The 71,456-nt window shown below is 45.7% G+C and overlaps 2 protein-coding genes across 3 annotated transcripts in view; both read left to right on the top strand.

Annotated features, from left to right (window-relative positions):
- ALAS1 (5'-aminolevulinate synthase 1) overlaps nt 1–13,143 on the top strand; it is a 16,082-nt gene extending 2,939 nt beyond the window's left edge. Inside the window, exons 3-12 of one of the 2 annotated variants that reach the window (XM_075072789.1) lie at nt 1–57; nt 1,236–1,385; nt 1,536–1,758; nt 2,443–2,627; nt 3,744–3,923; nt 4,075–4,239; nt 5,584–5,852; nt 6,514–6,676; nt 7,905–7,999; nt 12,814–13,143. The exon at nt 1–57 is cut by the window's left edge and continues 162 nt beyond it. In XM_075072789.1, the coding sequence (XP_074928890.1) occupies nt 1–57; nt 1,236–1,385; nt 1,536–1,758; nt 2,443–2,627; nt 3,744–3,923; nt 4,075–4,239; nt 5,584–5,852; nt 6,514–6,676; nt 7,905–7,999; nt 12,814–12,873 (1,547 nt within the window). In that variant the 3' untranslated portion in view covers nt 12,874–13,143. Of the gene's footprint in view, nt 58–1,235; nt 1,386–1,535; nt 1,759–2,442; nt 2,628–3,743; nt 3,924–4,074; nt 4,240–5,583; nt 5,853–6,513; nt 6,677–7,904; nt 8,678–12,813 lie in introns of those variants that run through there. The other variant, XM_032805822.2, reaches the window with a different exon arrangement.
- A 22,423-nt stretch (nt 13,144–35,566) lies between these two features.
- Nucleotides 35,567–69,188, top strand: LOC116839678 (hyaluronidase-4-like). Its single transcript, XM_032805780.2, has 4 exons — nt 35,567–35,630; nt 61,726–62,734; nt 65,085–65,174; nt 68,229–69,188. The coding sequence occupies exons 1-4, from the start codon at nt 35,614–35,616 to the stop codon at nt 68,619–68,621; spliced, it is 1,509 nt and encodes a 502-aa protein (XP_032661671.2). The 5' UTR covers nt 35,567–35,613; the 3' UTR covers nt 68,622–69,188.
- The last annotated feature ends 2,268 nt before the right edge of the window (nt 69,189–71,456 follow it).

Here is a 71,456-nt window from a genome sequence, read left to right as displayed (position 1 = left end):
GCAAAGCCAGCCTAGAACTCCAAGAGGATGTTCAGGAAATGCAGGCTGTAAGGAAAGGTATGTTTTTATGTATGCTGCAATAGATAGTGAAATATAAACTCTTGTTAACACTCTACTTGCTAGCACTAGTCTTAGAGATAAAAGCCAAGGCTGACACAATTGCGACCTTATAGGCCAGAGGGAGGGTCATGGGACAGTGCAACAAAAGGATTTTATTGCAGAATATATGGATTTTAATTGTGCTCATGCAGTTCTGTTCATATTACTTAGTTTGTGGTGTAATCTATTTTATACCAACTCTCTTTTTTTTTGCAGCTGGTTTTAGTGAGAATTATGTTCTAATTGCAAAACAAATAATATATGTCAGCTACAGCACTCTTTTTATCAGTTGGCTCTAAAAAATAGCTCTTGATATTGGTTATAAAAATTCAATGTCCTCACCAAAAAGTCTTACCAATGTGTAGAACACATTAGCATTGCTGCCTACATGAACATACTCAAAGAATTAAGCAGCTACAGGCTGGAAAGCGCAAAGCTGCACACTAGAAACAAGAAGTAATTTAATAAAAACCACCTCCCTCCCACCCTGGACCATCTTCTCCTTAATATTTTGATTGCAGTAGTGCCTTATGGCCCTGATCAGAAATTGGTGTCCCATTGCATGTGTTACTATACAAATAAGACTGTTACTGCCATAAAGAGAACAAACTTACTTTCAGATTAAAGTAGTTTTGTCAAAGCGTTGTGTTAAAGGAAGCCTTTTCTTTCACCAGTACTAAGTCTTGCTGTTTCCTCTGGAAGAAGTCAGTTTGTTCCTTATCCGTTCACTCCAGCTTTTCCAGTCTGCTGCAAGCCCTAGTAACAATGATTCATAGCAGTAGAACAGAAGCTTGGAGTAATAGAGAAACACTTTTACCTACAACTAAAGCATGTGTTTGGCTCTCGTAGCCTACATACCAATTGGTCCCAGGCCATTATTGAATCTTCTGAATTGGACCTCAGTTTTTGTTAGACAAGATCTGATTTCACAAGGTCTGAGGAAAGTATGACTTTCTCTTCAGCTTCTGAGTCTTATTGGTCTGCTTCAGTATCTCAACTAAATTTTATTTTAAACAATTTAAGATACTGGATTCATAACTTTTCATGGCATACAATCTTTTGTATTTTTGATATAAGATGGTGTGAAACTGACTTTAATAATCACTGGATTTCTTTGCAACATCTCAAATGTACAGAGTTTACTAAAACACCAGTGAATCCCATTGTGATAAACACCAAGACTTCTGGAGAAGAGCAAAATGGCTTGCTGAAGAAGTTCCAGGATATTATGTTAAAGCAAAAACCAGAAAGAGTGTCTCATCTGCTTCAGGATAACTTGCCAAAATGTAAGGATCATTCTTGTTTGATTAGCAAAATAAATCTGAGTCTGCTATTAGCCTGCTAAATCCATTTTTGCAGTATCCAGCTGCAGACAGATCTTTTGACTTTCAAGTGTTAATTCTTTCTTGTATTTAATAGCCTCTCTCCTCTTCTAGCTGTTTCTACTTTCCAGTATGACCAGTTCTTTGAGAAAAAAATTGATGAGAAAAAAAAGGATCACACATATCGTGTATTCAAAACTGTGAACCGAAGGGCACAGGTCTTTCCCATGGCAGATGACTACTCTGATTCCCTTATCAGCAAAAAAGAGGTATCTGTATGGTGCAGCAATGATTACCTAGGGATGAGTCGCCACCCGCGAGTGTGTGGAGCTGTTATGTAAGTAGTTCTATAACTTAAATTAAAAATAAAATGTTTGGTAACCACAAGGTATGCAGTGATCTACAGGAAACTAACTCAAAGCTATGACAAGCTCAACTTTTTCCAAAAGAATGTAAATTCTAGGGAAAGGTAGTTTTGTATAATGATTAAATTCCTTCTGTTGTGTAAAGGGTATTACTTTTTTATCACATGGCTAATCCTTCCTTCTCACACATTTGACTGTCATAAAACAACTTAAAATATAGTTGGCTGTAGTGCTGCAACACTTTAAGTGGTGAACCCCTGATATTCCTCCTTTCTATGGGGAGCTTATGGGAAAACTGCTGGACAGCATAATTATCTTATGTCTCAGTACCTATTAAATACAGATAGTTCAGCATAAGGCAGTGGAGTCCTATGTTTTTTTTGTAAGGGGCACAGCTAGTAAATAGCATTAGCTTTGAGCTCATGAAGTTCCTTGCAAAACTTAGTTTTGGCCTCCAAGATCCTTTTTCAAACTGTAAACAAATACAGTTGCACCTCTTGTACCCATTTCTCTTTAACTACTACTGCTTTTATGTAAGTTATTAAGGAATGGTGATTTGTTATAGACAATGTCCCTTTTTCCTGAATTGTTCACATGCAGCTGAGAGTCAAATAGTATTGATTAATGCTTCTCCCCCTTTTGAACATTTCTTAAAGGGATACGTTGAAACAACATGGTGCTGGAGCAGGAGGCACCAGAAATATTTCTGGAACAAGTAAATTTCATGTTGATTTGGAGCAAGAGTTGGCTGATCTCCATGGAAAAGATGCAGCATTGCTGTTCTCATCATGCTTTGTAGCTAATGATTCCACTCTCTTCACGTTAGCTAAAATGTTACCAGGTGAGATCTGATTTACTGGATACTATGCAATGTAATACTACATTCTGCAAACAAAACACCCTGAAATTTCACTAAAAACAAACTTCTTTCAGATGATACCTGAGATTCTGACTGTTTTTTGGTCACGAAATACCACTTTTTAAAAAAGCAGTCTTCACTAATTTCTATTGTAGTGGCATCTAAACACCTTGATCAGGATTTGGGGCACTGTTTTATATGCCATATTAGAAGTTATCAGGCTGCACCTGTATCAGACACAAAGTGGGGGTACAACCTATGAGCAGAGTGTCCAAGGTGGTGGTTGGTACATATCTCAGTTGGTTTATTCTCTTTAATATAAAAGTGAGGAACTTTAAAGGGTAGGGAAGGATGGAGAGAAGCAGGGAGAAAGGAGACTGGCAGTGGAGGGACTGAGGGAGAAGGACATGAGTCGAAGACAGAATCAACCAGCAAATGTAAAGTTCAAACTGTAGAAGCAACCTGCTGATATCACAAGGGCTGAGGAGGTATTGGAGGGATGGGTGGCAACAAATGATGCCCCAGTTGGAGGTCTTCCTGCCCAGTTGCCGTAACTTCCTGCTGTTTACAGAGGCTGGTTTCACTTCTGGAAAACACCTACTGTTTTCCCCACCCCATGTAGCTGCAGGTGGGAGGATGGTTTTTTCCTTGCTATAGTCCAGGATATGGTTAACGCTGGTAAACTGACTCTTGTATCTGCTGTTGCTGAAGAAACATCTACACTTAAGACTTCTATTGGTAACTTCCAAATGTAAAATTTAAATTTAAAGTATATTCCTTTGGGATTGGGTGTTTAAATTTGCATAACTGACTTAAGGCAAGTAAAGTTGTGAATTCCTGGAAATAAGTGTCTTAATTTCAGAAGCGCTCTAAAGCAAAAATAAAAAATGTAGCTATTTCAATGGGTATTCTGTCTTAAATATGTTGTTGCAAAGTTTCTGACTTAACAAAAAAGTCTATAGCAAATCCTCTATTCTGGGGCTAAAACACATTTACCAGCACAACCGTATTTCATATAATTTTTAGGTATCTGTACAATCATCTGTCCATTCTTTCAGTACAGCCATAATTCCTAGTAACCTTTGGTTGTCCCCTCAGGCTCTGAGATTTACTCAGATGCAGGAAACCATGCCTCTATGATTCAAGGAATTCGGAACAGCAGAGTGCCTAAGCACATATTTCGCCATAATGATGTCAATCATCTTAGAGAATTATTGAAAAAATCAGATCCATCTACTCCCAAAATAGTTGCATTTGAAACTGTTCACTCAATGGATGGTGAGTCTGCTATAAAAAGCATGTATCCTTTTGTTAAATAGGTGCCTTACTGAAACATATAAATTGTCTTTGTTTCTTTAAGCTACAAAATATGCATATATCATCAAAAGCAAGAACTTGTGATTAATTATGATTACTGTTTTGATCTCAGGTGCAGTATGTCCACTGGAAGAATTGTGTGATGTAGCTCATGAGCATGGGGCGATTACTTTTGTAGATGAAGTACATGCTGTTGGGCTGTATGGCGCACAGGGTGGTGGCATAGGAGATCGGGATGGAGTCATGCATAAAATGGACATAATTTCTGGAACACTTGGTATGTGTATCTTCTGGCCTTTAGTTACAAAAGTGTGTAAACTGTTTTTGTACAAATGCCAGCAAAGATGATGCTGCAGACAAGATGAAGGAATAAAATGAACTTGAATCAAGTCAGTTTACTGACTTGTTTCTAGGAATTGAAGCATGGGATTTTTAAAACAGCCTGAATGACTTAGGCTCACCAGTTCCATTAACTTTCAAAGGCACTTGTGCTAAGTCACTTGATTTCAAAAATACCACCTGAAATGGTAAGTTAGCAAAATGACCCTGGTGGCGTAGTCACTAGTCCTCTATCAGTGAATTCATATGTGAGAGAGTTAATTGTGGTGCAGTGCTCTATATTTAGATCTTAACTTTCCTTTGTGTAAGGTGGAATGTTCCTAATCCAGAAACCTGAGATGGGAGTTGTGTAAGGAGATTTGGCGAGAACTGAAAGAACCAATAAAATTCTTTTGGATGCAACGAAGAAGTTTTCTAACTATTGGAGTTGAAATATTGGAAACTGAAAATCTGCTTAAATAGAGCAAGAGTTGAAACTCCACCTTAGAAGAACATGTGGTGGTGGTTTGGTTTAAGAATTTTATTTGCAGTCTCAAACCTCAGCATCATATAAACAAAAATAGTGCAATAGGCTTCAGTTTAATTTGGCTTTGTTTTGGCCTTTAACTATTAGGTAGTATCCTCTGAAATGGTGGTTACTGTACATGCCCAGTCGATTGCATGAAGCACATAAATAAGATGCAAATAGAAGACAAGAGTGAGCTATTTTTAGTTCTCAGGAATAGATAACCCACCTAAACCTGCTGGAGGAAAAAAGCAGAGGGAGTGGAGAACAAATAATGGTCCAAGTGTTTAAACTCATTAGAATATATCTTACTCCAGTACTTATTGAATTTGTTTATTTTGGTAGATTTACAGTTCTTCACTGGCATTAAAATTATAGTGCAAGAATCTTTTGTCCCAGGAATCACTAATAGGTGCTGTTTTTTGTTTGTCTGTTTTTTGTCTTAAACAATACACTCCTACTGGTCACAAGGTTTCTTCATAACAGCATGGGATTTTTCTGGGGTGGGGTGGAGTGGATTAACCTTGCCTTGTGCTAATTTACCATTAATTTGGAAGTACTAGAACAAAATTGAGGAGTTTTATTATGTGCTAAATTATTGGAAAGACCTAATTGTGTTGCTCATAGGAAGGTCAGGATTTGGAGTTCTACTTCTCCAATGTTTTTGTGTCAGAATGATCTCTGATTCCAAGAAAAAATAAGTACAGCTGTCAGATCCTGGCCTGCAGTTACCTTTTCTAAAGGCTAGAGTAAATCTTGACTGTTTCTTATTTTCAGGCAAAGCATTTGGTTGTGTGGGCGGATACATTTCCAGTACAAGTTCTTTGATAGACACCGTACGTTCCTATGCTGCTGGCTTCATTTTCACAACATCCCTGCCACCCATGCTCTTAGCTGGTGCGCTTGAATCAGTCAGAACTCTAAAGAGTGCAGAAGGGCAAGTTCTTCGACGCCAGCACCAACGCAATGTTAAACTCATGAGACAAATGCTGATGGATGCTGGACTCCCTGTAGTACACTGTCCCAGTCACATCATTCCAATCAGGGTAACTAAAAATTATGGTATCGCTTTCTTTTTAAGTTTAGGGAAAGATGTTCCACAAGAATAAACTTGTTTGTATTACAGAAAACACTTGAAGCTGAATCTGACTTGCTTTCTTACACAGCATGTAAAGTGCATAGCTTATTTTAGGTTTATGTAGTATGAAGTAGGCTGAAGCTGAGGGTTTTCCTTAAATGACTAAAACCTGCTGTTTTTAAAAAAAAAAAAAAAAAAATGTGCAGCAGGGTGTCAGCCAACAAATTGAACTGGCAAATGCTATAAGTTCCATTCACACTTAACTAACTCTGTGTGGTGTAATTTACTATTTGTACAATAGTCTAAATATCTTCAGGGGTACAAAAATGCATACTAAAGAAATTATTCATTGGAAGTACTCTGGCAAGAATACTAGAGGGAAGCTTTAAACTTCACTTCTATACCATGTTCTGTTCTAATAAGCACAGGGAGGACAAAATGATTAAGTTCTGATTTTTGTGAGTAGTCCATACTGATTTTTGTGAGTAGTCCATACTTAAACTGGAATCTTCCACAGATTGTGACTTAACTTTCTTTTCAAACCTAGAAGGTTGATTGGGATTAGGTATTCTGATAATTACACATGCACAATTCCAGTTACCATGAACTTGACCATTTTGTAAATCTAGGTTGCAGATGCTGCTAAAAATACTGAGATCTGTGACAGACTGATGAGTCAGCACAGCATCTATGTCCAGGCAATAAACTACCCCACAGTTCCACGTGGAGAAGAGCTGCTGCGTATTGCCCCAACTCCTCATCACACACCGCAGATGATGAATTACTTCCTTGGTGAGTGAATGGACTCCAGCAGAGTTAAGAATTCTATAAAATGCTCTAGTATCTTCATTCTGAAGATTTACAATATGATCCCTGATGTATTGCTAACTTAAAGAAAATATCTACACTTAGCTGAGTCAAGCTGGGAAAGCTCACCTTGGAAGAAGGTGAACTATTGCTACGAATGAAGTGTTAGAAAGTGCTGTCAATGTTTCCCATTGATTTGCCTTTGAGCATGAGTAGTGGTAGCCCTCTGTCTGAAAGTGACAAAATGCTGCAGTACAAAACGAGTCTTCACCCATCTTATGGTTCTTTTACTCGTAGTTTAAGGAGTTTCTCTTTTTAAAAGAGGTATTGTCTTAGTGGGTGTGTGTTTAGTAGTGCTGCTGTGTGACTTTTTTGTTTTTGCAGTTTCCATACGAAATCACTCAACCATCCGTACTTTTAATCCATATTTGTTACAGCAAAGTAGCCTGGTATCGCACCATTTCAGTCCTGATTAATTTATGCTAGTTAATAGTTGGAAAATGAGATTTGAGATCTGGATTATCATCATAGTGAGTCCAGGCAGAGCTGGGAAGTCTGCACAAGTGAACCTCCCAGCCCAGGTAACAGAGTTGGCATGGCTCACACTAGTACTCTAAAACTAGCTGTGTAGACAGCATTTTAGAGTTGCAGCTTAGGCTGGAGCCTGGGTTCCGAAGGTTATTGGGGGGGCGCTTCAGAGCCTGAGCCACAACTTCAAAGTGCTTTCTATACAACTATTTTTAGAGCACAAACCCAAGTCTGTTGACCTGGGCTGGGAGGTTTGCTTCCATAGTCTGTGTAGACAGACTGTGGTGGCCCTGGGAAAGTCTTCCATGATTTCAGTTTAGTAAACCGTAAAATGGGATAAAGGCTGTGAGCATGTTGAAAGGCTTTAAGTGCTTTTTGATTCTTTTGAAGAAAGACAATTCCATTTTATTATCGAATAAGAGTAATGGGCTATGGATGGATGGCTAGATTCATAACTTTGAAGGTGAACTAGTGTCAGGTGTTGAGGGAGCTCATACTTTCTTTGCTAAGCGAAAGTTGTCAGGCATTTCAAGTAGGTGGCTTTTTTGTTGGGTTATTTTTACTTTCTCCTCACCTCTAAACTTTGTAATTCATCACTTGCAGTACTCAGTGTTTTGGAAAGAGTTCTATGTACTGAAAGCTTAAGAATATTCTGATTTTAAGAAATGTCTTTTTTGTCTAACAGAGAAACTGATGGCTACATGGAAGAACGTTGGTCTGGAGTTGAAACCGCACTCTTCAGCAGAATGCAATTTCTGTAGAAGGCCTCTGCATTTTGAGGTGATGAGTGAAAGGGAAAGATCCTACTTCAGTGGCATGAGCAAACTAGTTTCTGCCAGTGCTTGAGAGCAACCTGTTAACCCTGTCCATATCTAGTCCTCTAATGTCCAAATAGCCTGGGTAACCTTTTTAAATTGCATATTAAATTATAACATTTTAATCAATAGTCTAAACACAGCTCTGAAAATTAAAGTTCAAAACAGGGTGTCCTGCTTCTGTCTTTTTAAGCTCATTGCTGTTATGTTAATGTTTACAAAGAAGACTGTAGGATTAGTGGGCAGAAAAATAAAGTGGAACAGAAACGCTCAATTCTAATTTAATCCGTTAATAGGTAGTTTCTGATTTACCATCTTCTACCAGTGTGACTATTTCAGTGAAAAAGAGTATTATTAAATGCAACATTATATATAGTCTGTTATCCTATCCTCCTTCCACCTGCCAAGATGAAAGGGAAAGTTGTGAGAATTAGTGTGGATGCAGATCTGACATTGAATAGGTCTTCCTGAGTTCAGGGCACTGGAACAGATTTAAGAGTATGGTACCCTATTTCTTGACAAGAACTTTTCCAACTTGTGTGGTCTATGCAGGTCTTAAAAAAAATCTTAATCTTGTGCCATGTGATTAAACATTTAAAAGTATAACACCTGTACCATAATAAAACTAGAACATTTACACACTTCCCAGCATTACCATCCCTCTGGCCTTGAATCAACAGGGAAAAAATAAGCTTGATCAATTTCCCTGAGGAAATTGCACAGTGCTTTTTCCTTCTCATATCTCCAGAATTACTTCCTTATGCAAATTGTTATAAAGCATAGTCCTAATTCTGAACCTTAGCATCCAAAAAGTGGGTGCCTGCATGAACCTCCAAGCTTAATTATCAGCTTGGATCTGATAGCACTGCCACCAGACAGGAATTAAAGTGCCTGCCTCACTCTGGTCTCCCCAAAACCTTCCCTGGGGGACCCCAAGACTCAGATGCCCTGAGTCTACAACAAAGGGAAATAACCCACTTCCCTTCCTGCTCTTTACCTCCTCGCAGATTTTCCCGCTTCAATTCCTTGAAACACAAACCCAGAGAGATCAAGTTTCTTTCACCCTCACTGAGTCCCTGCAAATGCAAGCTTTGCAACTCTAACACCAAGAGAGTTTCCCTTCCCCCCTGTTTCCTTCCTCCCCACCAATTCCCTGGTGCGTTCCAACTAGGAAAAAATCCAACAGGTCTTAAAAAGAAAACTTTATATAAAAAGAAAGAAAAAGACATAAAAATGTTCTCTGTATCAAGATGACAATATACAGGGTCAAATTGCTTAAAAGAAAAATGAATAAACAGCCTTATCCAAAAAGAAATACAATTTAAACATTCCAGCAACTACACACATGTAAATACAAAAAAAAAACATATAAGCCTATTGTCTTTCTACCTTTGTACTTACACTTGGAAACAGAAGATTAGAGAAGCCTGGAGATAGAGATCACTCTCATAGCCGAGAGGACACAGACAAAAAGACACACACCCAGAAATTCCCTCCCTGAACTTTGAAAAATCTGGTTTCCTGATTGGTCCTCTGGTCAGGTGTTTGGTTCCCTTACAGGTAAAAGAAACATTAACCCTTAGCTATCTGTTTGACACAAATACATACAAAAAACCCTTAGTCAAATGTTCTAGTAAATAACAGTGTCAAACATTCTATGAACAAAGGTTTGGGATTGTTTGTTTGATATCATTACATATAACACAGGGTTTGGAGTGATATAGTCAGCAAGCACAGCCTGGGGTGGGAGGGAACAAAGCAATGTGGTATATAGCCCCTCTAAAGGAGTTTTGACTGGTAAAGGAAAAGTACACCTAGTTCATCCAATTTACTTAGTAGCAGTGGTGCATGCAAGTGCAATGGTCTCCACCTAAATAAGGGAAAACTACATTTAAACCACACAATTTGCATACTCTAATCCAAACAGACTGCAGCAGATCAATAGTGTAATAAAAAGCTCACTTATCTAAACATATTATTTAAATCAGTTATTTCCTTTAATAAATACTGCTCTCATTAGAATGTTGCTGTATCTTCACCTCTAAAACCAAAGGGGTTGGCTGTTATGTAATATGACTCACGGGAAAGCCTTTATGAACTATGCCATAAACCAGGGGTCAGCAACCTTTCAGAAGTGGGGTGCCAAGTCTTCATTTATTCATTCTAGTTTAAGGTTTTGTGTGCCAATATATTTTAACATTTTTTAAAAGGTCTCTTTCTAGGAGTCTACATACAACAATAGTTTAGTGATATATAAGTAAGTAAGGTTTTTAGAAGTTTAAGAACCATCATTTAAAATTAAATTAAAAGGCAGAGCTGCCCGGGCAGTGTGAGTGCCCCAGAAACTCAGCTTGTGCACCACCTTTGGCATATGTGCATCGGTTGCCTACCCCTGACATAAACAGACTTACAGTGAACTTTAGTTTAACATAATGTGCCAGGGCTGGACAGAGGAAAAAAATCACAACATTTCACCATGCACACAAATACCTGTGGAACCTAGATTTAATTGTTTAGGTGAACTGTCTACAAAACCCAGCTGTCTTCCTTTTCCTGTGAAATACACACATACCTGTGACACACAGAAATGATTTCAGAGTAACCATAGCCTACTACATGGAAACAAAGGGTGGTAAAAACAAATGACCTCAATAGAACTGGGATTCACTCGTCAGTGTAGCTTGTACAGTATCTGTTTTTTTAACAATTAATATTTTTAAATTATACAACATCCAAAATACAGTGGGGCTAGCATCACAGTGCCCCTTCAATGCCATGATGAGTTGTTGAGTCAAGTCTCCATAGGAAAGAACATCAGTTTCTATAGAACCAACACTGCTGCTGGCAGGAGAGTGAACTCTCATTGCCCTTTCCCCCTTCCTATACTGAGTTGGCCCAACACTTGTTAGTGTGAACAAGTGTAACCCTTCTACCAGGTGTTGTCAGCAGCAAAAAGGGCCAGATTTGTTAATCTAGTGATTTCTTCAGAAAACCTAAATAATAGCAGCTTGAGCCCCTGTCACCAGGGCAGTGCTCTGGAACTGCTCCATACAAAGCCAGTCAGGACTCTGGGAGAGCATGCCTCCTCTCTCTCAGCATACTGGCTCCAGGGCAAGAAGCTTACACAGCTTTGACCTCCCTGGGTTTGAGCTCGGAGCATTCAATCCCTTTCAATGTGGTGTGCCTCCTGCAGCAAGTCCACCTGTGTGGGGCTCCTGGGGAAGCCAGAAGGCCCTGCACCTGAACACAGTCAGAGGTGACTCTCAGGCAGCTGATAGAACACCAGGTTTATTAGTTGACAGGACCACACTGCAGGACAGAACTTGTTAGCACAGAAATCAGTGACTTTCAGCCAAGTCCAGCTCTGGCCCTCTCCCTGTACCCCAAGCCACCTGAGACGGATTCATTTCCAGCTGCCTGGCCCCTGCCCTACCTGTTGCTCCTCCGGACTTTGTCTTGCTTCCCGGCCCAGGAATCACCTGGTCACATCCCCCTCCTGGGTCTCAGGTTACAAAGGGGCAGTCATAGTATAGGTGCAGGCAGCTGGAGCAGCCTCTCCCACAAATGTCTCACACCCTTATTCCTACCACCTAGACATTGGTGCAATACACAAGGAAACTGAGGCGCACACACAGCATTCATGCAAAACAGTAAGGCTAACATACAACATAACAAGGGAAAATCCCCACTACGTCACAGCCTCCAACCCCGAATCCTCCGCTGGGCACCCTTGCTAGACAATATTCCCCATTCACCCACTAGCTCCAGAGGTTTAAAACAAGACAACATTATTTAAAGGAGGCAGGCAGGCAGGGAGCTGGGGAATGGGGCAATAAACTTGAGGAAGCACGCAATTGAACAGCAAATATTAACTAAGATTCCCCACTCTCTGAAGTTTCTTAGCCATTCACAATTGTAAGAAGACTTAAGATTATTGCCAATACATTCTAGCCACTTTCCTTCCCACCCTCTGGCTCCCCACTCATAGTTGGTTGTCCAGGATTAGCAGAGTCCGGGGGGGGGGGGGGGGAATCCAGCAAGTCCATCTCCACCCCATAAGGGCTGCCTCAGCAGCTCCAGAAGCTCTTCCACCCTGACCCAGCTGAAGTAAGTTCAGCTTTGATTGTTGAGGGGGGGGAGGCCCACCCTGTAGTCCCTCAGGAGCTACTCTCTGCCACTTCAGGCCAAAACACCGGCCTCGGTACTGCCTCTGGGCCATGTACCACCTTAAAGTTGCTTCAGCTTTATACTACATCTTCAGAGCAAAAAAATCAGCAGTACATAAAATCCTGAGGATAACAGCATTGTATTGCTCCATAACTGAAAACTTAACTGTTCACCAAAAGATGCTGGCAGACAGACCCCTCTCCTGTGGAGTCCCTGCCTATTGTGAGTTGTCAGACAGCTATGGGCTGCTCTTCTCCTTGGTCACTAACAGTTGTCAATAGTGAGTTCCCTACTCTCTAGGGCTTCAGGCTGCAGGGCTTTGATAAGAGAGTCCAGGGTTTTGCTGTTACTTGTAATTACACTGCATTAAAGTGTACAGGCAAATAACAGAAAACCCAATATGAAAAAATTTACCATGTACCCTTAATAGCTGACACCCTATAGATGACCATTCTCAGCCAATTGATAACAACATGGGTTTAAAATGGACAATATTTACACAGAAATAAGTATGTCCAAACTTGACAGACAATGATTTTCATTTATGAACACATATGTCAAAGACGGTAACAGCCATTTTTATGCTGATAGACTTGGTGCTTGTAAATGCAGGAGAGAAATCTGAGACAGACAAGCCACAATAGAGATGAAATCTGCAGAAAAATGTCATGACTGGTGAATGTGAAGAACTGGAAATAGCATGCTGAAGAATGGGAAGGATCAACTTTCTTTGAGACGAAGAGGAGAATAAATAAATATAAATGTCATTATTCCTGTGCAAACAAAGCTTGGAAAATAAGGTTGCATAAACGAGGTTATATAATTCATTAGTTTGGTTTACAAATACATGGGGAAACTAATTGGAAAGATATTAAATTACCAGACTAAAAAGCCCCAGGAAGGAACAAATCTTGGGGAGCGTGTTTAAATGAACTTTGGGAATGTCAATGCAACAAATAACCCCTTCTGTCTCTCTTAAGTAGTTAAACTTTAAGAAACAAAAATGAGTACAGGTGCAGGAACAAAAACTGAATGCATGTGAAAAACACACACTCTACATCCCACTGGAAAAAGGAATTTGCTTTATGTAAACAAAAAATAATTAGCAATGCATTATTGACCCTAGGTAGCACAGATAAGTTGCTTAAGTGAATACCACAAAGTTAAGTAACAGTAATAAAAGGGAAGGAGAGGGAGGAAGATTAGCCATAGAAGGCACAAAGGAGGAAAGTGGCTGAGCAGAGATGCGGATGTGTAGGTGGACCGTGATGCAGCCATACCTTGATGCATGGTCTTGCAGAAAGCCACAGGAGAAAAGAGCCCATCCCGACTCTTGATTCTGGAGAGGGTATTTGTCTCAGTAGGTGTTGAGCTGTGTTCTTCATGAAGGATGATTTGGGCTGTTTCAATAGCTTTCTTTTGAAAACGGTTATCACTGCTGAGACTGATTTTCTAAGGTGGACTGGAAGAGGGATGTCTGCTAGCCACAATTTGGCTGATGGGGTGACAGTTTGTTTAGGATTTGAAAAGCAAGGTGACAGGTTGTACCAGAGGAGGTAATTTTATTCCAGGACAGGCGTATATATGATGTAGATGCCATGGAGTGCTGACATCGCCACCGAATAGCTGAGCAGATTCTTGCTGGATCCCAACAGTATCAATGTAAGCTTTTGTTTTGGGATAAGCCAAGATCAGGTGATGGAGAGATTAGGTTGGCATTTTGCTATAACAGGCCTCGTCTACATGGAAAGGTTGTACTGGTATAACTTAAGGTGTGAATTTAAAGCTCATTAAACAATGCAATTCCATGAGTGGACACAATTATTTCAGTAGGAGGTTTTTTTTGTGGTTTAGGTTAAGTCCATTGGGAACAGATTTAAAATACACTTTAAAAAGAATGGCCACATAGGGGGTTGCATTGGTCTAACTATACTGGTTCATAAACAGATTTAATTTAAACAGGTGCAACTTTCTCATGCAGAGAAAGCTAAAGTCCCAGTTTTCATCCAGCAGGATAAGATCAAGTTCTTCCTCCCATTTTTTCCTTAGTAAAAGCATATTTGATTACAGGCATTTGTAATAATTGCGAGCAAACTGAGGCACTCATGTCTTCTAAAGGCAACAAGCTGACGTCTGTGTTTCCGGTGACAACAGTCTGTGCACAGATGTAGCCAAAAGGGGAGACATGAGCCCAGGAGTTGGTATTTTTTCTTAACTTAGGAGAAGGTTATTTTTGGAGGCACGTCTCCTATGCAATGAATACAATGAGTTTTCTGGTCCCATGGGCCTGTTTATAAAGTGGCCTTAGAAGAAGTGTGTTGGATTCCTCTTGGGTTAGGGCAGAAAATAAGAAAGTTCTTCCTTCATTGTACCTCTGAGAGAAGCTGTGCATAGCAACTGACTCTGTGCTGGATTCCCTCAGACCTGGCTAAGGATCTGCCATGTCTTAAATGTCACTGTGTCGCAGACTTTGCATGAGTCACATTATTTCTGGTCTCAATGCAAGCCATCATTCATGTAGGCATATGCTACATGCAGTCACTCATCCAGGAGAGACTCAGTGTGTTTATGTTCCCTATTCTTGTAGTCAGCTCTTGGAGTGTGGTCTACATGAAATTACGGTGAGGGGGGTGCAAAACTCTACTTGTAGAGTGGTCTACATGAAATTACGGTGAGGAGGTGCAAAACTTGTTGAAGACTGGCTTAAAGAGTAACTATCAATGGTTTGCTGTGAAACTGTGGGGGACAGATCTAGTGGGGTCCTGCAGGGGTCAGTCCTGGGTCAAGTACTATTCAATATTTTCACTAATGACTTGGACACTGGAGTGGAGAGTGTGCTTATAAAATCTGTGGATGACACCAAACTGGGAGCAGATACAAGCACTTTGGAGGACAGGATTAGAATTCAAAACAACCTTGAAAAAACGGAGAATTGGTCTGAAATCAACAAGATGAAATTCAGTAAAGACAAAAGTGCAAAGTACTTCACTTTGGAAGAAAAAGAAATCAAATGCACAACTACAAAATGAGAATGCCGAGGCAGCAGTACTGCAGAAAGGGATCTGGGTGTTACAGTGGATCACAAATGGAATACAAGTCCACTGTGTGATGAAGTTGGGAAAAAGGCGAATATCATTCTGGGGTGCATTAACAGGAGTGTCGTATGCAAGACATGGGGGGGCAGTTGTCCTGCTCTATCCTGCACTGGTGAGGCCCCAGCTGGAGTATTTTGACCAGCTCTGGGTGCCACACTTTAAGAAAGATGTGGAAAATCTAGAGGAGAGCAACAAAAATTATAACAGCTTTAGAAAATCTGATCCATGAGGAAAAGTTTAAAAAAATGGCATGTTTAGTTTTGAGAAAAGACGACTGAGTGGGGACCTGACAGTCTTCAAATATGTTAAGGGAGGATGGTGATCAATTGTTCTCTATATCCACTGGAAGTAAGACAAGCAATATTGGGCTTAATCTGCAGCAAAGGAGAATTAGTTCAGATATGAGGAAAATGTTTTTAAATATAAGGATAGTTCAGCACTGCAATAGGCTTCCAAGAGGGGTTGTGGAATCCCTGTCATTGAAGGTTTTTAAGAACAGGTTGGACAAACACCTGGCACGGGCGGCCTAGGAATACTTGGCTCTTCCTCAGCACCATGGGCTGAACTACACAACTTCTTGAGGTCCTTCCAGCCCTGCATTTTATGGTTCTATAAAAGCTTGTGCTTTAGTCACTCATTGACTTAATAAATGATACCACAGCACCAGGAATATAGAGGACTGTGTCTGCTTCCAATTGCCTCTGGTGCAGATACAGTGGGGAAAAGTGAAGCTTCAGGGAGGTCTCATCTGTCTCTTCCACATTTGGTTGTAATGAGGCAGCACAACCTACTTTTGTATCAGATGCAGTACAGTGATAGTTCTGTCTGTGGGGCCACCCCATCCAGCCAATCTCTGCTCTTCTGTCCTCTCCCTGTCATGTGCTACTTGCCAGTTCTGCCTTCTGGCTCGAAGCTGCAAGGACCAGGATGTCCTAATTTCAGATGGCTGGAAGAAGTGCTATCTATGAGACAACGTATTTCTAGACAAAGAGATGCAGTGGCTCCTAGGGAAAGGCAAAGACTTGCAATCAATCAGTCAGAAGTTTGTGCTTCACTTTCCTTTCTCACTCTCTGTCTTTTCTGGTCTTCAAACAAAATGGTGGGAAACCAGACATGGTCTGACAGAATAGAGAGCAGGGGCCAGGATGGACAGGTTCTACCCCAGCTTCTGGCACTGATTCAGCAAGTTACTTCACACTTCTGTACTTCAGTTCCCATAGGTGTAAAATGAGGACAGTAATTCTTACCTACCTCTTGCAAGTATGCAGAGCGAGTCTCAATTAATGTCTGAAAGCACTTCAAGCTCCTTAAGGTGAAGGGTGATATAAGAGTACAAATCACAACTTTTAGTCTGAATAACAAAAGTTACTGTTAGAATTCCAAGTAAATCTGGAAACTTGAAGCTGTTTACCTTGGTACGTCATTCTAAGAATGGATCCAGTGACTGACAAGCACTTTGAGCCATGTGGAATTTGTCCACTGCATTTAAGTGGTTGATTAAATGTAGCCTTTTAGCTTGTCCTCTTGTAGATGGCAGTTATATTGCTGAAAAAGTGAAAACATTAATGAGACCACTAGTGAGGGACTCCTATGTAGAATACAGCAAACAGATGGTTTAATAGTGCACCACAATGCTATGCAACTGCCTCTGGCAACACCCAAAAGAGAATACCCTACCTGATCAAAGCTGCAGGAGGAATTTGGCTGGGACACAGGGTTTAATAGATGCATTTCCCTTCTCCCCCGCCCCCTTCCTCACTCAAATGGCCAAGTCTGAAAGAAATCGAGGTGACATATTCATTGCCCAGCCCATGGTTCACAATAATGCGGTGGTAGAATAAACTTAGAATAGACAGTGTTGAGAACGACAATATGCTCTGTTGCTAATTTAGAGGTTGCCTTTACATACAGAGCAGCATAGGGAAAGTGGAGAGCACTGACAGATATAGATATTTTCAGCAATGTCTGTCTTCATACGTCATTACCTTTTATTGTGTATACAGCTTGGTAACCGTCTGGAACCACACAATCTAAACAAGCCGAGCTTCGTGCTCAGGCCTCCCACACAAAATGGGTGGTGCCGCTGATCTTATCCAGGCTTGTCTTCACAACAATTTTAACCTGGTGGGAAAGTGTGTTATAGCCCAACAGTCCCCAGAGCGTGTTCTACCACAGTCGAGTCTTGTATGTGTAGATGACACCAACACATGATTTAATCAGCTTACAGAAACATGTTCCTGTAATGCCCGAAGCTGCTGCAGGTTTGGTGACATGGGTTATGACAAGGGATGTGTCCTATTGACACAGGCAAGACCAACCTGTGTTAGATAACTTGAGTGGCCTGACGGAGGGCTATCTTTCTAAAGTGGATTGGCTCCAACCCCAAGTGTGTATGAGGCCAGAGTAAAACACGGATAACAAACGGTTAGGCAGCTGGTGTGCTTCTACAGCACCTATCCCACTAGGTCCTGGTCCTTGACAGGGTCTCCTAAGGGCTATAAATAACAACAACAAACAACACAGAAGGTTCCAGAGGAAAGAACGAGAGATGAAACTGTCTCTAAGACTGACGATGTGTCAAGTTCATGGAAGTCAGTGGTGTGTCAGTCATCAGAACGCCGCCTGGAGCACACACAACACACAGAGAGGGTGTTCAATGGAAAAAAACCCTATCCATAGCTTTGAGAGCAGGTGGCCAAGGCACCATGCACCATTTCTGACTTTATCCTCTGGTGTGGCACTCTTATGGCTCAGTGTTAAAACCTCCATGCTGTTAATAACAGGACTGGGTCCCTTTAGCTATCCAAGAGCTGCAATGTGGCCCTGACTATGACCACTCCAGTTTTAAACCAGCAAGACTCTACTGCTTTCAGTGGCTTTATTCCAGATTCACACTAGTGCGAGTGACTGGAGAATCAGGACCTTTAGATATTGCTTCTGTATTTTTAAAGCAATAGGAATTTGAAGCAAGCATTCAAGAAGTAATTAGGTCATGTTTAGGTAATAATTGCTGGATTAGTCTGCCATTCCCTTCAGTAAAAGAAAAGCAATGCAGCTGTGTTGAGAGTAGCAAGAAGGTACCTGTCAGAATTACCCAACAGTCTGAGATTGAAAATCAGCACCAGATGCATGTGTTTCCCTTTATGTATTATTATGCAAGGGCCTGGTGAGGTGACTGTTAATGATCTGCATCTTTGCTATTGATTAACTTATCACCATCCAGTGTTCCACTTCCTCACTGCAACAGGAAGCCAAAACATCACTTTAAGCTTGGCTAATTGCTGTTTTTTTCTGGGAAGAAAGCACCATTGAGCAAGTGTTGAAAGGCCGTCATGTGACCAGAGAGCAGAGCAGAAACTGCATGAAGCAGAGGCTGCCTAAACAGAGTCAGCTGGGGTTTGTTTATAATCCATTAAATGTCATCTCAGCTGGTCTTTACAGCTGACATGCAATGGGATCAAAATGTCATTGAGAGAGAGTAAGTCTTGTGGCTAAAGCACAGGGCATCTAGGGTCTATTTCCAACTCTGCCACAGACTTTATTGCGTTACCTTGGCTGAGTCACTTAATCTCTCTGTGGCTCTGTTCTCCATCTCTAAAATAAGGCTAATAACATTTCCTTTTTCTGTCTTCTCCTGTCCTGATTGGGGGTGGCGGACAACCGTGTGATTAGTTAACCCTTCCTATTCCTCTGGGAGGAGACTAAAATTATGCTTTCCCTTTCATTTAAAGGAAATATTTATGAAAAGAAAAATATGCCCAGGCTGTGTAGGCTGCAGAGAGGAGACTAGCACCATCTGCAGCAAAGGAAATGTGCCAGACAGGGTGCCCAACAGGACAGAAGGGCGATGCCATGGGATGTGGTGCCCAAAGGGCCAGAGCGAAATACAGGACTGAGTCAGACAAAAATAAAACAGAAAAATATTCTGAGAAGTCACTTGGATCTCCCCTTCCTCTCTGGGTACTTCCCCTTATTTGCTGTTGCCCTGGCATAATGGCACTGCATTGTTCCCCTGGTGAATGTGTCACCAACCCGCTCCAGTGTTAATGGGGCTATTCAGCATTATAATCATGCCAAAGCGCTTTCCTGGCTGGCGTAAGGTCACTACAGGACAATGTGTTTTCCACAACATGAGACAGCGGGCCAGATTCAGTCTTCTCCATCCGGAGCCAGCCTTCACAACTCAGAATGAGCCTGTAGACCAATGTCCCACCCCCATGATCACACCCCTCTATATACGATGAACCTTCGGACACTGAAGAGTCTTTGGGGTAATTTTGTGTGCATGTCCCCTTCCACCCACCCCCACATTTTCAGCCCACCAGCAGCACCTTCATTACTGAAGTGGAGTCCACCTGTTTGTGCTGTGCAAAGTCATCAGTATTTCAAAACAACAATCCAAGGGCCAGTTCTCCATGTAATGGTTGGGGGCTGCAAGGTTTTTATGTGCAATCTGATAAATGTTCTCTGACCCCTCCACCAGTTATTTAACTACAGAGCACAGAGACGCCAGCAATATTAAGAGGAGTTAAAATAACACAATAAGATGTGCAATCTAGAGGGAAGGAAGCAATCCCCTGGTTACATATTGACCATGGGAGCCCAGGTCTTATGATAACCAGCAAGAGAAGGACTTCAACAATTCCATTGTGTCTGGCACTGTTTTCAAGTGATGTTGCAGGCCCTCAGCTCCTCCTCTGCATCTGGTTAATACTTTGCAGAAGGAGAGAGGAGACTGCAATGGCAGCTGGACTAAGATTTCTGGGAATGTCCAGTTGTTCTGGGCCTCCTTCCAGACTCCTCCACTTATCCAAGCATAGCAGGAGTGCCTCCCTTCTCAGGAGGCAGAAAAAAACTGGGCCTCGTGCCTCACCCTTCACTTGAGGCATGTGTGATACAGAGCTGCAAACCTCTTGTGCTGAGCCTGCATTCCTTGAGCTCCCTACACTCCTACTGATGACTAGGGGAGTTTTATGTAAGTCAGGCGAGCACGATTTGGCCGCATACATATTTATTGCAGCCATAGAGGGCAGGGTGTATTCTGTCCTGGACAGGGCCCACAGAACTCCCCCTGAGCTCAACAGGTTGTATTCTGCCCCTAGTTACAGCACTGGAACCCTAGTGAAATCAGTGGGGCTGTTTGCATGTGAAAGGATTTGCCTACATGGTGCTGTACAGACTTTTTGAGAGGAGGGTGGGCAGAGTATGTGGCTTCCCCCCAAGGCAGGCAGTGTAGTCCAATGGAGAGAGCACGCATGAGAGGCAGGAGAAATGGGTTAGATCCCCAGTTCCATCAATGACTCAGCATGGCCTTGGGTAAGTCATTTAAGGCAACGTAGTGATACCGAGCACCAGCCCCTTGGGGCAGTGACTGCCTGTTATTTGCAAAGTGCTTTGCCAGCTGTGGACTAAGCATTATGAGGTTAAATCTAGTCTACAATATAGAGGGGCTGATTCTGGTCTCCCACTGAGCTAGAGGGTGTATAAAACATGGCTTGCAGGGGAGTCAGTTCTGATCTACCCTGGGATGAAAGCACACAGAATGAGAACGAACATTTCCAAAAAGGAGGGCCAGCTGGGGGGGAGGGGGGGAGGGAAGTGGGGTAATTTACCCCAGACCCTGGAGGGGCCCCATGAGCCTTGGCCCGGTGGCGGTCCAGGTCTTCGGCGGCAGGGGGCCCTTCAGTGCTGCCGAAGACGCGGAGCGACTGAAAGGCCCCCTGCTGCCAAAATGCCGCCAAAGACCCGGACCACTGCTGGGGGACTACAAGCGCCGCAGCTCCCCCGCTTTGCCCCAGGCCCCCTGAATCCTCTGAGCGGCCCTGCCAAAAACTCCTATATAGCCACCAGGCTTACAAAAAGCCCAAACCTGTATTTGATCCCAGTGTGGAGTGGGAGCCGTAATCATGCTTTTTAGATGACGGAACAGCAACAAGACTTTTAAAATTAAATTGCAAATAGGACTTGACCTCATGTTTAGAGAAAACAACATTTTACTACACCAAAGGAAGGACGGTCTTGTGGCTAATAGAGTGGGTTCAACCCCAGGTTCTGACACAGATATCTCGTGTGACCTCAGACAAGTCACTTATTCTTTCCGTGCCTCTGTTTCCCATCTGTAAAATGAGGGCACCAACCCTTCCTTTGTCTGTCTCGTCTATTACAATGGTAAGCTCTTCACGGCAGCACAATGGGGCCCTGATAGTAGTTATGGCCTCTAGGTGACACTGTCACACACATCTGTTTTAAAACAAAGCCTCCTATTAGCAGCAGTGTCATTTCCATTGCTGCTGTTTTCAGGCTACTGTAACTTTCAGATTAAAAAAAAAAACAAAACTCTTTGGGATGAACTCGCTCCTGCACATTGCCATCCCAAAGATCATTAACTCAAATACCCTGCAGCTTTTTTGATTTACCACAGCAAGTAGGAAATTGGTGTTTTTCATTCATTAAGATACTTTTCAGGTTCATCAAGTTGTCTTGGGTAGCTCAATAGAAAGAGTCATCTTTAAAAAACAAACTCACAATAGCCTTGGTCATCATTTGGGTCTGCACTTTTGACTGTTAAAAGTGACTGCATGTTGCATTGTGGCCTAAAAGCTCCAGTGATGGGCACAACAGACATACAGATAAGATCAATGGGTAGCAGTGTCATTTTCTGTCAGAGACAAGGTGGGTGAGGTAATGTCTTTTATTGGACCAATGTCTGTTGGTGAGTGAGAGAAGCTTTTGAGCTGCACAGAGCTCTTCTTCAGGGCTGGGAAAAGTACTGAGAATGACAACGCTAGACTCAAGAATCCTTTATTTCAGGGGGGGCTGCTTTAGCTGTCTTCCCTCTTATGAATTGCACCTTGCTATATGAAAATAAGTAGTCAGCACAGTGATATTCAGATCTCAGTGGTTCAGGAACCAAATGAGCAATCGGTATTGCCCAAAAGAGCCCCAGTAGTGTGAATTCAGTGTTACATTTACTATAGTACTAAATATTCATATTTAAACAGTATGACGGGAAATATTTAGTGTACATATATTATTCTCACAGCAAAACGACTGACCAAGTATTATTATTTAATCAACTACAATTGGTTAATAACATAGTAAAAGCCTCCTGATTGGTTAATAATTAAAATCACACAGTGTTTTAAATGCTGCAAACAGCTGCAGGACACATTAAAGAGTCACCTGCAGCTCACAAACCTCAATCTATCACTGAGTTAGCATATATTCTAAAGGACCGTTCAAGATGAAGTGACCTGTTAGCACCTCTGCAGTCAGTCATCGGACAAAAAGCAGGTTACCGCGTTCCAGGTTGTTGTAATAAGTCATAAATCCTAGTGTTGAGCAAAGTCATGAATTTAAGTGCCCAGGCTCGTTGTTTGAAAGTGTTGCATGGGTTACCTTTGAGGATCTATCACTCGACGTCTGACCCCTTTGGGATCACTTCTTCTCTTTGGCATTTTAAAGCACACAGATTAAACATAGCAAGATGCAATTCATAAGAAGGCAGCCTGCTAGAGTGCCACACCTGCAGTAAAGGAATGTTGCTTATTTCTAAAACTGCAGAGTCACTGCAAGTCCTTACTTTGAATGTAAATCAGTTTAAGGACTCGCTAGGCAAACAGAATGGTTCTCTTTTTGGTGCTGTCCCTTTCTGTTCCTAGGTGAGGAAGCCACCTGGTGGCCATTTTCCTCTCGATTTCCAGCTGCACTATTTTTATATAAATAAAAGTGTCTCTTGAATGTTTATAACGTCCCTTATAGCTGTTGGGACCAGATTTCTCAGGTGAAAAGCCAGGACCACTGGACAGGGTGCCAGTGTGTGTGAGGGAGTTGAACCAGTTTTTTCCTATGCAGCCCACTCACCATTTCAATGTCCCCCTTCTCTCAAACCCATGCTGCCCTCTCCTCCAAACTAGTCCCCATCTCCCTCAAAACATGCTGTTCCCCTACCTCGTTGCAGATAGTATCAGTGCTGTCGGCCCATCAGTGCTCCTCCTTCCTTGGTCTCCCAGCCCCTCCAGGGAGAACAGTCTCTCCAAACCAGCACAGGCCCAGTAACAGGGACAGCTGAGGGTTCTACGCATGTGACAATGGAAAGCAATCACAAAGGGCCTGACTTTCTTCTAGTACTCAACAAGGAACTTTGTTATAATAAGGGAAACACCCTGAGCCCTAAACCTACCTTGTGTGGCTCTCCTTCAGTGCAAAACTTCTGCCTAGAACTTTCCCAGCCCCTCTCTTGCTTGGCCTCCTGCTGCAGATTTAAAGGGCCAGAACACAGGGTTCTTACAGCTGTGTCTGTATTTCACTGGGCAATTCAGAGAACAGGTTCCTTGCTCTGGGAACACACCAGGTTCATTTTGCTATTTCTTCACAGATGACATGATTTTGGCTGGGGCTAGTGACTGTCTGATGATGACAGGAGACACTCCATCTCTCCCCCAAATTCCAGCCAAGGCAGAGCTGAAGAGAAGGAGGGGAAAGGAGACAATTGTACCAGAGTCCAGAGCTTTCACAAAGTCTATGTAAATAAAGTGAAATGGGAGCGGGAGGGCGGGGGGGCGGTGGCCAAATGAACATGTTGTACTGGGGCCCCAAATTTCTCTTTACTGGCCTGCCTGGGTGGATCCCCTCTCTGACTTGCCCTCCTCCTGGGGAAGAGCAGCCATCCCAGGATGCTTTGGGAGGAAGGCAGGCAGCACATTCCCCACAGAGTGAGATCAAGACAGCTGATGTTACAAATCTGGGCCCTGTCTCAGGGACTTTACTTATGTTCTTTCCTGCTGTTATTACTCTAAGGCCCTGTTTATTGACATACGGAAGAGGAATAAGCTATAGTGGGGTAAGACCCCTTTATATTGGTAGGTATATCTCCCCCCGAAGCAAAAGGACAGCGCTCTCCCATGGAGTAGGAGGGGCGGGCAGACCCTTAGCTGATCCCTGTGGTGCTGGGCTGTAGTCAATGGGGCACACTGGCAAGTGCTGGCAAATGAGGAGGAAGTTTGTGTATCCTTAATGGTAAGAGGAGAGCAAAGGAATCTGTCCCGAGGGGCTGCTCACCCAGTGCAGGGCTTTGCAGTCCCTGTGCACCTATCCCAACCTGTGCGCCCCCTAAAAGGACAGGGCTGTGTCACAACCGCTGCCACGGCCAATTCTCATTAGAGCACAGATTCCTCTCCATGAAATCGCCAACAAAGCACCCAGCTCACACCTCAGTGAGATGAGGGATCCACAGAGACTCTAGTCCTCCTCAAAGGGATTGTTCACCCCTGAAACTCAAGCTTGCAGGGTCAGGAAGAGGCCCCCGCAACCCAAGGCTCAAAGGGGTGGAAGGTTTGTGAGCTGCTGGGGTGGCTGTGAGGGGGAGAGGGAAAAAGAGGGTGAAGGGTGGTAAAGGATGGGTGGAGGTGTCTGGAGGGAAGGTGAAGTTCAGTGGGGTATGGGCAGGGGCTGAAGACCTGTGAGGGGGAAAGATTGTGGAGGTTATGGTGTAGTTGGAGGGGAAGGGCTGTGAGGGGGGTATTAGAGTGACTGGAAGGCTGGGGGGAGGGTGCTATTATGAAGGAGGACGGGGAAAGCACCAGAAAGCTTTTCCCCAAGCAGTGAGAAAGAGATTCAAAGGGCACAACTCCCCCGGGAGGAGAGATGAGAGAAACTCCGGCCCGGGGCAGGGAGAAAGATGGGCAGGGCTGGATTACAGGGCTGGCAGCGCTTGTGATGTTATTGGGAGTCTCATGGTCTTGGGGATTTGCTTTGTTTTTTCCTCAAGGCCCCAGTTCATGGAGTCATGCAGTTATGTGAGACTCTGCTTTCATTTCAAACAAACAAAGTAAGTTGCTAGCCCTATAGTGGCAGAAAAAAGCTGGCAGCATCAGGCTTGCTTTATATACAGGAAAGCAGCCTTTCAAGTGCTAGCATCATCTGGGGGTATTGCTACTGTTGCTTCTGTAGACCCATTATCTCCTCTTTGGAATGCAGCAGACGCCGGGGATGTCTAGAAGGCTGAGCCTGAGTCCCCTCACCCATTGCAATGGCTTCACTCCACACACATCCCCTCCACACACATGCACACGCACTTCCACTGGAAGTTATTCATGGGGATACTAAAAATATCAACTTGCAGGAGTCTTCAGTTGCCTGAAAGCACATTACAATCCTGAACTGGTAAAGGCTCCAAAGCAACAATCAGCGAGTCAGCAACATGCTCAAGTTTAGCACAGTTAGAATAAAGCTGGTCAGGGAAGAAATATTTCCATTTTTTCCCCTGAGTTTTAAGCATTCTTCTTAATGCTCACTACATAATATTTCCCAATGCACAAAACCCCCAAGAGGAGATCAGCACCACAGCAGCTTGAGCTTAGGTCTTTTTTTAATTGATCTTTTTCATGCTTTAAAATATGTATCTACAAAGGCAATTAAAATGCACAGGCATCGTTGCACACTGTTTGACTTGAAAGGAAGTTATGGCGCTGATATGAGGTATGTGAGAGACAGGTGAGACCCATTCATCCCACTATACTGTACAAATCGGTAAGGATGATACGGAGGGCTGACGTGAACCAACCTAAACCAGGAAATGTACAGTTAAGGACAGAGTTTCTTCCTTGGCACAGCACACAGTCCAATACAGTTGGTTTGGAAAAGTGGTTTCCTGTACTGATCTGAGATCCTCTAAGACACCAGGGCACAGAAATGAGAGTTATGAATGGAGCAGCAGTCTTACCTCTATGCACTTCATTATGTCGGGCTTTTAGCATCAGAGTAGCAAAAGAGTTCTTTGTATTTAACGGTCTTTTCCTCTGGCAGAGATTCAGGTGTCCCAAGCTTTACAGCACCACGTACACATCAGATACCTCATATTCCTTGTGTCTGAACCCTACTGAAGCCTCAAAGCATGGAATCAAAAGGATTTCCACCCTCACTCTCTAGTCTTTTCCCCGTGAAAACTGGCACTACCCAGGTAGGACTCCATGGGACAATGGAGGCCCTTGTTCTACCAATAGGGATATGTAAAATGGTACCAGCCACCGTCTTTTACCCTCAACACCTGCAGACATGTAGCATTGCCGCTTCCCCAACTCACCATTAATGAATCATCTGTCTGCTGCTTCCCACTATTGCAGCTCAGAATCATTCACAGAGCCTAGTGCCATTGACCCATCCCCTTACTGGAGCACAGTAATACTGCTGCTTCCCTGCACTCAACTAGAGTCCAAAATCTCAAGCATTCCCCAACCTTGAGCCCATACAGCTCTCACTGTGGCATAGTAACCTCTGCTTCCCCAGCCCTGGCTATAATCCAGTAGAGTTCGTGTGTTTATTGTTTTGACGGCAGTCTGGCATTTTTGCACTCTTCCCAGCACAATAGTGTATGCGGAGACACAGCATCTCATTAATATTAGCAGTCAGGTGTGTCAGTCCTGGTTCTCGTCAGTAGGTAGATAGTTCTCCCCAATAAATACTAACTTCCCTCAGATCGGGTTTGAAATCTTAACTAAATGATCAATATCATCTTTCTGTGCAAAATCTTTTGATGGTCATATGTGGGACAGCATATATTTTATGACCCTCTTGATAGGATCCAGCAAAGAGGACTTTTCCCCCCCACTCCAAAAAAAATTAAATTCTACTTGTCCATCTTAAAAGCTCTGGCTGAATTTTTTGCTATATAACCTGTGGTTATCCTTGCCCAATACTGTTCATAACTTGCCCCAAAAATACTGCTGCCCACAGCGCTTCTCGGGCCAGAACAAGACTGTCTTCCTACAGAGACATTTCTGACACTGAAGGTACTTGGATTTCTTTTGCATCTTCTCCAGCAGAATTAACACCACTACATCCTTTTTGTCCTCCAATAACCGCTGCTGCGCCAGGTGAAGGGTAATTCTCAGGATGCTACTCACGGACTGGAACTTGGAAAGCCCGAAAATTATTTTCTTGCTCTTGTGGACTGAATCCCACAAGTTTTCCATCAAGGATCTTCTTGGAATCCAGTCTCTTTCTTCAAGACAAAATTTGAACCGAGCGAGGTCTCTCTCTTCCATTCTGACTTTGAGTTTGTTATAGACCCAGTCAGCTACAGCTTTCTGATCTTTGTTGAAAGCCACAAAGGCATCATATTCCACCTCTTCTGCACTACTTTTCTTCACTGAGCATGCCCGGAAATGTGCCAGCACAGATAGAAGGTGTGCCAGAGGTCCCAGCCAAAGAGGCATTCCACTGTAGGCACAGCCAAGAATGCCAAGGTGAAAAGCACAGAAAACCCAAACTGGCAAAGTGAGACAGAGTCTTCAGAGCAGAAAAGCAGTTCATGGGTGAAGATGCTCTTGCCCTTTACCTCACATGGAGAGCCAAAGGTGACTTCATTAGTCAGGCTGGGTATTGTGATGTTCATAATGATGATGTATTCAAACAGTAAATCGACGTGCAGCACAGTGGGTTAAATCTGAGGTCCACTTCCATCAGGTTTGGGAGACATTCTGTGAACTGATTCCTATCAATATTTTGGAGCAAATTGTAGCTTAAGTCCAAATGAGTGAGCATGGACACATAGACAGTATCTGCAAATACTTCTTTGCCAGTCTTGTTTTTGCTCAGAAACAGCTTTCGAAGCTTGGCCTTCCTGGGAATGCTGTGGCAGGACAAGAAGGGGAGATCATTCCCAGTCCAGCACCTCCAGGTTAGGCAGAAGCTGCAGGTTGGTCCAGTTGAAAAAAAAGTGATGTGATTGCTCCTAACACACAAAGATCTTTACAGTCTTAGGCAGGTTTTCAAGAATCTGTGAAGGGAGGCCCGTCAAGTGATTACTGGAGATATCTAACTTGATTAAATTGGTCAGATTCTGGAAAAACCTAAGGTAGATATCTTCATCCCCTCACATCATCTCTAACTGGTTTCCGTTGAACATCAAAACCTTTAAGGAGGTGCTGCTGATAACCAAATTACAAATAGAATCAACAGAGCTATGAGCCAAACTAAGGTACCACAGAGATTTGAGGTGAGTTATGAAATTTGGGTTGTGACCAATACCCTGCATCAAGAAGTGGTAACCGTTGTAACGGAGATCCAAGGCCCCCAGGAGGGGGAGCTCAGTAAAGGCAGTTTCAAAAGTACAAATTGATTTTATTGTAGGAAAGATCAAGCATGAGGCAGTTGTTCAAGTGGGTGAACTGCAACCCATTTATAGACTGACTTATGCTATATTGTGATAGGTCAAGACACTTAATGCAAATCAAGTTCTTAAACATCACTGTTTTCACAGCCACAAGATTGTTTCCTTCTAAATTGAAAATCTTGCTGTAATTCTGATAACTGGGTTAAAAATTTTCCAGACTGGTGGAGTTCATAGCAAACTTTGCATTTGTTGCTGCCTCTTCAAAGTCACTTTCTGTGTCTATTGACACAAGCAGTTGCCTGCTTAAGCCCAGGAGATGTGGTTCCCCAGATGTCCTGAACTCATTCCTATTGTTCGGTTCTGTGATACTATTCTTTGACAGATCAATGTAGTTTAATCTAGGTAAATGGCTAAAAACTGACATCTCAATATGTCTGATAAAGTTCAAGCTGAGGTGTAACAGTGAAATTCTTTAGCCCCATTAAAGGTTGCATGTCCTCTTCAGTGAGCAATTGGAAGAAAAACCCATTGATCTCCAGTTCTTGCAATGACTCCAAGTATTGGAGGATTGGGTCAGGTTGAGCATTGTAAAGGTGTACTTCTTTTGGTAATTAAAAGATAACAAAAGCTTTTGGAGCCTGGTGAGCCATTTGAATGCTATGCTGCTTGAGATGGTGTTGGAGGGATAGTTATCAGTCAGGTTAAGCATCTTTAAAGTTCCCCAAAGACTGAAATAACCAAGAATCTAGTTCATGCAAGAAACTGTCCAACAGCACCAATTCCTCCAGGGTCCTCAGGGGAAGAAAGGAATCGGGGTCTGTATGGAAGGAACCATTGCACTCTGTACACAGGTTCAGCACGTGGTCACATCTGCAGTTCCCCTTCACATCCAATGTCTGGAGATTGGCGAGGTTTCCAAAATCACCTTGTGATATGTGAGTAAAGGAGAGAAAGATTTTCAAGCCAGCTGGAACGTTCTGTGACATGCTGGTCAGTTTGTTATAGTTGAGAGAACGCAGGGTCAGGTTCCCAGGTGGGACAGGACTCCTTCAGGAACAGCCACCGATGTGCTACAGGGATTTTTGTAGTAGCAGCTCATCCGTGCTGAGCATTCTCAGGCTGAGCAGATTAGTAAACACCTTGGGTTCCAGCCTCAGAATACTGTGTGTAACAAGTTCAGATACTGCAGGGTTGGAGGTAGAAGTGGAATGGATTCTAAATTGTGTTCAGACAGATCCAGCTGTTTCAGACGCTGCAGTCCAATGAAGGCTCCCAGCTGGATGGTCATGCAACACAGGACAGGTGAGATGTTCTACCCTGGGGGTAGACAGTCCACTCTCAGATTCAGTTTGACCAGGTTGGAGAGATGAGAGAAGGAATTATTATGCACATTTTTAATCTGGTTGTCCATTAGCAACAGGATAATGATGTTAGCCACGCAAGAGGCGGCAAAGAATGGGACGCCCTCCTGTGCTTTCTGCAATCTATCTTATTTGGGCCTACAGAGAAGGGACAACTCACTGATGTGGTGCCTCCTGCTGGTTGTCTTGGAAATTAGCTCAACTCCAGCTCTGGAGCACCCTCTGCTGGCCCATGTCTCACCTGCCTCAGGCCCTGTGTCCTTCCCAGACCCCAGTGCCCTTTTACCTCAGGGTTCTGTCCCAGTAGTACCCCCACAGTCTGGGTCTCCCCTCCCAGTGGAACCCCCAATCCTCTAAGCCCACCTTGCCTCAGGGGCCACTGCCAGTCATCACCTAGCCCCATCACTGGGGCAGACTGCAGTCTGTAATGGCCACTCATCACTGGCAAGGGGGTCAGACCAGCTGCCTCTGCATAACCCTGGGCTGCACCTCTGTAGCCCCAGTACCTGCACAGGCCTTTATCAAGGCCTCAGCCTGGGGAGTTGCCAGGCTGGAGCTCTCCAGGTCCTCTTGCCCTTCCCCAGCACTGCTCTGCTCTGCTCTGCTCTGCTCTGCTCCAGGTACCCTATTCCCCAGCAGCTAGGTCCTTCCCACTCCAGAGTGAGATTCCTCAGTGCATGGCTCACAGCCCTTTTATAGGGCCAGCTGTGGCCTGATAGGGCTGGCTACACCTGTGGTCAGCTACTCCCTCAGCTGCTCTAACTCCTTTAATCCCAGCCACAGCTATCTTCAGGGCTGTTTTTAACCCCTGTTCTGCAGGAGTTGGACAGCCACCCCACTACAAGGCCATTGTAGCTGCAAGGCAAGAATTCTGAGCAATGTCACAGGATCACTGCTCCAGAATAAAAGTGTTCACACAGAGCTAAATCAGGAACAACTCCATGTGTAGACAAGTCCTTAGATTTGTTAATACAGAATTGTCCATTATGGAAAGTTTACAGCTTCCTCTGCAGTGACTAGTACTGGTTACCCTCAGAATCCATCAGTGGAGGAGATGGAGCAATGATCAGATCAACAACAGTCCTATGTTCTTATAACTGAGAAAGAGGAATGTAGGCAATACCATTATTGTCCTGAGATGCAGAAAATCTATCCAGCAGACAGCCTTTCCAGCACTGGGTCCTCCAGAGAGCTCCTACACACAGGCAAGTGAGAGCAGGTGCCCAGCAGGCAGATGGTTCCCACACTGGGCTGCTGGCTCTCATCAGTGGGGCTCTCTCTCATGAGACATGGCAAAAATAAAATCTACATCCATTCAAGAGGCTGCATATCATCCCTCTTCAATCCAAGTTAATCACAGCTTTATTTGACTTGGTTCATCACCGCTATCTATGCATGGATGTTGCACTTCTCCCCACACACCTCCTGCACCATTCAATAGAAATTACCGCCCCCCCCCGCCCCACAAACTACTGGTCACAGTTCTCCTTCCACACTCTTTTTCTTGGTATGGTTTGTAATGCTTGGGAGAAGGGGCTTAACCCTTTGGTGAATGCTGGAAGGCACAGCAGCAGTTTTCAAACAATGCGATTCATTTGACTGACACGCCACAAGAAAGTGCCTGGCTACATCAGGCCACACTGGAAAAGCAGCAGTGGTACATTTCTGGCCACATAAGAGCCCCCTTTCCCTGTAAGATATTTTCTGCCTTGAGGATGGGTGCATTCCACCGAACAACATGGAGTTCCAGTACGAGGAGGGGCTCTGAATGGACAGGACTGCTCCTGGTCTATCATTCACACTTGAGATTAAATCCCAAAGACTGTAACCCTCTTTACTCCCAGACAAGGTGCAAGGAGAATGGCCATACACTCCTCAGCACACAGTTACAGTTTCAAAGCCTCCCCAAAGCTAACAAGTACCTTTATCCAATGCCCACATTCTCTCTTTCCAGGTGCATCATCCAGGGCCTTTCCCAGCCCTGCCTGGGTACGTCCAGGTGTTCTTGTTTTCCAGATATGCCAACTATGTTCTACTACCCTGAAGGATCTCATTTTCCAGGCCTTTCTGGATGTAAGGGAAGAGCGTCTTTCTAGGCTGAACCTTGTTCATCATGAGCGGGGTCAGCCTGTTCTATTAATGCAAGGTCAGGAAAAGGATGAACTATCTCGTTGTCAAACAGTGATGATGAGCCCATGTTAATAAATGAGCCCACCAGGATGGAAATGCATGTCTGGGCTGCTAAATGTTGTCCCACAGGCCTGTGATCTAGCCCAGCTGCAGCAGCCCCACCCTGCCTGGTCCCAAGAGGATGGACGGGGCCCTGTGGTTATCTGTCTCTGTTCCTTTTTTAGAACTCTGTTCTTAAGTAAATACACTCATAAAAGGACTGTTCTAAGCTGCTTGAAATTTTTGTAACAATTGCTCATCTGAACGTCACAGTGAGCTTAGCACATCAATGGATCCATTCAGGTTCTGTTCAGACAGGTGTGCTGCAATAAACAGTCGGTCCACAAGCAGCCTGCTAGGCACCACGACAGCACATGCAATCCCTCTCTTCCATGATGTGAAGAGACAGGAATAATTCTAAACACAATGTTTTTAAAATGTAACAGAACACGGCCAAAACCACGAATAGATCATTGTACTGTCTGCAGTGCTTGTGTCAGCAGGTGGCGCCATAGAACTGTTTTCCATGAAAACCTGCTGTTGTGTCCTGCTCGAGAATTTCAAAGCTCTCTACTGAGGTGTAGGGCTGCCAACATTGTATTTCAAAATCATTATTAAGAATAAGAAGCAGCACTCACCTACATTCGCCAGAGATATTTCTTGCTGCTTTTTAAGCCCTCAGCAACTCCCAATCTTGTTGTACAGAGATGAAAAAAAAAAAAAAAAAAAAAAAAAAAGAGATGTCCCTTGTAATAATGGATGTTGGGCAACCCAACCAGTGTGATAAATCAGAGACCCAACAACCAGACAGCTAGAGGCTATGGCCATTTTACAAATGCGGAAATGGAGCCATGGAGAGATTAGAGATCAAATTTTCAAAAGCAGGTTCTAATTTTAGGTGCCTCAAGTGTTGGGTGCCCAATGCATAGGTCCAGATTTTCAGAAGTGGACAGGACGTTGAAAGCCTTGAGACACATTAACATAGATAGCTGTATTTATATAGTAAAATGTGAAAGTTCCTCTTTAAAGACTTGAGGACTCCTGACGGAAAAAAATGGTGAGAAACAGAAACAATCCTGCTGACTCAGTCTTGTTTTTCTTCTCTTTTTAATTTTTGTTCAACCTTTGCATGAAAACAGGGTCCTTTCTTTTATGAGAGTTTCATCTGTGGCAGCTGTTTATTCCCGTTATAATATCATGATCCTACACTTGTGACATCATAATCACCATAGCAATTAACTATAGTATTAAATGTAGTAAATAGATTGTGGTAACTTCAGCTGGGACATATGCATCTGAAGCAGGGAAACTTTTATTGATCCAAATTCCTGGGCTCAATTCACCACTGCCTTGACCTTTGTGCAGCCATTGACACCAGAACAACCAATCAGAATGGTAACACTTTTACACCCACTTTGCATTAGTAGGAGTGTCTATGCAATAGGCAGAGCAATGCAGAACTACGGTCTCTTTTGCATGTAAATCTTAACAGATGGTAAGTGAGAAATAAATACAGAGAAATAGAGTTGTCCCTAAAAAGGATATGTATAAAGGGTGAGCGGCACTGAAGTCAATGAAGGTATGCCCATTTACAGCAGATGCAGATCTGGCTTAATGCTTGTTGAGAAGTTCCATAAAGTCCTATTGACTCTTTAAATCAGGGATGTTGTTCCCAAGCCACCTCTTTGGAGAATGGACTGGGACCGTCTTTTTGTTCTGCTTTGGTACAATGCCTGGCACAATGGGGTCCTGGCCCATACTTGGGGTTCCCAGGTACTATGGTAACACAACAATAAGCAGTCTGGAGAAGGAGAGGCAGTAAGGATACTTTGAAGTGAGGGTGGTGGACAACGATATCATTAGGAAATCCTTAGAGACAGGAGTGGTAAGAACATTAGGTGAATGTTATATCCAAACCCCACCAAAATTAGATTCCACCTTTCAAATGATGTGTAGTTAGGGCAGTTCCCAACCTTAAAACTACAGTGCTTTAGCTGTAGCTGTGAGTGCTCAAGCGATCAGTTGCTGATTAAAATCACAGTTTCTTTTCTGTGTTGCATTGTTTTCTGGACCCAGTGATGTGCCTTGAGAATGGCTAAAATGCCTTTTAATTTAATTCACTTGGCACCTTTTCTCCTTACTACTCTCAGCATTTTATAAACGTTAATTACTCCTCCCAACAGCCTTTTGAAGTATTACTCCCCATTCACAGATGGGGAAATCAAGGCAGGAGTTCAATGACTTGCTGAAGGTCAGAGAGTTAAGCCTGGCCTACACCTACAAATTAGATCGACCTAGCTACATTGCTCAGGGCAGTGACAAATTCTGTGCATTGTGCAACATAGTTAGGTTGGCCTCACCCCCACTGTAGATGCAGCTCCATCAATGGAAGAATTATTCTGTTGACCTGCCTCTCAGAGAGGTGGATTAACCAGGTCCTGGTCTACACTACAGGGAATAAGAGTGGGGAAAACAGGACAGATAAGGAGCTAGGAGAAAGTGAAATGACTCTGCTGGGTGACCCAAGAACCTACCCAGGACAATGAGTTTCTCCTCAGCCAGTTGGATACTTTCCACTCCCCTCCAACTGCCCACTTTGTTCTTGGGAGCAGGGAGATGACTCAAATAGGTAGAAAGCCTGTTCTGTGAAGTGTTTATAGTCAGCGCCACTCAGCTGAAAGCGCACAACCCAACATCTGGCCAGGCCCTTTACTCACACAATCAAATTGTCCAAAACAGGTTTCCAGCGCCACTGATGGAAGAGGACAGCTTTGTACAACCCAAGTGTCATTTTGCAGACTTTACCTTAAGGAATTAGCTGGTGGCAACAGGCCATTATCTTTAAGAACCAGCTATTAAAGAGAGAGGCAACACACACTGAATGAGCAGGTGACACTCCTATCCCAGTTTAATTCCCAGAAGGATTCATACAAGCTCTTCTCAAAACAGTATCAATTTTGTTTAAGGTCATTCAAACAATGCTTTGCCAGTGAAGTGACCAATCACACAGCATGGACTAGAAAGTCCCAGAAGAACAGTCCTGGCTGGCAATTTGTGAGCAAACTACAGGCTCCACCTTCCTTGAATTGTGAATCACTTGTTTGCAACATTGCATCCCTGCCTACAAAGTCAGCTGGTTCCACCAGGTCACAAGCAGAGAAACTTGACTTAATGGCTACAATTCCTTTGCTCTGCTCTGCACTGAAGTGGTTAGGCCAGCCTGTGTGTGTATCAGTGTGCAAAACACGCTCAGCCTTTTCTGCACCCACTTTGCTACCTTTTCATCCCCTCCCTCCCCCCGTCGCTGCTCTCTGCCTAAGGAGAGCTACTTACCTCTCCCTCTAAACTCCCTGGTCACACGACCGTCCTCTCTGCAACCCTTCCTGCCCCCGGGAGCCCCCCGTACCCCTTCAGGAGCAGGCTCTCCCATTTGCCATGGACTCTATTGCAGGTGTCAGATGGAGGCGCCGCAGAACACTCCCCCCACCCCCAGGAAAAAGAAGGCGAGGCACCAGTTCACAGGCAGGTGAGGGCTAGAGGTGGGCGTGTCTTGGAGCGCGTGGGCGTGGCCGGCAGGTGAGGGGCCGGCCGCAGGTAGCCGAGGCCGGCATGAATGGCAGCGAGAGGGGAGCGCGCGGTCCTGCTCCGCCGAGCCCCGGAGCCGGAGGAAGAGATGGGGCGGCGGCAGAGGTAACGTGTGCGTGCCCCGACCACGCTCCTGCCCCTGAGGGTGGGAGCGATGTCCGAGCCCTCCGCAGAGCCCGGCTGGGGGCGCGGATCCGGTTCTCTCCGAGCCTTGGCCCGGGTCCTTTCTTTGGGGGAGCAGCGACCCCCTGTTCCAAAGCCTTAAACCCCAGAGACTGCAGCGGGGGGACCCCCGCCAGAACAGACACAAAACCCAGCTAGCCTCAGCTTGGGAGTTTGTGTTAGTGTCTGTGGAAGGTGCAATAGCCAGACACTCAGCTGCCATCTCCGGGGGGGGGTCCTCCCTTATTCCCCATTGTCACCGCCCACCCATCCCCTTCCCCAGAGGAGCCGGTTGTTGGGTAGGGGGATGGATCGACCCTGACTTGGGGGAGGAGGGGGTTCTGTGTTCCAGAATGAAAGGGGGTAAGTCCATTGCAACTTGCTGTTGAGTTGGGGCTATATTGGAAACACTTTAAGTGGCTTGCCCTCAATCCAGCCAGGAATGTCACAGCTAAGGCCCCAATCCAGCATATGGAGCCACTGACCTCAATGAGGTTTGGAGGTTGGTCCAAACATGGAGAATCCATAGGTGCTGGAGCTGGGGGTGCTACTGCACCCCCTGGCTTGAAGTGGTTTCCATTAGATAGGGGTTTACAGTTTGGTTCAATGACTCTCAGCATCCCCACTGTACAAATAGTTCCGGTATCCCTGGCAGTCAGTGACACAGGCCCTGATCCTAACACCTCACACCAAAGTCAACTTTGTGGCAGAAAATCCCTGTGCTGTCTCACAGCCCCAGGCTAGCCCTGCCCCAGTGAAGAATTGGTGGTGGGGCATGTTAGCCTTTCTCAAACACCTTCAACAGAAATGGAATCTATTAAAGAACAGCTGGTTCTCGAGGAGAACATGCTGGAGCTGGGAGAGTTCTCACTGGTACTCACTGCTGGAGGACCTATGGCTGGTCTGGATGGTTATATGAAGCCAAGATACTGATTGCATGTCCAATCAGTGCTGGCCCATGCAGTGGTTGAGGCAGGCTGCATAGAGAAGCAGAAGGTACGTTTTGTCTGTAGGTACAGGACACAGGGGATGGGCCATAAGGCATCACAGGATCTGGTTAGCCACAGCTGGACAGGGCCAAATGGCAGAAGTCAGATCAGGCTGTGGAACGCCCCACAGGTCAGGCACTGCTTTCCAGCTCCCTGGTTTCAATTAAGCCCATTTTAAAGATAAGGGCCAGTTGCAAACTGTGCTCCCAGCCTCATCCCATACACTGGGGGGGCCTGGCCGTCCCTGGTTGCTGCAGGTGCAGAGGCCCTGAGTCATGCTGCAGTTCCTGTGCCCAGTTCAAAACCGATCTGGGCCTCACCACCATGGTTAGGGCAGATTTCATCCAGAAGTGAACAGCTACTGAGACAACTTCTGCCCTCACGGCTGCTTAGAGTTCAGCAGGGCTGCAGGGGTGGGACTGAGTGCAGAACTCAGCCCAGGAGTTCTCTGCAGTTAATGATGGTCCTGGTGCTGTTCTAACTCATGGCAGTAGCCAAGACGTCATTCTAAATCCATCCACTTCTTGGTCACTCTGCTTGGTCACTGGGCTCTGCAGGTGCTTTTAAACCTGGCTCCAAAATCAGGCACCATCAAAAGCAGAGGATTTTCGTCTGATCTTCCAGATGAGGCCCACCCCAGTAACCTGGCTGATAAATCACTGGAGTCTTGTACATGGGTGTACTGGTGATTCTGGAGAGCGATCACTGTGCTCACAACAAGAGCAAGGGGAGTAATACAATGAAGTATAAGGAAATGTTCCCCTGGAAAAGAACACTCTGCGGAGAAACAAGATGAGCAATAAATAACCAAACCCCAGTGTGACAGCTACATTCCTTCAGGTTTCAGAGTGGTAGTCCTGTTAGTCTGTATCAGCAAAAGGAATGAGGAGTCCTTGTGGCACCTCAGAGTAACAAATTTATTTGAGCACAAGCTTTCATGGGCTAAAACCCACTTCATCGGATGCATGCAGTGGAGAATACGGTAGGAAGATATATATTTACACGGAGAACATGAAAAAATGGGTGTTGCCATACTAACTATAATGAGAGTGATCACTTAAAGTGGGCTATTATCAGCAGGAGGAAAAGAAAACTTTTGTAGTGATAATCAGGATATAAAAGTTTTTTTTCTCCTGCTGATAACAACCCACCTTAAGTGATCACTCTCATTATAGTTAGTATGGCAACACCCATTTTTTCATGTTCTCCGTGTATATATATATATATATATCTTCCTACCGTATTCTCCACTGCATGCATCCGATGAAGTGGATTTTAGCCCATGAAAGCTTATGCCCAAATAAATTTGTTAGTCTCTGAGGTGCCACAAGGACTCCTCATTCCTTTTACATTCTTTCAGTCACTCAGACCCTAAACCTTTGGAAATGCTTGAGTGCTTTTAAGACCCTGCTGGAATTCTGCCAGAGGCCTGGGTCCCTACAGTTCAAGGGGCAGCCTCGGTGCCTGCTATAAAAGTATCCTTGACTGTGTCCAGAGCCCTTCAGCTATTCAGGCCAAGACCTGCCTGTGATCAATTGTCAGAATCTTCCTCTGACAGCTGCCTGTATTCCCTAATCCTGGCCACCAAGTGGGAGTGAGGTGAGCAAGAGGAGATGATAGATAGAATGAAGCTTTATGAGTGCATCTATTTTGTTTCCCTGCCAGAGTGTTTGAGGAAGGCTACCTGCAGCCAAAATAGCTTGGGACAGGTATTTTGCAAGAATGGTCCAGAATATTAAAAATACTAGGTGGAAGAAAACCAAAATGCAGTAGGGGGTGGGGGGGTTTTCTGGTTAAAGTATTTTACAGTATTGCATAGGTCCTCCGCACATGGGGTGAAATTCACTTCACCCACATTGAGCCTGAGTAATTGCTCTGGCTTTATAGTTGTTGAAATGTAGGGAGCTGGGGAAGCAAAAGCCATCCCGTCTCTAACGCAGAGCCAGGTGCAGAGGTCCCATTCTGGAGTTCTATCCGCTGGCTGCTTAATAAGAGTCTTGCGTTTTTCAGCAGCTATCCCATGCATGTTTAAAGGCCCATGAGTAGCAGAGTCAGGAACTGAAGCCAGATTTCCTGGGTTCTGATCCAGTTACAGAAGCAACTACTCTAGCTCAGCACACAGTAGATAAGAATTTTATCACAGATGTTGGAGAGATTCAGGCAAATATCATTACCAAAGAAGTCAGGGCTTGTGGCAAAGGAAAAAAAAATTAAAAAGCAGTAGTGATGAATTTTACATTACAGAGCTCGAATCTACTCCAAACATGAAAGCGATTCCTTGCTGAATTTCTGGATAATAAGCATCTGTTTAATTTTGAATTAAAAGGAATTAGGGTAAAGGATAGGGAAACTGAAAAGGGTACCAGGGTGTCTAAATAAGATTAAATCTATAAAAAGAAAGAATCAGTGTAGCATTGTACTAGAGAGAGAGAGAGAACAATGCTGCACTGATTGTGTGTGTGTGTGTGTGTGTGTGTGTGTGTGTGTATACACACACACACACACACACACACACGTGCTGTCAGGGCAGGTGCTACCAAATTTTAGATGCAGTATTAGAAATGCCAGAGGGTAGAGGTAATAATGGGCCTACATACGTGCAGTGATGGACCGACTCCTATTCTCTGCACACATGATTCAATAGGAGAAGCTAAGTGGGGCCATGAGCCTGCATTTGGATCCACTGAAGCCAGCTGGGCTCTGCAGGGGCATAGAGCTCTGGCCACCTGGACCAATTGCAGCCTCAAAGAGTAAAGAAAGAATCAATTCTCCTACACTACTTCAGCCTGGGCTGCGTTTTGGTTTTGAGTCAAAACACTATGGAGCTTGGCAGATTCAGGGTTAATCCAGGTGAAATGATGATTTGGGCTGAGTTTGGCATTGACCTTTGGGGTTTGTTTAAAGCTGAAACTCAAAAGGGGCCATAGGACCTTGTTGGTAGCACCATGGTTAGAGACATATGCCAGCAGCATCACACTGTTTAGTTAAGTTTAAGGTGGAAAATAAGAACCTAGCTGCAGGTTTTGTTGCTACATAAATTACTACTTTGAATTATTAAACTGGGATTGGCTTTTTTTCTTTGGGTCTTTTGTGGAATTTGCTTTAATGTTTCTATATTACTGAGATTTGCATCTAAAGGCTGTGCATGCTGATAAGCATTTTTTAAAAGGCTAGTATGCATGCTGGAGAGAGAGATGTCTTTAAAGGGGCATTTCTGTAGTTTAGGTTTTGAGATTATCACCTAGGGAGGCAGAGGAAGCTGAATCTGGTTTGAATTAGATCCATAGGGCCAAATTTTGGTCTCTGGCTAGATCCACATTAGAAACTTTTGCCCATATAGTAATGTTGCCAGTGTCTTTTTGTATGACATCATGATGCTGGCAAAAGCCTCAGTGTATAGGCAGTGATAGCAGCTAGAGTGCTTTTGCTGGTATAGCTTATTGCATTCAGGGACTGGTATAAACTGCAGAGGCAAAAGCACTCCTTTCCAGTATAAACTGTACCTACAGTGGGCAAGTTTGCCAGTATATTGCAAAACTGTACCTGCAATGCTTTTCTAGTGTAGACTAGACTCAGTTGAACAGGTGTAAATGCAGAATAACTCTGAAGTCAGTGGAACTATTCCTGGTTTAAGGCCCATTGTTTTAACGTGTCTTTTAAAATTGCTCAGCTAGCAGTGGCTTTTCCTCCGTATCTTTTATGGTTGTTTACTTCCTTGTATGTCAAAAGGATCTTGTGAGGCAATCAGAGATGTCAAAACTGTTCTGGTAACAGGGTTCATTACCATGGCTGCCTTTGACTGGCTGCCTCTGCAGCAGAGCACAAAGCTTGCTGTCGTCTAGTATAAATACAACTTCTTATTTCTCAGTGAGACACCAGAAGATAAGAAGTTAGGTGATTGCATATGAAATTTTGAATTAGCTCAGATGCAAAACTTGTCAAGGTCTCCCAGCTGTTCCTCTCTGTGCAGAACGCTTTGTTGTAGCCTATGCATGATGAGAAATAATTACTCATTCGATAGCTGGGTGTATGTTTATATGCACCCCACTGACCAGATTCTAATTCAGTTCTTAACCAACAATTGTAAGTCAAAGATAGTGCTTCTATTTAAGTTGCTTACCTGCTTACCTACTAAGCTTACCTGCAATGCTTTTCTAGCGTAGACTTGACTCAGGGTGACCAGATGTCCTGATTTTATAGGGACAGTCCTGATTTTGGGGCCTTTTTCGTATATAGGTTCCTATAACCCCCTACCCCCATCCCAATTTTTCACATTTGCTGTCTGGTCACCCTAGACTCAGTTGAACAGGTGTAAATCCAGAATAACTCTGACGTCAGTGGAGCTGGGGGGATGCTTTCAGTACAAACCTGTAACTTGGGGCAGGTTTGCCAGGGTCTCAGGACCTGTCGTGAATGCATGTGGCCTGAGTTGCAGGACAAGCCTGGCCCATTTGTGAGTCAGCGTGAATCTGGCTGGTTTCAATCAAGTTTTGCTTTGTTTGAAAAAAACAAACCAATTTTTTCTGTGCTGGGCTCAGTTTCCAAGGGTCTGACTCACCCCTGGTTCTGCAAACACTGGCTCCTGAATTTATTTTAGGGGTGGGGACATAGCATTGTTGCTTAATAATATGTCATCACGAGATATTACTTTGGCACACAGTAAAGAAAAATAGGTGGGAACCGTCCTGTAAGTGCCTCTTTGATACTAAACACTTGGACATGCAATAGCCAAAACCATTTAAGAAACATAATGCCCACCTAAGTCAAGCCTGTTTCAAGTCTATTTCTATTGACTTCAGTCAGTGCTGGATCAGACCCTCATCTTGTACTATTATGACCACATTGTGGGGAGAGCCTCCCACTTCACAAGGTCCTAGAACCTGGGCTCCAGCTGAGCCCAGATGTCTATACTGAAACGAAACAGCCCCGCAGCCCGAGTCAGCTGGCACGGGCCAGACACAGATAACTAATTGCATCTATAAGATACCTTTAGCATCTACAGGATGGAGAACGTCAAGATGTGAATGAACTTGAAAACTTCTCCAGTTATAACTACCCCAAACCTCAAAGGTTACTGTAGCTGGAAAAGCTGGATTTAAATCCAACTCAATAAACCAGAGCACAGTGCCATGCACAAAGATCCTTCCATGGCGAAAAGGTTCTTCTAGGAATTGGCATTAACCTGTGATAAATGCCCCTCTTTGCCACAGGGTTAGGTTCAAGAATCTTTCTCTATTGGCTGAGTGGCTATGGGGACCGTGCAGATTTGGTCTGGATCATTAGTCACCGAAAGCAGTTACTATGTGGCAGCTGCTAACAGCCTTTTTGAACTCTTTTTTTTTTCCCCCACCACTCTCCGCAAACACATAATCTATCACTCTCCTAGCTGTCACCTCTTAAAAAAATACCCAATTGCATCTATTACCCTATGTCCGTCCTCTGATAATTAAACCACCACCACGTCACTGACATATTTAATGGAGGAGTACTAAAGGCCACCCAGACTCTGGAAAAAATAAAAAACGAACAATAATAAGTAAATAAAAAGATTTTAGAGTCTGTTTAATAGCATCAAACGGTCCAGATTTGGCCCACAGACTATTGACTATCTCTGTCCATTCATGCACCTCAAATTGAACATAGAAGTATGTTGGCAGCTATTGGGTAGCACAAAGTCATGCCAGCCTGCCCAGGTAAGAAGGGGTGGCATTTGCCTAAGCTTCCAGGATCCAGCCAAATAAAGCTCATGACCAGAATCCACCCTGGTGGTGACAAAGGCTGAGACCTACATGGGAGAGGATAAAGGCAGGTAAATCTGTTGCTGAATTTAGCACAGCTCAGCTAGCTGGGCCCAGTTCCCAGCTAACACCGGCTGATTTATGGCTTTACATCCCTACAATACATTGACTGTTTCCATAGGCAGGCCGCTGACATGAGATTGTGGGTTCATTGGAAATCAAACTTCAAGGGACACCTAGGAGGGGAGGGGAGCGAATCCTTGAGGCCTGAAATCAAAGGCAACATTCAGATAGAAAAGCTGCATTTGTCACTGCGCTTAGCCCCATGATGTTGCTGGTGAAACTAAGGCACTGCAAGGGGAAGCGCAGCAAGACAATGGGAGAGCTGGGAAGACAACCCAGAAGTCCTGACTCTACTTGACATGCCTCTTCTTTGCTGGGTGCTCTCCTTGTTCTGCTGCAGCCTGATCACCTGGCAGATTTATGCCTCACTCCTGGCAGAGAGCACTTGGCTACAGTCTCTCTCAGCTATTATGTGAAACTAAGTCCCTAGACAGCAGCATTTCCAGACGTCTGTTAAGAGATCTCCATTACAAAGGGAATCGCTGGCACACAAAGGCAGCAGAATATTATTGGCTGCAATTGACTGAGGAAATTACTCTCTCCCTCTAGAAATGTTTTGCATAACTGTGCTCTCCAAGATCTGCTTTAATATCAGAAACTGGCCCATGGTTCAGAGTTCCTAGTAAGTCTTCATCCCTCCCTAGTCCTGGGGAGACAAGAGAACCACAACTGGACTGGAAGTTCTCCTTCCTGAAGCCACATCTCCCACCCTCAGCCCTGCAGTGGGGGGAGGAGGGGTCCACTCCCATGGAAGTGCATTGCCATTCACGCACCTACATATTTATTATCTGGCCCATCACTAGGGGCCCAAAAATTGCTTTCTGGTGAAGTACAAAGCAGTTACAGGAGGATTCAAAAGTTTGAGAAGCAGATCAGTCACCCCTCCCCCAAAACCATGAGTGACTTAAAAACCAGATTCTCCTCTTTTTATTTGTCTCCTGCTTTCTCATCCTACGTCTGCGGCACTGGAGCTGTGCTGCTTCCTACAGCAGCCACAAGCTTTTCCCATTCACTGTAGTTAACCCACCTCTCCAGGAGGCGGTCGCTAAATCAGTTTCAAAGTGATCAAAACTAACGTTCACTTCCCCAAGCCATCGTTTTATGCAGAGTTCTGGTGGACCAGCTGGGCCTCGTAGCAACTAGGCTAATGGGGCCTGTGCCCTGGGGCCATGGCCAATTAGGGGGGGCCTGGAAAAATGGATGCGCCCCAACCCACTCCACTCAGCACTCCTCCCGGGGAGCAGGGTCGGGGCGCGGAGGCTTGCCTTGTTCCGCTCGCCTGGCGTGCCTGCCAGTGAGCAGGGCAAGCCCCCAGACCCCGACCCCACCTCTGGGCAGGAGTAACAAGGGGGTGCAAAGGGGACTGCAGGTGGAAGGGGTGAGGAGGGGGCTCCCACTTGCTCTGGCTCAGGGCCCCATAAACCCATAATCCAACTTTGCTTATAGCCTTCCAGCACATCAAGTGCACCTAGACTCAAACCTCCGAAAGCCAGGAAATAGAGTTGTAGGAGGCTGGCCTGTACTATAACTGGGGTCTAGAGCAATCTGTGGGTTAAAATCAGCTCCTCACTGGGGAGCTGAATCTGAGGCTACCCTTGCCCAAATGACTACAAGTTTGCCCCTGTTAGGGCACAGCGGTCTCCAAGGTGATCTTATGACAGATGTGAATTACAGAGCCTTTAGAAAATTAAAAGATGCTCAAATGTGGGGGACTGAGTAATGAGAACCCCTTGATTTAATGATCCCAAATTTTCACCACAAATACTACCCCAGCCCCAGCTGTGGCATACCAGTTTTCAAGACAATCTTCCTCTGTATGCGGATTTTATAGCACTTTTATTTTTAAAGCTATCTTTATTTAATTTAATGGGGGGAGGGGTTTGCATCTTGGGAACCCTTTGACTAAAGGACTTCAGCTTGCACCCCTAACCCTACCCCTTTCCCCAGTGTGACACATCAATGTTATGTGGGGCAGTAGCATACCCCAGTTAAAATGGGAATTTGGGTGTAACCTTAACAGGAGTGAAAAATTCTCCAGCAATCCAGTCTTTTGGGTCAAAGTATTTTTAAGGTTTAGTGTAGCTTGTGCACAGCTTGATTTTTCTGTGGCTGTTTGCAGGGGCTGGGCAGAGGGCTGTCTCTATTTGCTGTTTGCTATGACTGCTTTAAAAAGGCCACACAACTAACTGAAAATACAGTACTTTGAAGAGTGAAATTGATAGATGTGAACACTTGCATCAAAGGGCATGGCTGCCCTGTAGCACCCCTTTCTGGCCAGCATGGTTCTGCCAAGGCTGACCTCAGTTTCCCCTTCACTCAGGGACCTTTACAAAGGCCAAATAGTCTAGATATTCAGAACATTCCCCTGCTGGCATCCACTCGATTAAGTCCTGCAAAATAAATCTCAAACTTACCAAGTCTTCATCCCAGTCTCAGCTGGTCCCAGCCCCTCCTCCCTGAGGGTCTATCTTCCTCTCGATACCACTTGCCTGGAACATGGCCTTCTCCATAGGCTTTCCCCCTTGGTGTCTTTCCTCTGCTGCCTCAGGGCCCTGCAGGAATCTTCTTACTCCCCACAGTGTCCCCCCTTTTAAAAGGTTCAGGTGCTGTCCCTTAAGCCTAGTAGGGCAGCAGGTAATAAGCCCAGGTGCACTAGCGTCCCCTTCCTCTAAAAGATGCCAATCACTAAGACACCTTGGTTTGTGTGGACTGGATGAATTGCTCCAGAAAGCTATTTACTTTTCATGATGAACATGTTAGTGTTTTGACTGACAACAGTCAATACTGACCACGTACCCATCCTTAAAATAGGTCTTTTATTATGGGTGCCTTTCTTGATGCTCAGCAACTCCTTTGATCATGCAGACATTGATGAGAATGACAACTACTTGATTTTCTTTGATTACACCCAGTCCCACTGTTCAGGACCGGAGTGAGGTGCAGGCAGCATGATTACATTGCCCTAATGCTGCTGCTCCCTAGAGCCTTTCATCTTCTATCTATTTAATTAATGCTATTTTCCCTAACAATATTTCTAAAATAAGAATTGAATAATAATGTGGCTTGTAGGGCACTTTGAGACATCAAGTCTCAATAGAAGCTTTGACCTTAGGACTAAACTTGCAAGAGGCAAGTTTTGTAGAAGGCAGGTACAGAGCAACTAACGTTCACAATGTTCTCAGAGAGCTGCTAAGGGCAGGGCTCAGACTCAGAGCACATGGATACTGGGTGGGTTCAAAACCGCAGCACATCACCTTGAGCCAACCACTTATTCTGATGTCAGGTGACTGGCAAACACACTGGCTTGTACCAGAGTGCCAGTCCTGCTGTAAGCATCAAATGACTTTCTTTGGCTCATCAGCTTGGCTCAAGCCATCTGGTAGAATAACCTTTTAAACATTGCTTCTTCAAAGGGGCAGTGGGTACCAGACCTGAGCTGAGATCGGTCACCATAGGGTGCTGCTATCCAAGTTTTGAGAGTGTGGCAGCAGAGCCATGATTGGATGTGAACCAAAAATGTTAAGAACCATAAACATTTGTTTGACATTTTTTAAGGTTTTGTTTTGGGAACCCCTTACTCAAGTTACCTTGAGTTCTGAACACTCTCCCTACCCTCATTCCCCAGAGGGTACAGCAACTGACAGGACACTGACTGAGCACGTGGAGCGCTTTGAAATAGCATCTGTTAAACAGTAAGCGAGTCTCAGCCTTACTGATGGTGGGGCAGTAGCACCCCTTTGATAACACTACTGGTCAAACCCCCATCCAAGTCAACCGAGAGACTCCCATGGACTTCAATGGACTGATACAGCTGATATTCCACTGTGAAATCTCCCCAGGTATAAGGGAGGATGATGGTGAAGAGCGCAGCTAACCCTCATGTCTTGCCCTTTGCAAGCCCTCCCCACACCCTAACCTGCAAGCAGTCAGAGTGAGAGCAGAGGGGCTGCTGCTAGACCAAGATGTGGGGATGGAAGCATGCTGCAGAGCTGCTCTGAGACCCACGGCTGGGTTTTGCAAGGCATTGGTCCTCTCTGTTCCCCATGGTGGAGAAGCTATGCAGAGCAGGCCATCATTTTTAATTGGCATGAACTGGGGTCTGTCTGGGGCTGCTGTCAGCCTCCGGTAGCCCCTTGTTGTTGAGCATGGTGATGGCCGAGTTTCCCCTTTATTTAGCCAATCACTATTTAATCCATGGCTGGTAGTTCCTTGCTATGCCTTCAGCCAGGTGGTTAATACTGTAGTCTCTGTCTTCCAGCTCAGGGCAGCAAAGAGTCTGGTAGGTCAGGAGGCCAGTAACCTTAGCAAAGGGTCAATAGACTCCACCTCTTGGGGTTCTGGCCCCACTACTCTGCTGGGGAACCCAGGCTCAACCACTCCTCAGGGACCCTGTGTGAAGAAGTTGGAACCAGTTTTTCCCAGTGCCTGCCTGCCTCTGACCACACCTGTCTAGCAGGCTGTTTCCCAGACTCACTCTGCGAGCATCCACCTCTGAAGGTCCAGCTACCTGGTTAGCTTCCCATAGTTCATTGCTAAAGGGCCCTGATTTCAGTAGTTCCTCAGCCACTGCTGCCCTGCAGCCTTTTTAATGATCCCAGCTGTTGCAGAGCCACTACTCAGCCCCAGCAGAGGAGGCAGCTCATCTCCCTGTTAACCCTTTAGCAGCTGGGACAGCGTGACAGGGTCTAGGCCAAACTGGGTCTGACAATAATCAAAGGGCTTGAGTTCTGCTGCCCACATTTCAGTCAGGGCTATCTTTAGATCAAATAGAGCTGAACTTACTTGCTTCCCTCCCTTAACTCCTCAAGGCCAGGAAGATATTTGAATTTTAGTAGGTTAAACCATCAGAGGCCATCGGGTAAAGTGTAATGGGTTGTTCATGCACTGTCTATGTCAGGGGGGATTTGCAGGGTTAGCATTATAGGTGGGTCAGATATTGGAGACACTAAGGGGTGCATGGGTCTAGTGCTCTGACCATACATTCCTCCCAGAAAAAGCTTGTTAGATTTTGTTTTGTTTAATTAACATGAGGGCACCCTGGTGCCCAGGGCAGAGAGCAAATCGCTCTTGTTTGGATGGCGCTAGATTGTGAAATGAAGCCCAGCAGGTGGGGCTGTCCTGTGTGAGTTTCAAGAGATTGCTTCCCACAGATGTGGAGTAGCTCTCTTCTTTCTTGCTTCTGAGGCTACATCTACAGCTTCCCACCTCCCACTCCCTTTCCTTTTCCCCCACTGAACTGTGAAGGCTTCCTGGACAAAGGTGTTATTGTCTCTCTTACAGTGGGAACCCCGAAATGCTGGAGGGCAGGACCGATGGATGATGTGCATCACTCATATATTGGTAGATAACTGTACAATTGAACACAGCTTATGCTAATAGTGTTAATTCCTGACTTGCTCCTCTTGGGGTCTGATTTTCCTGGAAGCGTTGTCATTGCCTTGCCCTCAAGTAGCTGAAGACTTGGGGGATATTAATGCTGGAGCTGCCATCAGCTTATGGACAGTCTCCTTTGGCCCAACACTGGATCCGCAGTTCAACTCCCAGCAGGGACAAATTCTTTCCCACCTCACTGACCGACATTATCCTGCGCTGCTGACTTCCAGTGAATGCCCCTCTTGGCACAATGAAGATTCTGACTTAGTGGCTGGCAAACTACTGTAACCCACAAAAGCCAACCCATTCCATGCCATTGTTGGTGATGGGCATGCCATGTGTCACTGGATGAAGCAAGTTGGAGAGACCGTCTAGAGTGGTTGCCTCTCTGATCATCATCGGAGTTTAGGCGGATGTTGTCGGGAACCACCACAGACAGTTATCCTCTGGCTTGTCATTTCACAGCATTTCCTTGGCACGGAGGGAGAAGGCCATACTATACAAAGACACTCATGCAAGCTAAATAGAGCACTTCATTATTTAAACTTGTGTCAGGTGGCAGCAACTCATGCTCTCATCTGGCACAGCGCTGGTGAACGTGGCATAGTTATATATTCCCGGGACTTCCATTAAAGAGACAGTGCCAGCTCAATTTAGGCCCCAGATTTAGGCTTAAGCCCAGTAGAAATGCTTCCAATCATTTATATTTTTAGAAGAAGCAGATTTATTTGGTGTGGACTGAAATGTTCCCCTGCAGTGGTCGCAATCTGAATGCAATGTTGTGCTAGTGTGTGAGAGCCAGATCATCACACTGAACCTGACTGGGAACAAACATGCATGTCCAACTAATCTATTTTCACTGCCCAGCCCCAGCGAGGAGCACAAAGCAACTCACCCGTGTCCATGGGGGAAAGCAAGAGAGAGTCTGTAACATTTGGGTCATAACCCAGCTAAGCACTTCTTTGTTTCAAACATGATGTAAAACCCGGGTGTCCCTGTTCAGAAAGGGGGCGTTAAGTCATGGCCAGCAAACACAGGGGCATCTGTGAGGATGGCAGTCCAGCATGGGGGAAGGACAATGCCTGGCCCATAGGAGGCCATGCAGCTGGAGGCTCCAGGAGGCATAAGAGCCCAGATCCTCAAAGGAATTTAGTCTCCTCACTTCCATTGAGTTCACTGGAATACTTTTCAGGCTCTGGGCCAAGGAGCTTTCCCCTCACGCCCTGTGTGAGTCTTGGGAGGGCCAAGGGTAACTGCACAGTGGGGAGAGCAGGGGCCACAGCCGCTGTATAGTGCCTCAGATAAATCAGATGGCAGCGCAGCTATGGCCTCCCCACCCCTGCATGGCACCCTGGAGTAGGACTGGCCCCACCACTGGAGTAAGATGTTGCACCCCTACTGGATCCCCTGCTCCTTCCACTTATGTGCTGGGAAGTTCTGAGAGGCATCCTGAAAAATACCTGCCAGCGATCCTACAACATAGCTCTGGGCCATGGACTGTGCCTTAAAGAGCAGGGTACGTCCTTCAGCTTGATGGCTCAAGAGACTGGCAATGGGCTACCGAGGATTTCATCACTAGGCCACGTTTCAAATCCAGCCCAGTTCTGTAGCAACTGATGGTTGTTACCAGCCTGCTGTGCTTCAAGGGCCTCTCTGAAATCCCTCAATAGTGAGGAGAGTTAATGGACTGGCACAAACAAACTAGGCCAGTGCTGAGGTATTAGCACTCCAGTCCACTAGACCCTCCCACCAACTCCCTGCAGCATAAAGGGAGGGAATGGGCAGGAGCTGATTAGCAGGGTGTGTGAATGAACATGTAGCATCAATGGGCAAGCCAGGAGCATGTGAGCCCCAGCCACGCACAGTCATTCACAAAGAACCAGCTTAGCTGTTACCCCCTGGCTTGAAGGGATCTGCACACTCTGGAGACAATGCAGAGAAAAGCCCCAGATTCCCTAGCTAGAGCAGCTCAGCTTTAAAAGATCTCATACACTTTGTTCTTACAGCACCTGGTTCTACACTGAAAAGGGACTGTGTCCAAACAGTACCGTCTTACTGAAATATCAGCTCCCCATGTGAGCCTGGAGTCAGCTCCACCAGTGTCAGCAGAGACAGAAATGCAATGTCACTGCTTTTCATTCCTGTTAGTGGGGCTGGCTGGCTCATCGTTAGAAATAAACTTGGAAACAGAGCCCATTTGATCTGGGGGTCCCCTGGGAACCGATGTCCAGAGACCCAGGCCAGTCAGAATCACTTATCACGGTCAAGCCAGACTATTTGAAACCCGCTTACCATCTAGAATGTGTCCAAAACCTGCCAAGCACCTAGAGCAGGAGCGGCCAACCTGTAGCTCCAGAACCACATGCGGCTTTTCAGAAGTTAATATGTGGCTCCTTGTATAGGCACTGACTCCGGGGCTGGAGCTACAGGCGCCAACTTTCCAATGTGCTGTGAGGTGCTCACTGCTCAACCCCTGACTCTGCCACAGGTCCTGCCCCCACTCCACCCCTTCCTGCCCCCTCCCCTGAGCCTGCCGTGCCCTCGCTCCTCTCCCCCCCACCACCCTGAACCTCCTGCATGTCACAAAACAGCTGATCGGGAGGTGCCAGAGGGGCTGCCAGGTGGTGGGAGGCGCTGGGAATGGGGCAGGGGAGCTGATGGGGGGGCTGCTGACATATGACTGTGGCTCTTTGGCAATGTACTTTGGTAAATTCTGGCTCCTTCTCAGGCCTGGTCTACACTATGCGTTTAAATCGATTTAAACAGCATTAAATCGATTTAACGCTGTACCCGTCCACATTACAATGCTCTTTATATCGATATAAAGAGTACTTTATATCAATTTCTGTACTCCTCCCAGACAAGAGGAGTAGCGCTAAAATTGATATAAACATATCGGATTAGGGTTAGTGTGGATGGAAATCGACGTTATTGGCCTCCGGGCGGTATCCCACAGTGCACCACTGACCGCTCTGGACAGCAATCTGAATGGATGCAGCGGGCATGTAAACAGAGCCGGGAACTTTTGAATACATTTCCTGTTTGCCAGCGTGACTCGTCAGCATGAGCGAATGCACGTCCAAAACCAAAAAGAGCTCCCACAGGACCAATATGGGAAGGATCTCATCGCTGTAAGGAGACAAAAAATCTGTTCTCATAAAAGCTCCGTTCATGAACATAAATGCAAAAAGCGTTCGATAAAATCCGAGCTAAAAAAGCATGACAAGCGACAGAGAATTATACGCTCATAAATGGAGGAGGGGTACGGGACTCCAGCCTATCCTAACCACAGTCCAAGCATCTCTGAAAAGTATTACATTCTGCTGAGCTCCCAACAGTTCAAACACAGTGTCTGCGTGGATATCAGGAAAGCTCCTCTTTCTCCCCTCCCCACCCACTAGCCCCCGCACCCCCTGAAGAAGGGAAAAGAAATCATTTTTGACTTTTCAATGTCACCTAGTCTATGTACGAATGCTGCTGGATAGAAGATCGCGATGCGCAGCATGAAGGAGCAGTATCGCTCCTCTCCCTCTCGGTGGCAGACGTGCATAGGACGGAAACTTCCCTCATGAACCCCTGAGTGCTCAATGCTTTACTGAATATGGGGCGATGGGTAAAAACATGAATATTCCTGGTCACTCCAATATACGACAAACGGCTAGTAACCGTCTTCTCATACCAACCTGGGGGCTAACTCAATCAGCCCCTCCTTTCCCTGTGTAAGAAAAGATTCTGTACTGCCTGGACTGTCATAGCAGCAGCATGCTGGGCTCCTCTCCCCCGCACGCTTTTGTCCTCTGGAACTGTCATAGCCCCGGAGGCTCTCCCCTCATTTTAGCTCACTACTAAGTCTTCTTTCTATTCTGCATTCTTTACTTCATGACACCATGGGGGACACTGCTCATGGTAGCCCAGGAATGTTGCGGGAGGGGAAGCAATGGTGGTTTGCAGGGCACCCCTGTAATACATACGGAGCAGCTGTGCTCTTGATACACTGTCCTGCACTTGACCTCTATTCTAAGGCAGGACTGACTCTTTTTTAGAAACCCATAAAGGAGGGATTGACCGGGATCATTTCATTTGCTTTTGTGCCCCGCGCCGATCTCAGGCAGGGCATCATGATTACAGCAGACAGTACAGAGGAGAGGATAACATCATTCATGCCAGTTTACTCCGGACAAGTAAGACGGTACAGAACGACTGGTAACCAATTCTCTGCTATCATTGCAAAGCAAATGAATGCTGCTGTTAGCGCTGGAGTAATCGCTCGTCCGCGCATCCATATATATACCGGGCCAGCGAAAAAAAAAAGCTGAACGGGGCTCCCATGGTTGCCGTGTTAATGCATCCTTGCAGGCAATCCGGGAGAAACGGCGCGAAAGATTGTCAGCTGTTGTTTCCCGAGAAGGCATGACTGACGACATTTATCCAGAACCACGGACAATATTCAACCCAGAATCCAAGGGGCAGGAGACTGCGGAACTATGGAATTAGTCTACGAACGCTCCCAAATGCATACGCTCAGAAATCGACGCTAGCCTTGGACCATGGACGCACAACGCCGAATTACTGTGCCTAGTGTGGCCGCGTGAAATCGAATTTATAATATCAGTTTTATTAAACCGATTTTAGCTAATTCGATATTATCGCGTAGCGTAGACGTGGCCTCAGGCTCAGGTTGGCCACCCATGACCTAGAGTGTATAGACTGAGCATTGGTTCCCACTGTTTTTTTTTTAACCTATCGAGACTCTTGCGTACCAACCTAATCTCAGTCCCAGACATGCAAGTGGCAGGGTCTTTTCCAACAGGCTGCTTTCCAGGGAGAGCAGGGGAAAGGCAGGCGTGAAGAGACAGCTTTGCCCTCCCCGTCTGCCAACCAGGGACTGAATGAGTTGATCATAGTGGAGTCTCTATGCAATTGAATGAACACACACACCACAGTCAAACATGAGGATAGCCTGGAGAAGGTACTTATAACCATAGCTGTTCTAGCAAGCACACAGACATGGATTGTACCACTTCAAAGGGAGGGGTGGGCAGCCACAGGTAGACCCCCTCCCCTGCAGTTCTGATGGTCTTAGCATCACCTACTTAGTGGCTCTCAGTGCAAAACTCATCTGCAAATGCATCTGAAAGTGGTCCAGGCGAGAGGCACTGAACTACCTTGGGCAGCCTGGGAGCTGGAAAATCAGTGCAAGCCAGAGTGGACCCACCCTGGGAGCTGGGTTAGCAGGTGCCCTGGTATTCCAGGTCTCAGCCTTAAAAAAAAAAAAAAAAAAAAATTAAAAATTGAAGGACAGCACATTAAAGTGGTCAGGGCACTGCTGGGAGGAAAAAGGGGGCGAAGGGACAAGCTGACGGCCATGGCTGCAAAACCCCTCTGGTAGGTGAATCCATCTCTCTCTCTTTCTTTCTCTCCATTCATTTTCCTGCTGGGTTATTTTATTACATTGCTTTTCTTCAAAGGCAAGGGAGCGAAGGCTGTGCTTAAAACCTTCAGGATTCACCTGTTGGAGCTCGCACAGCAGCAGCAGTTCTCTTCCAGCTCCTGGACCCAGGGCAGCTGAGAATAAGATGGGAGAGGAATATTACCCCATCCATCAGCTGGGGGGCGAGGGAGGGTGAGAAAGAGGTGCAAGTTTTGCAATGACCCAGGATGTTTCTGAGAGACGCTCGCTCTTTCTCATATACATACACATCCAGCAGGTAGAGGCAATTTTCACGCCGCCACTGCTCTGTACAAGTGCAGTGCATAGTAAGTGAGTTTAAGACCAGGAGAAATTGGAAATAAGATATACAGTGTAGCGAGAAGGGGCTGGGGAAATTAGCTGCATAGATCAGTGGTGGAGTAAGCAGTGATCTAGAGCACAAAGGGGGAGCCAGGGAGATTACCATCCTCTCCTCTAAACTGTCTCTTTCTCTTCCCTGGTTGTGAACATGCCATAACTTCCTGGACTAGGCAATGCATTTTCCCTTCCTCTATAGATTTTTTCCCCCACTCCCAGTGCAGTTTCCATTATCATTTGCTAAATATATGATGACACTCTGGCCATAGCTTCCTGACCTATGTATGACTTCCTCCCCCATAGGAATTGCAGATACATTTCTGGCTACAAACAGCTTTTTATTGATCCCCAAAGTGAGGGCATAGCAAAAAATCAGAGACAACTGTTTTTTAAAAAATTATTACTTGATGTGCAAATAATGTTGTTCTCTTGCTACATTTAAGCAACTTATCCTTAAACCTTTGTCTTCTGGGGACCAGATTCTGATCTGATTCCCATTTTATACCGATGTAACTCTATTAACTTCTGTTCCCTTTCTCCTGATTCATACCAGGTTTTAAATAAGCTCAGATTCTGGTCCTGAATATCTTTCATGGACACAAGAAATATTTAATGTTGATTTTTTTTTTTAAACCAGGAAAATCATATGTCCCTCTAAACTTGCAATTATTGTTAAAACAACAGCTCTGTAGTTTTGTTTTTTTCATACAATTATCTAATTAGCAGATAGCAATTTTCTTTTGAATCATTTTTCTTCTTTCCATCATATATGGAAGAAGCTGGGGAATAGGTGTACAGTAAAGGGCAGGAAAGGAAAGGAGTGAAATAAGAATGAAAGAGAAATAATTTTTAAAGGGATGAGATATTTGTTTGTTTCCTTTGTACACTTGCATGGAACAAAATTCTGCGGAATAGTGCAGGACCTGGCTGTTCCAGCTGGTGTGTAGAGCATGTGTAGTATTCAAATCTGTGTTCTTCCCTGGGAAAAATGTCTAAAGAAGCTCATCCAGAGGGACGGATGTGGTGGTGAAAAGCACAGAGGTTGTTATTGGATGATGGTATTCCAGAGTTTTCGTGCAGCTGTCTCCTTAAAAACCATACACCAATGGCCCCAAACACTTCAGCTGCCGCTGCTGTTAGGTTAAGGTTGGAGCTATTCCTGTAAGAGATGTGCATGAAGCAATGGCAGAGGAGTTGGAGATTTCCCATTGGAAAATGGGAGAGTTCTGAGGGTCATTTTGTGCATTTGTAATATAATCCCAGGCAAAAATCTTCATTATGTCTGGCCTTTAGGGGGAAAGAATCTGTCCCTGCATCCAAAATGCCCTTTAGAGAACACTGTTCTCTTCTCAAACTCACATGTGTGAGACGAGCGCCTTGAGAATCCAAGAGAAGAGCTTGTTTTACAACGTTCCAAAGCACAGGCCTGCAGTCACCCAAACAACCCCTAACTCTGCTCTCCCAGAAGCACCATACTAATAACAAAAACACCCAGAAAGAGACAGCAGTATCCATCCATCACATAGGTCCATCTCATTCATGACCCCAAAAGTACTGATATCTTAATAAGCCCATGTAATCGATGGGTGAAGTTGGATCACACCAACCCGCTACCATGGCCAGAGGTGTCTGGCCATGGACACTTTACAAAGTGATAGTGATGCCTAGATAAGCATGCATCAAAGTGATGAGTGTATATAATACAGGTGTTCTGGAATGTATGGATATGTCTTACCCAGGTGTTGAGCTTCAACCCCACCTCCTGACACAAAAAAACTCACCTGAGCTTAGTGGTGCTTTCAACCCTGACTAGCTGGCACAGCTGGGGTATGGGTTAGAGCCTGGGTTCTTTTTCTACTTGGGCAGGTAATCCGCCAGCATTGCAATGAGGAAGCAGGCTAAATTACGTGAGTGCTGATCGTCCTCCAAAATTTCCCCCATGTACCCAGAAGGACAGACAAGTTCTCCCACAATTCATTGGGAAAGACTCATGCAGCAGTTCAGATTTCTGCAGCACACAGAACCCCGGGGCTGTATCCCATAAGACCTAGTAGCGCACAGAGGGGAGTGGGGACCAGTGAGTAGAGCTGGGTCAGGAATTTTTTTATAAAAAGAAATTGTGTCAAAAAATGCAAATTCATCAAAACTGAAACTTCCCACAGGATCATGTTATTTTCAATGATTTATTTGATGTGGGAAGGTAGATTGGGGAATGTCAAAATAGCCCATGTCAACAGTTTTGGAAGGAAACATTCTGACTTTGGGTTCAAAATGACGTACCTTTTGAACTTTTAGTTAATTTTTAGTTATATTTTTAACTGAAACAACATTTCAAAGTTATCAAAATGAAACATTTTAAAAGACCCAAACCAACATTTTTTTCAGGGTTTCTGTTCAGGAACATTTTCAAGATTTTGACTTCCTGTCCCAGTTCAGGAGGGGAATATTTTTCAAATTCTTGTGAGTCAGGAAAACCATTTCCCACCCAGCTCTATCAGTGAGAGCATAGTATACAGAACACAGTAATTCAGATTCAACTTTGTAGTGTGGCTGCACACACCTGGGCTAGGTTAACTTAGGTGCTCAGTCTACCTGGGGGCCAGACACCTAGGCTAACTCTGCAGTGAAGACACCTGTCACAGCTGGGTCATGTGCAGCCAGACCTAGTGGTCAGAGCTGGAGTCCACAGTCATGAGACAGGAGTCGAGAGTCTGCTGATTCAGGCTACCAGCAGGTCAGAAGTAGGAGACAAACTTGAGATCAGAACCACATGTCGGTAACCAGAGTCGGGCTGGGGTGGGATGTCAGGAAGTCAAGCTCAGGGAGCAGGAGCAGGGTGGACCCTAGTTGTTCAGACAGATTCCTGTTCCTGCTTCTGGCTTCAGTAGGGCCAGCAGGCCAATCAACTGCTCAGGGACTCTGCCAATAGGATCTTGAGGTGGAGTCTCAGACTCGGGTTGATGAGTCCTAAGTAAGCAGTTATCAGCAGGCTGCCAAGTGGAGGGGTGGAGAGGGCTGATCCTGCATACCAAGGTTTGAGGCCCAGGGTTCATGACAACACCCTATGTGATAGCGCCAAAATAATTGCTACCTCCCCCTCAAAACCAGTCCAAAGCATTTCTCCTACCAAAGGACATCGGCCTAAATCCAGTCTGATAGTTGTACATTGAGAGAGACAATGAGACACAAAGCCATTGGAAAAATGTTCTAAACGGTGAAATCTGTAGTCTCAGCATCTTGAAAATGTCTTTTCTGAGTTTTGTCCCAACCTTTCCAGATATAGTCTCCCTCAGGATGAATTGTGGTATATAAAATTTTGGGTGGTTTGGATTCTTTTAAAGGCAGTTTGTTTGTTCATATTAAATTGGACTTATAGCTGGGAAGGAATGAAGAGAAAGGAAGAAGAGAAAACCAGATATGGGTCACGTCACTTAATGCACTACTGGAAGGGCTCAGACACTTTGGCGATGAGGGAAGGTTAAGGAATAGAATAGAATCTCTCCAAAAAAATACAGCTTTGCTGTAGCAACCTTCCATTTGAGCATCTCCACCTATCAAAGGTGAGGATTTAAATCTTTTATAACTGATTTGGGATCCTTTGGCATATTCCAAAACCCTGGTCTAGCACCACTTGTCACTGAGGCAAGCAAAACCAAGGAGAGAGATCTTTGCCTCCTTTGAGGGGTATGTGAAGCCTTCCCAGACTGCTTGGTAGCCATGCCTGGAAGCTAGTTGCTGAAATTGCTCGTGGCCTTCCTTTGAGGAGATGATTGAACCTCCTTTAAGGCTGTAGTTCTTGGGGTCTTTAACTTCTCTAAGACCTCGTCTATCTTAGCACCAAAGACGGCAGTTCCTTCCAGAGGCAAATCCAGTATTTTTTCCTTGAACCTCTGTGAAAAGATCTGAACTCATGAGCCACAGATTTCACCACAGATTAAAGGATGCTTCAGATTCAAAGAGCATGCAGGTGAGTCTTAGCCTGTATCCTCCCATGTGGGGCCAGATAACCATTCCTGTGGGAGTGTATGCCTCCTCTTTGTACCCTCTCCAGCACTTCTCAGGGAGGAAGGCTCTGTGCCACCCCCCTCGTCCTCTGTCGAATCCCCCTGGCATTACAGTTACTGCTCCTGGAGCTCTTGCCCCAGGTGCAGCTGAGAGCAGCTTTTCCTCCTTGACTGCTGCTCATTCCACTCCTGGGCAGGTGTTTAGAAGCAGTGAGTGTGTGGCTGAGGGTGCTGAGCTCCTTGTCTTGCTCCTGGTTTTGCTGAGCATTGAGGTTGCTGGAGGACACCCAGCACCTCACAGAATCATGCCTTTCACTTTACAGTAGCCCATGTAATCGATGGGTGAGCTCAATCCTTGAGGGGGCCATTTAGGGAAGTGAGGATTGGTCCTGCTTTGAGCAGGGGGTTGGACTAGATGATCTCCTGAGGTCCCTTCCAACCCTAATAATCTGTGATTCTGTGAAAACAGGAAAGAATAGGGCCCTGACTATCAGTATCCTGCACCTCAGAGCAATAATGGGCACAGAGCAGTTCATTCTCCCCAGCTAACCTACATTTCCACAAAGCTTTCCTAAGGGGGGGTGGGCTGGAGAGGGGGGAAAAGGTGGTTGCCGTGGTTAGTCTGCTATCATTAACTCAACCAGAAACCTGCCAGGGGTTCTGGGTCTCATCTGCAGGAGTTGCCGCTGCTCCATTACAGTTCGCATGCTGTAATTAAGCGGCAAGGGGGTCGCACCTGCTGACACAGTGGCAGGAGCCTCCTGCTGCTCATGGAGTAGTGAGGCTGCTCAAGAACCATGGGCCTGTCACATGCAGAGAGTGCTATCCATGGCCAAAGTGTCAGGCTGCCAGTCCCCCTCTCCTGCGGGACAAAATAATCCGGGAGAGGGCGGGGCTGAGGTCACACAGGCACACTGTGCCTGGAATAAATGGATGGCTCTTTGATGTCCTGCACATGCAGCTAGGAATCCTGGTCCAGAGAAAAACAGGAGAGTCCTTCCAACTCTTGCACAAGCATTATCCGGGTAAGGCAAAGTCTCTCTGCTGATGCGGGCACTGAGCATGTGGCTTGAGGATGCTGGCTCAGACTCTGCTATATTTACATGTATTCACTACACGAGTCTATTTCAGGGAGAGCTGGTAGCTCTGGGGATTGGCAGATAACTGGCTTATAAAATCTTTTACCTCTAGGGTGCTAGTTCGAATACAAGCCAATAGTGACTGCCAGTCATCACCAGCTGATGTCTGTTTGTTGGCATGGGCAAAATGAATTCAGTGACCGCAGGACAGATCCCAGCGGATAAGTGTCCCCTGTGTTGGGCTGGTTCATGCCATCTTTGTGCTTTGCGAATCCCAGGGGCCAGCAAGGAGGAATTTTCACATTTATAAACTCTGACAACTGCCATCCACAGCATCTGGAGCTCAGAACATGCCCCCCCCCCCCCCCAACTTCACCCTCTCCCAGTCCCTGCAGCTCGTCTTCTTCTGCCTCACTGTTCTATGCAGAACACTGTGCCTGCACCACTGCCTTCTATCTTTGGTGCTCTGATGCACTGTTAGCGTCTTCCCAAGGCATTTTGATAGCTTTCAATTCTGCTTCTATTGGGTGTTTCCATGTTATCCTTGGTCTAGTCATCTCTTGAGCTGGGGGTTCTAGTTCAATGTCTGTCTAGGTATGTTGTTCTGCTCTTTCCTCCATGTATGTCCTAACTGTCTCCATTTTCAATCCAGAATTTTCTGCCTATCAGTTTCTGTTTCCTCCTCCTCCAGAGTGATTTTTCCTGACCAGCTGATACTGAGATTTGTCTACAGAATCTTGTTTTGGAAAAGCTGGAGTTTAGATAGTAAGAGCTTACTAGGTTTCTTGAATATACATATGTTATATGGGCCCCACACCACCCGTGCAAGGGGAACTCTCAGCCCAGAACTGGAAGGTCAGAATCTCCTTGCTCCCCAGCTGTTTTATTCTAATTAAGGCAGTGCTAATTGCCCTCAGAACTGCAAAGTGTATTAAACCTGCCCTCAATTGCTTCTCTCTTTGAGAACAAACTTCAGGACAGTTTCTCCCTCCTGCCCCCTAACCATCCTCCCTGCAGAGATAATCTTAGAGAAGGCTCACAGGAAAAGGCAGGAATGGAGCAGCCCCGGGTGCATTGGCACACTCAGGTCCCAAGGACCAACACTGGGGGGATGGAGGAGAGCTAATGGATGACGTATTAAAATAAAAGGCTACCACTAGTAGAATATGAACTTGCTACCCCTGCAGAACAAGGCAGAGGCTTCCACCACCAGGCTGCGCAATCTGTGCTAACAAGGCTTAAATTAGATACTGGTGAGCTCAGATTTTGTTCTCTAAGGTCCTGCTCCTAAAAGGCCTTCTCCTCTACCATTGACTGGGGTGAGAGCTGAGGACCCTCAGAGCCTGCTGGAGGGGTTCTTGGCACCTTGCACAGGGGGTGGAGGTTTGTAAAGAACACAGATCAATGGGGTTTGCAAAGTACATTGTGAATCATCCCAGCAGGACCCACCCCACTAACCCCTTTGCTTTATGGGGCTGGTGTGCCCCTGTATCTGGTGATCTAATCAGAGCCGTGGTGGTACAGGGCTATGCTCAGCAAGCACCTGAATGCTGGTGGGGTGGCAGGCACCAGCACTCTGGTTGGTGGGTGGTTTGGTTGCTGCTCTAGTAGATCAGCAAAGCCTTAATAGCATGGAGGCAGGCAGGGCAGAACCAGCCTAGAACAGGGGTAGGCAAAAGCGGCACATGAGCTGATTTTCAGTGGCACTCACACTGCCTGGGTCCTGGCCACCAGTCCGGGGGGCTCTGCATTTTAATTTAATTGTAAATGAAGCTTGTTAAACATTTTAAAAACTTTATTTACTTTACATACAACAATAGTTTAGTTATATATTATAGATTTATAGAAAGAGACCTTCTAAAAACGTTAAAATGCATTACTGGCACCCGAAACCTTAAATTAGAGTGAATAAATGAAGACTCGGCACCCCACTAAGGTTGCCAACCCCTGGCCTAGCGCTTAGCAGCCTGCGTGAATTGCACTGAAAGCTGATCAATGACCCCAGCACCAGAAGAAGAGCATCCCTCGCTCATCCATGCACATCTAAATTGAATTGCTCTGCAAATTAGCTTACTTAGGAGGGCAGCCTGTGGTGCAGAGGCAATTTGCAAACATAACAGTTCTCCTGGGAAGCCCTTTTTCCACTCCGGGCCCAGGAGAACAGTAATGCTTGAGATTAGACAGATGCTTTGCCGCTAGCCCCCAGTGCTAGCTCTGGGACCCGCTCCCACCCCCGCGAAGAGAAACAACACACAGAAATGTGAGAGCCAACCCAGAGCAGGATTGTATTGTGCTTTTGATAACACTGTCCCCATCTGCAGGGCTTTACAAGCCCTCAGACGTAGCCTTTGCCCTGGGATGCTGATGCTAAATCAGAGTGAAAGATTAGGGTCAGGCATGGGTGCAGCTGGCATCAAAGAGGAGACAGGGGTGCTGAGGCAAAGGGAGAGTGTGTGCCTCAAGAGGGAGAGATGGGGCAGTTAGGGCACCAAATGGGGAGTAAGGTAATAAAGGCAGAAAGGCCCATGGGAACTCGTCACCTAAATGTCTATGAGGATCTGGGCCAAGGTCCATTTGTGGGAGGAGGAGCTAAAGGGAGCACTTCAGAAGGGGACTGGGGAGGGAGCACAGGGGACAGAAGGTGGAAAGCAGAGATGTAAGGGTCATACATTCGTACAGCTCCTCAAAGGGGAGGAAGAGCAGCAGAAGCAGATGACTGCGAGGGCTGGGATGGCGTCCCCATCCGCCCATGAGCTAATGTGCTGTCATTAGCTAAGTGCCTGGTGGTGGGGAGGAAAGGAGCCCTGGCTGGAGGTAGGGATGGTTTGCTGAAGTATAGATTGCCTGGCCTTCTCTTCCCTGGCTGGGCCCAGCCCAGAGTGAGCTGTTGGATTCCTGCCCACGTTCCTGGACTGACTGACTGTCTCTTCCACCCTTCTTACAGCAGAGTGGAGCAAACTGCAGTGAGGCCCAGCTCGGGCAGGCTCGTGGCATGGAGCTCACTGGCCTTCAGGCTACACAGGTGCCCCCTCCACTGCACCATCTTGCTGCTTCTGCTCCTGTGCCCCGAGCTGCCCAGAGGTCATAACCTGAAGCCATCCTTGCCCCCCATTGTGACAGACTGGCCCTTTCTGGTGGCCTGGAATGCGCCAACGGCTCGGTGCTGGACTTCCTATGATGTGCCCCTTAGTGTGGCCTCCTTCAGCCTCCTGGCAAACGCGCAGGAAGACTTCACAGGCGGGAACATCACCATCTTCTACTACGATCAGCTGGGTCTATACCCCTACTACCTGAACAAAACCACACCGCCTGTAGCTATCAACGGTGGCTGCCCCCAGAACGCCAGCCTGCTGGACCACCTGGACAAGATGGCCAGTGACATCGCCACCGCCATGCCCTCGGCCTCCTTCGCTGGCCTATCTGTGATCGATTGGGAGAACTGGAGGCCCCAGTGGATCCGAAACTGGGACAAGAAAAACGTCTACCGGACCATGTCCACCCAGCTGGTGAGGCAAAGGAACCCACGCTGGCCCGATGAGCAGGTGGAGCTGGAGGCTAAGTGGGAGTTCGAGACGGCTGCGGCCAGGTTCATGGCAGAGACCCTCAAGCTGGCGCAGTTGCTGCGCCCTGGCGGCTGGTGGGGCTACTACCTCTTCCCCGAATGCTACAACTACCATTACTGGGATGATTTTGAGAACTTCACTGGGGGCTGTCCCCAGGTGGAGGTGCAACGTAACAACAAGCTGCTGTGGCTGTGGGAGCAGAGCAAGGCACTCTACCCCTCCATCTACATGGAGGAGGTGTTGAAAGCCTCCCCGCAGGGCAAGAAGTTTGTGCAGGCCAAGCTAAGCGAAGCTCTGCGCGTGGCTCAGCTGCCCTCCGTCAACCACTCCCTGCCTGTCTTTGCGTATGCCCGGCCCTTCTACAGCTACACCCTGAAGGAGCTAACCCAGGTGAGATACCACCTCTCCTCCTCCCCACTCTCTGGGCGTAGCAACTGCTGAGACTAGTCAACAGTGGGGACTGAACCCAGGACCTTCAGCCCTGACAGTGCTGGGAGCTGGGAAGGAGCAGGTGACTCTGCTTTGTGCATCAGGCAGGCCTGAGAGGGTGGGAGGGGGACCATCAGGCATTTAATTCTGTATGAACAGTTTAGCTTCATGTGATGGGGACAGGGGAATGGCTGGGGGGAAACCTCATCACAGCTGATCCCACATTAAATGCCAGCCACTGTCCACAATGGGGTCAGGAATCCTTTTTAAATTCTGCTATCCCCACTAATGATTAACTCCCAGTCTTGGCTTGGGCATGAATCCCTACTTGACTCCAACTAGCAAACACCACTTGCTAGCAGGATTCCAGCCATCCCATGAACCTGGCCTAAGCCTTTGCATAACTGAACTAACAAAGGCAAATCCTTCCCTCCCGAGGAGCAGGATTTCCTCAATGCTCCTTTTATCTCATGCTTCACAGCACCTCATCTGCACAGCGCAAAGGATCAGTGTGAAGCTGGCAGGATTGGGGGTAACCACTGCTCTGCCTATTAGGAACCTGAAAATGCAGAAGCCCGAGCTGCTGCCTAAATAAGGGCTAGTCTACACTGGCACCATTAAAGCGCTCAATGAGGGGTGTAGCTACCAGCGCTAGGGCACGGTTTACACTGGCGCTTTACAGCGCTGCAATTTGCTGTGCTTGGGGTGGGAGGGGGAGAGGGGTTTCACACCGCTGAGCGAGAAAGTTGCAGCGCTGTTAAGTGCCAGTATAGACCAGCTCTTAGTTTCTTTGCTTGGATTAGAGAAATTCACCAGAAATTCCTATGGTTCAGCTTGTGGCTGGGACTGTTTCTACCAGCCTTTTGCTTTTTTTTTTTTTTTTTTTTTTTTTTTTTTTTACTCATAGTGTTAAAAGTGGTTCCAGGCTTGTTTACACTGCAGCTTTGCCACAGGTCCAGGTGAGCATCGGTGAAAATGTTTGATTAAATACAGTAGCCTCTGTGTAGACGAGCCTGTCCATCTAGGATTCTCCATTCGCTCCCCTACAATCCCTGTTCATTTGCTGTCTCACAGACACTACAGACGGTCACTCCTTCAGAGCTGAGGGGGGAGGAAGTATAAAGATGGATGGTCAAAGCGGGGCAGTTAACATAAGATCCCCTGCTCTGCCAGCTATCACCCCACTCTTCCACCAAGCCTCTCTTGCTGTTTGATGCCTTTAAGCACTGTTAGATTCATGTTAACTTTCATGCATCTCTGTGCTGCTGGTGTCTGGCTGGGACCAAGAGTGGAAAAGCCAAAACCCCATGCATTGGACAAACAGCTATCTGCATGGAAGCTCTGAATGGTTCAAGGTATTGCTAATTACAACCAGCCAAAAGAACATGCTCATGGGGATTAGCAGATTACTGGTTCAAATCTGGCACAGATAGGGACCAACCAAAAGCTGTTTCTAGTTTTCCCCCCCTCAGCCCAGGCCTTAGTCAGAACCTCTGGTGGCAGTGCCACAGGAACTCCACAGAGCGACTGGGCTATGGAAGCTAATCTCCCCCTTCCCTACTCATGGCCCCTTCAAATCATGGCTCAGGCGCAGCTGCAGGATGCTATAGGAAGCCTTGTGTGCCTCTGCTGCCCCCTCTGTCCCTGTCCTGTGGAAAACCAGCTCCTGTTTCCAGCACGGTTGCTCACTCATCCTCCATAAATTCACATAAGTACTCATCCTGCCCCTCCCCCACAATAGAGTGTTCTACACACAGAGTCAATGCTAGGCGCCTATTACCCCATGCTACATTTCCCAGCACTTTGCCTGGACCCTTGCTCAGCCCTGTCATGTTTTCATGGTGCTGTGGGGGCTCTATATAGAATACAGCCGGCTGTGCCACCGGAGCAGTTCTACACTGTACAGCAGCCCAGTCCCACAGCAGCACCATTAGTAAACCCCGTTCTTCAGGGGCAACTGGCACTGGGTCACAAAAACTCACTCCGGGCTGCAACCTGGTGTATCCTGCCTTTCCTTCCCCTGAGGGCCCAAAGTGGTTTGCACTCACACTCAGAACCATGAAAGGGAAGAGGCCGAGCTGATAGCCCCTTTGAGGGCAGGCTATCACAACCACAGGGAGGGTCTGCACTGAGCACCTGCCAGGCAGCAACCCCACTACACAGGCTGTTGTTGCTGTTTGGCAGCATAACAGGGAAAGGAACTGAGTCAGCTGGATGCTCACAGGCCTGGCTTTACCGGATTCTCTCAGCTGCCCAGCCAGCTCTTCTGTGCTTGGTGTTCTCACTGCGCTGCTGGTTTCTCTTGTTACAGACAGACCTTGTGCACACGATCGGGCAGGCAGCAGCCATGGGGGCTCACGGCATCATTCTCTGGGGAGGTGTGGAATATTCTCGCAACCGGGTAATAAAGGCTACTCATGGAGTTACCATTGTTTGTGTGAGTGGGGGGAGAGGGGAACAGGGGGCATGCACGCACACCTGCATCTGGGATTGGGGCCCCCCAAATGAACACCCCTGAGCTCCTCCCTGCTTTAGCAGCAAGGGGCTAGGTGCACCTCCCCCTGAGCACTACTGTTACATACTGCTGAGCTAGCCCTACGGGTGCTTGAGGGGGGATATGGGACAGATCCAGCTCCCAGCAGTGGCAGCAAACTAGCCAACGACTGAGCAGGCTGCTGAAAGTGCGCTCCCTGCACCAATGATCCTTACACTTAAAGGCTGAGGTGGGACCCAGCAGCTGCCAGCTAAATGCCAGCTGTTGCTAGAGGGCAGGTGACATTTTTTCACTAGAACATGGATTAGAGCCCCTGCCAGCTCATCACAGGGGCAAGCAAACAGCTCTCGGAGGTTAACTGCAGCCTGGTACACTGGCCTGGAATTGGAGCAGACAGTGTGCCGTGAAGGGAGCCACAGCCCATTAAGGGAAAGCTGATGTTCTGCTTAAGGCACTGCACTAGGCCTCAGGAGAGCTGGCTTCAACTTCCAGGGCAGTTACAGAGATCTCGTGTGACCTGGGGCAAGTCACTGGATCTCCTTGCCTCAATTTCCCCTCTGCAACATGAGGAAAGCAGCACTGCCTTTGGCTATCTTGTCTATTAAATTCTTCAGAGCAGGGCCTGGCAAGTTAGCTTGGGATGATCTATTTGCCATAAACCCATGCTGATCCCCTCTTTAATTCTTTATTATGAGAGTACACAATGGCCATTCCCCCATTTTGCCCAGGATCAAAGTCAGGCTGACAGGTCTACACTAACTCAGATCATCCAATTAACTCTTCTTAAATACAGGCACAACAGTAGCTTTCTTCCAGTCCCGTGGAGCTTGGCCCCGTTCCAAGATTTATTAAAAATCAACAATAGATACAAATGATCAAGAGCTGCTGGTTTAAAGATGTCTAACTTTAGCAGTTGCTGTTTAACATCCTCCTTAATGGTTTGTTATTAATTTTCCAGTAGCAACAAGAGGCTTCAGCTGGGATTGCTAGGGGCTCCTGATCCCAGCTGAGATCTTTTACGTACTACTAGCAGACTAAACCACCCAGAGGAGAGAGATTAAAAGTAATTTACATTTTTCAAATGGGATTACCCAATCCCACAATTGAGAGGATACACTGCTTTAAAAAAAGAGATCTAATATAACAAATAGAAAAAAAGAAGGGATGTTGATAGCAATTAATGTAAATTAGAAGCCAGACATTTTAGAAAATTGATAAGGGAATCAAAAAAACATGAGAGGAAATGTATCGCCAGTAGAGTTAAGGACAGTAAGGAGATTTTTAAATATATCAGGAACAAAAGAAATCTTAACAATGGGGTATTCAGCTATTACTAGGTGGAAATGCTAGAATTGTCAATAATAATGCAGAAAAGGCACAACTATTCAAAAATATGTCTGTTCTGTATTTGAGAAAAAGCCAGATGATGTATTGATATCAGATGATTATGGAATACTTTCCATTCCAAATGAAGAAGGCTATTAAAACAGCAGCTCCTAAAGCTAGACATCTTTAAAATCAGCAGGCCCAGCCCATTTGCACCCAATATTTTTAAAAAGAGCGGGCCCAGGATCTCTCTGGACCCTTAATGTTGATTTTTAATAACTCTTAGAATACCGGACAAGTTCCAGAAGACTGGACAGAAGCTAACATTGTTTCTGTATTTCAGGGTAAAACAGGATGAAATTATAGGCCTGTCACCCTGAATTTGATCCCAATCAAAATGCACCTCTACCTCGATATAACACTGTCCTTGGGAGCCAAAAAAATTTTACCACGTTATAGGTGAAACTGTTATACTGAATTTGCTTTGATCCACTGGAGTGCGCAGCCCTGCCCCTGCCAGAGCACTGCTTTACTGTGTTATATCGGGTGGCATTATACTGAGGTAGCGGTGTACTGGAACAGCTGATAAGGGACTCAAAGAATTTAAAGGAGGGTAATATAACGACTGCCAAGCAACATGGTTTATGGAAAATGGCTCTTGTCATACTAACTGGATATTAACTTGATACTGTATTACAAGTTTGGCTGATAAATAGAGTTGATGTTCTATACTTAGACTTCTGTAAGGCATTTGACATGGTACCACATAGTATTTTGATTAAGAAATCAGAATGATACAAAATCAGCATGGCACATGTTAAATGGATTAAAAGCTGGGTGGCTGCTGATTCCCAAGTTCCAAAATGTATTTATCATCAAGCATGTATGTATGTAGTGAGGTCCTGCAGAGAGTGGTTCTTGGCCCTACACCATTTAATATTTTTATCAATGATCTGGAAGAAAACAAAATCATCACTGATGAAGAGTTAGGAATAGGTGGTTATATTACCTTTCTATTTGGCAATGAAGTAATCTCAGTGGGACAGCTACTGGAATCCTGTGCCCAGTTCTAGTCTCCTGAATTCAAGCCAGATGTTGATGAATTGGAGAGGGTTTAGAGAAGAGCTGCAAGAATGACTGCAGGAGTGGAAAATATGCCTTATAGTGATTGAGCTCCTGGACTCTGTCTATTGACCTCATCACAGAAAAGGTTAAGGAGTGACTTGATCACAGTCTATAAGTACCTACATGGGCAACAGAAATTTGATAGAGGGTTCTTCAACATAGCAGACAAAGCGATAACAAAATCCAATGGTTGAAAATTGACGCCAGACAAATTCACACTAGAAATAAGGCACTATTTTTTAATAGGAGGGTAATTAAACATATCAAAGGTTGTGGTGGATTCTCCAGCACTGGAAGTTTTAAAGTCAAGCCGGGATGCTTTTTCTAAAAGATCTGGTCTAGTTCAGTCATAGCTTTTGGACTTGAAGCAAGAATTAATTCAGGGAAGTCCTATGGCCTGTGTTACGTGGGTGGTCAGACCAGATGAGCACAATGGTCCCTTTTGGCCTTGGAATCTAGAATAGCACAGCCTGGCTGTGGTGAGTAACTGCTTTAATTTTCCTTCTCCAGACCAACTGTGTAAAGATCCAGAAATACCTGACTGGCACCTTAGGCCCTTACATCGTCAACGTGACCACGGCAACCAAACTCTGCAGCCAGTTTGTCTGCAACAACCATGGCCGCTGCCTTCGCAGGGAGATGGAGTTGGACAGCTACCTGCACCTGGATGCGAGCTCCTTCCAGATCCGAGTGGACAAAGCCACCCATGGACCACGTGTGTCCGTGAAAGGAGCCCTCACCACGCAGCAGAGGGATAGGATGAGACAAGAGTTCACATGTCACTGCTACCAGGGCTGGAAGGGGGAACACTGTAATTCCCAGGGTCACAGCAACCAGCTCTGGGCATGGGACTTGTGCATCTCCATGGTGGTGATGTCTGCAATGTGGACGTGGGGCATGTGACCCACTTTTGCAACCAATTATTTTCAATGTGAATTTGTGAAGCCTGTGATGTGACGTGAACCCCCGGAAAGAGGAATGACAAGGAAGAAGGAAAACCAACAGCAGGTTCTGTGTGGTGGCAAGAGATCTGAAAAGTTTCCAGACATTTGTGAATCCCACCAACTCCCATGACCCCCAGTACCTAACCCCTCCCTCCCCAACGGGGGTCACATAGTGTGGATTTTCCCCAGCTTTCTTTGCAATATTTGTAGGGTGCTATTACATTCCTCACTTAGGTCAGTGACTTTCTACAGCACAGAACCAGCTTTAAAAATATGTATGGTGCAAATCTTCCTTAATCACAGCCAGACAAAGGACAGTTTTATATTGCTCCTTTTTAAAATATCACATTGGTCAGGATTAGTTGTTTACAATAGAGTTACCAATGGCCACACTCTTGCCTCTTCAAGAACCAGAAACATTTAAAGTCCTTCCTATTTATATGCAGAGTGGACTTATCCTACTCAGACTGTTTTTAGGTGCCTTCCCAATGTGACTGGTGCTATTTTAACTCCTGGATGTGTGTGTTGTGCTACATTCCCTCTCTTTGTTAAGAATCTGGGTTGATTATTTTTAATTAAATATTTTCCATGTGAATATCATGTTTGTGGCGTATAGGCCTGGCCCCTGGCTGCTCCACCTAGCCTGGAAGTGGAAGCTGCCCAGGAATGATTTCCACCCTAACTTGGAGCAATCCCTTGGTGATGGGCCGGGAAGCTGCTAACTGAAGAGGACTCCTGTCCACTAGGAACTGCCATGAGACTAGGGAGGAGACTTTCCAAGGGCAGTCAGCCACCCAACTCCCTTTGAATTTCAAGGGAACTTCAGCATTTACCTCTCTTAGGCACCTTTGAACAGCAGAGCCTAAACTCTCTTCCCACAAAGTACCTCCCAACTAGCAAAGGCTGAGGTGGTTTGAGTCGTATGAATTCTTTACTCACCTAACCAGGAGATTGCCTCTGACTCTATTCTAGGCAGTCCAGCATCAGAAGATGCTTAGGCCATGTCTACACTACTAAGTTCTATAGGCGTAACTACATCAGTTGGGGGTACGAAAAAACCACTCCCCCCAGCCGACATAGCTATGTCGGCAAACCCCTCAGCCTGGACACAGCTACACCAGCAGAGAAGAGAGCTGCTGCTGTCATAGCTAATGTCATTTGGAGCGGTGGTGTTCCAACATTGGCAGGAACCCCCCTTCTCTTACCATCCATTACATCCACACTAAGGGCTCCCTCAGTATAGCTATGCCAGGGCTTGGCTACATTAGAAATTTAAAAGCGCTGCCGCGGCAGCGCTTTGAAGTGTGAGTGTAGTCAGAGCCACAGCGCTGGGAGAGAGCTCTCCCAGCGCTGCTTGTAAACCACATCCCTTACGGGTGTAGAGTGCAACACTGGGAGCCGTGCTCCCAGCGCTGCTGCCCTGATTACACTGACACTTTATAGCACTGCATCTTGCAGCGCTCAGGGGGGTGTTTTTTCACACCCCTGAGCGCAAAAGTTGCAGCGCTGTAAAGTGCCAATGTAGCCAAGCCCCCAGTAAAGCATTTACAGCATAGACAAGGCCTCAGTTGCTCCCCTCCCCTCAACCCGCAAACAACAGCACTTCCAGACTGAGAATGCAAGACTTCCTTTACCTTTGCAGACTGCCCCAGAGCTATCACCCCCATGGAGAGACAATGAAAACATTCCACAGAGAGTTAGCCACAGCTGGCATGTTTACACCTATCTGTCACACCATGGTATCACGGTGTGCTCAACATATGCCAGTCCAGGAGACATTAGGATGCATTGAGGGGGGGACAGGGCAGAAGACATGAGATACAGGCATTTGTCCTTACAACAAAAGAATGGAGGTATCATTTCCCACCATGCTTTAAATTTTCAGCAGAGACTCAACCGAGCACATTGAATAAAGCGACTCCTCCACATTATCCTGGACACAGGCAGCCGGGCTTGGGCCTTGAGCCAGTCTCTTGCACCTTGTCTGCACCGGGGGAATTGCTAATTAGCAGCAATTGGCATAGCTGCACCAGACCTGAGTCTTAGAGGTTGAAAAAGGCAAGCTGGAGATACTACACCTGTTGCGCTAATCAGTTTATTCCTGCTTGAAAAAGTGGTAAACACCAAATTGGTGCAAACTCTGCCTTGCCCTTGTCTACACTTAGAGTTCATCTGGACTCAGATTTAAAAGCGGGGAGTGAGACATGTTAGTGGACATTCTATAACTCTAGAGTAGAAGAGACAGCACAGACTTTAATGTGAGTTAATTGGTAGAGAGGAACCCAAGCCTATAGCCTAGGATTCAGCTCCATCAGTTTAGAGCATGTTAAAATCAACAGGGCCTCATCTACACTAGTTTTAGAACATGCTAACCAGCACCTTTGAATGACACATCTTCAAACTCTAATTGGCTTGTCAAGAGCCAGCTGCTCAAACTTGGCTCTTCCTGAGGGTAAACCCAGTCAGCTCAAACAGCTATATTTTAGTCACCCTGGCCACACCCTTTAAAAGCATGGAGAACTGTGAGTGGAGGGGCAGGTCTGAGCCACCCCTGGGAACTAACAGGCCCAAGTTCAAGAGGGAATTTGGAAACCCACTGCAGAGGGGGTCCTGCCTCTACCACGAGCTGGGATCTGCTCCCTCTGTGCACTGGTGCTCACACTTTTAGTCCCAGGCCTTCCAGGAAACTGGAGCAGGGTTAATAATGCATTGACATGTTTAGAGGGATTAGTTTGATCCTCCTGGTGTTTTGCTGCCTGAATGCCCAGCCTCTTTTTTACAAGGATTTCAAATA

This window comes from Chelonoidis abingdonii, chromosome 16, assembly GCF_003597395.2.
Source record: "Chelonoidis abingdonii isolate Lonesome George chromosome 16, CheloAbing_2.0, whole genome shotgun sequence".
Taxonomy (NCBI): domain Eukaryota; kingdom Metazoa; phylum Chordata; order Testudines; family Testudinidae; genus Chelonoidis; species Chelonoidis abingdonii.
This window is presented reverse-complemented; position numbering and strand designations above follow the sequence as displayed.

Coding starts and splice junctions, on each gene's coding strand:
- LOC116839678 (XM_032805780.2), top strand. Junction 62,735..65,084: donor CCCTGAAGGAGCTAACCCAG/GTGAGATACCAC, acceptor CTCTTGTTACAG/ACAGACCTTGTGCACACGAT. Junction 65,175..68,228: donor TGGAATATTCTCGCAACCGG/GTAATAAAGGCT, acceptor TTCCTTCTCCAG/ACCAACTGTGTAAAGATCCA.